At 45.3% G+C, this 71,637-nt stretch overlaps 3 protein-coding genes and 1 pseudogene across 3 annotated transcripts; 3 read left to right on the top strand and 1 right to left on the bottom strand.

Annotated features, from left to right (window-relative positions):
* Positions 1-20,013: 20,013 nt before the first annotated feature.
* LOC125532884 lies at positions 20,014-21,837 on the bottom strand (annotated as a pseudogene).
* An 8,743-nt stretch (positions 21,838-30,580) lies between these two features.
* LOC125514888 (conserved oligomeric Golgi complex subunit 5) lies at positions 30,581-35,603 on the top strand. Its single transcript, XM_048680260.1, has 3 exons — positions 30,581-31,744; positions 32,818-33,291; positions 34,432-35,603. Exons 1-3 carry the CDS (start codon positions 30,677-30,679, stop codon positions 35,344-35,346), a joined length of 2,457 nt encoding a protein of 818 aa, XP_048536217.1. The 5' UTR covers positions 30,581-30,676; the 3' UTR covers positions 35,347-35,603.
* A 1,845-nt stretch (positions 35,604-37,448) lies between these two features.
* On the top strand, positions 37,449-42,850 carry LOC125514878 (probable methyltransferase PMT7). The gene is made up of 7 exons (XM_048680251.1): positions 37,449-37,731; positions 38,168-38,579; positions 38,858-39,147; positions 39,428-39,805; positions 40,658-40,904; positions 40,977-41,115; positions 42,257-42,850. Exons 1-7 carry the CDS (start codon positions 37,554-37,556, stop codon positions 42,413-42,415), a joined length of 1,803 nt encoding a protein of 600 aa, XP_048536208.1. The 5' UTR covers positions 37,449-37,553; the 3' UTR covers positions 42,416-42,850.
* Positions 42,851-45,886: 3,036 nt separating this feature from the next.
* Positions 45,887-50,978, top strand: LOC125514870 (DNA-directed RNA polymerases I and III subunit rpac1). The gene is made up of 9 exons (XM_048680240.1): positions 45,887-46,207; positions 46,826-47,011; positions 47,126-47,255; positions 47,334-47,411; positions 48,036-48,217; positions 48,436-48,531; positions 48,623-48,716; positions 50,450-50,560; positions 50,680-50,978. The coding sequence occupies exons 1-9, from the start codon at positions 46,121-46,123 to the stop codon at positions 50,781-50,783; spliced, it is 1,068 nt and encodes a 355-aa protein (XP_048536197.1). The 5' UTR covers positions 45,887-46,120; the 3' UTR covers positions 50,784-50,978.
* The last annotated feature ends 20,659 nt before the right edge of the window (positions 50,979-71,637 follow it).

The raw sequence follows: 71,637 nt of genomic DNA, 5'->3' as shown, positions 1-71,637 counted from the left end.
GCCTACCCGGCCGGGCTACGGCTATCTATGAGGTTGTGGAGTGTGTGGGAGTCATGGATGGTGCTCGAGGAGGCTGGGAGGCTCCATTTATAGCCGAGCGTCGAGGGGGGTTTCGGGCTCCGCCGGTGGACACCTGGACACGGCGCTCAGCGGCGAACAGCGTCAGTGAGAGGGGGAGAAGGCGACGCAGCTCACGCGAGGACTGTGGGCGAACGGGGACGAGCACAGGGGCACTGGGGTGATGACAGCACAGTGCGCACCGCACTGTTACGTTGGCCGGACCGCGTCCGTGCTTGCTTCGGCGAGCTCCGGCGTCGGCGAGCGCCAGGAGGGAGTTAAGAGAGCTTGGACGAAGATTGTGGAGAAGTTTGGCAAGGCTAGGCAGTCGGGGAAGCGAGCACGTGACCAACAAAGGCTTGGGCGCGACTCAGAGCGCGTTGGCACGCAGGTTGGCATCGTGTACACGCGTGGTCACCGTGTGAACTCTTCCCTCAGGCCGACCTAACTCCAAATTTCATGCCTGGCTTGTTGTTTGTGGTAGTTTTGAAGATTACCACGCTTTGGTTTGGACCCAGACGCAGTAGGATAGATTTCAACCGCCTAGTAAGTTTCTGATCAGTAACTTTGAGAGCTTACTGTGGTCAAACGGCTGGGAGTTGAGGGCTAGGCTTTGGATGTTAGCAATCATCTACTAAGGTGATGATGCACAACAAAAATCATCCACATTGGAGCAAGTAAAATGGTAGTTGCTGTAGAAACCACCATTTCTGTCCAGAACAGAAAATATTGTCTGTAGCAAAAATATTCCAAAAAGTTATGCAATATTTTTGCTCAGGAAGGTGCCCTAGGGTTCAAAGAATATTTGTGAATTTTCTCAGATTTTGTTGGGCAAGAAAAATTGGGGTTGATTTGGAGCACATTGAGCTAGCTAGGGTTTAAGAGAGGGAAACGAATATTTTTCATTTAAGAAAAATATTCCAATTATTATTTTGAGGTGAACTAGAGAGGGAATGATGGTTAGAGAGGGAAATGGGACACTTGGGTGAAAGCCAAGGGGTACCCAAGTGTTTAAGTCCATATGAAAAGATTCAAAACTCCAAATTTTAATTTCAAACCAACTAAAAATCAGGCAAAGAAAAGAGGGCAAAAACCAGGCTGTCACAGAACCCCTTTCTGGTGACCCGATATGTACTCGGTATCCCCGAAACATTTTCGGTGTCCAAATACCATCATCCTATATATAAATCTTTACCTCTTGACCATTTCGAGACTCCTCGTCATGCCCGTGATCTCATCCAGGACTCCGAACAACATCCGTTCACCAAAACACATAACTCATATAATACAAAATCGTCATCGAACGTTAAGCGTGTGGACCCTACGGGTTCAAGAACTATGTAGACATCACCGAGACACCTCTTCGGTCAATAACCAATAGCGGAACCTAGATGATCATATTGGCTCCTCCATATTCTAGGAAGATCTTTATCGATCGAACCGTAATGACAACATACCCCCCATGGGCACGCCCTCCACCCTCGTGGGCCCCTCATTGCTCCATCGACGTACTTCTTCCTCCTATATATATCCACGTACCCCCAAACATCCAGGAGCACCAGGAAAACCTAATTCCACCGCCGCAACCTTCTGTACCTGAGATATCCCATCTTGGGGCCTTTTCGGAGCTCCGCCGGAGGGGGCATTGACCACGGAGGGCCTCTACATCAACTCCATGGCCTCTCCAGTGATGTGTGAGTATTTTACTTCAGACCTTCGGGTCCATAGCTAGTAGCTAGATGGCTTCTTCTCTCTCTCTCTCTTTGGATATCAATACAAAGTTCTCCTCGATTCTCTTGGAGATCTATTCGATGTAATCTTCTTTTGCGGTGTGTTTGTCGAGATCCGATGAATTGTGGGTTTATGATCCAGATTATCTATGAACAATATTTGATTCTTCTCTGAATTCTTTTATGTATGATTGGATTATCTTTGCAAGTCTCTTCGAATTATCAGTTTGGTTTGGCCTACTAGATTGATCTTTCTTGCAATGGGAGAAGTGCTTAGCTTTGGGTTCAATCTTGCGGTGCTCGATCCCAGTGACAGAAAGGGAAACGACACATATTGTATTGTTGCCATCGAGGATTAAAATATGGGGTTTATATCATATTGCATGAGTTTATCCCTCTACATCATGTCATCTTGCTTAAGGCGTTACTCTGTTCTTATGAACTTAATACTCTAGATGCATGCTGGATAGTGGTTGATGTGTGGAGTAATAGTAGTAGATGCAGAATCATTTCGGTCTACTTGTCACGGACGTGATGCCTATATACATGATCATACCTAGATATTCTCATAACTATGCTCAATTCTATCAATTGCTCGACAGTAATTCGTTTACCCACCGTAATACTTATGCTCTTGAGAGAAGCCACTAGTGAAACCTAAGGCCCCAGGGTCTATCTTCCATCATATTAATCTTCCAACACTTAGCTATTTATATTTCTGTTTATTTTACTTTGCATCTTTATTTCTCTTTATCATAAAAATACCAGAAATATTATCTTATCATATCTATAAGATCTCACTCTCGTAAGTGACCGTGAAGGGATTGACAACCCCTTTATCGCGTTGGTTGCGAGGTTCTTATTTGTTTGTTTAGGTGCGTGGGACTCGAGCGTGATCTCCTAGTGGATTGATACCTTGGTTCTCAAAAACTGAAGGAAATACTTACGCTACTTTACTACACCACCCTTTCCTCTTCAAGGTAAAACCAACGCAGTGCTCAAGAGGTAGCAACCTGTTGTAGGCATGCCTGTTATTTCTGTTAAAATAGGAGATCATTGCTACCATGGCTTATGTGATATGGGTGGTAGTGAAAGTGTAATACCTCATTCCTTATACCAAGAAATTATGCATGATATTGCACCTACTGGGATAGAAGAGATTAATGTTACAATTAAGCTTGCCAATAGAGATACTATTTCACCAGTTGGGATTGTTAGAGATGTTGAAGTCTTGTGTGGGAAAGTTAAATACCCTGCTGATTTTCTTGTTCTCGGTTCCCCACAAGATGACTTTTGTCCCATTATATTTGGTAGACCCTTCTTGAATACCGTTAATGCTAAGATAGACTGCAATAAGGATATTGTTTCTGTTGGTTTAGGGGATATGTCTCATGAGTTTAATTTTGCTAAATTTCGTAGACAACCCCATGATAAAGAATTGCCTAGTAAAGATGAAATTATTGGTCTTGCTTCTATTGCCGTGCCTCCTACTGATCCTTTAGAACAATATTTGCTAGACCATGAAAATGATATGTTTATGAATGAAAGAAGGGAAATAGATGAAGTTTTCTTTAAACATGGACCTATTTTGAAACACAACTTGCTTGTTGAAATCCTAGGGGATCCCCCTCCACCCAAGGGTGATCCCGTGTTTGAGCTTAAACCTTTACCTGATACTCTTAAATATGCTTATCTTGATGAGAAAGAGATATATCCTGTTATTATTAGTGCTAACCTTTCAGAGCATGAAGAAAAGAAATTATTGAAAACTCTGAAGAAGCACTGTGCTGCTATTGGATATACTCTTGATGATCTTAAGGGCATTAGTCCCACTCTCTGTCAGCACAAAATAAAATTGGAGAAGGGTGCTAAACCGGTTGTTGATCACCAACGACGGTTAAATCCTAAGATGAAAGAAGTGGTAAGAAAATAAATACTAAAGCTTCTTGAGGCAGGTATAATTTATCCCGTTGCTGATAGTCAGTGGGTAAGTCATGTCCATTGTGTCCCTAAGAAGGGAGGTATTACTGTTGTTCCTAATGATAAAGATGAATTAATCCCACAAAGAATTGTTACAGGTTATAGAATGGTACTTGATTTCCGTAAACTAAATAAAGCTACTAAAAAGGATCATTACCCTTTACCTTTTATGGGTCAAATTCTAGAAAGATTGTCCAAGCATACACATTTTTGCTTTCTAGATGGTTATTCTGGTTTCTCTCAAATACCTGCGTCAAAAGAGGATCAAGAGAAGACAACTTTTACTTGCCCTTTCGGTACCTTTGCTTATAGACGTATGCCTTTTGGTTTATGTAATGCACTTGCTACCTTTCAAAGATGTATGACTCCTATATTCTCTGACTTTCGTGAAAAGATTGTTGAGGTATTCATGGATGGTTTCTCTGTTTATGGGACTTCTTTTGATGATTGCTTAAGCAACCTTGATCAATTTTTGCAGAGATGTGAAGAAACTAATCTTGTCTTGAATTGGGAGAAGTGCCACTTTATGGTTAATGAAGGTATTGTCTTGGGGCATAAAATTTCTGAAAGAGGTATTGAAGTTGATAAAGCTAAGGTTGATGCTATTGAAAAGATGCCATGTCCCAAGGACATTAAAGGTAGAAGAAGTTTCTTTGGTCATGCTGGTTTTTATAGGAGGTTCATTAAGGACTTCTCTAAAATTTCTCGGCCTTTGACTAATCTCTTACAAAAAGATGTTCCTTTTGTCTTTGATGATGACTGTGTAGAAGCATTTGAGATACTTAAGAAAGCTTTGGTTTCTGCACCTATTGTTCAACCTCCTGATTGGAATTTACCATTTGAAATTATGTGTGATGCTAGTGATTATGCTGTAGGGGCTGTTCTAGGACAAAGAGTTGATAAGAAATTAAAAGTTATCCAATATGCTAGTAAAACTCTAGACAGTGCCCAAAGAAATTATGCTACTTCTGAAAAAGAATTTTTAGCAGTTGTATTTGCTTGTGATAAGTTCAGACCTTACATTGTTGATTCTAAAGTAACTGTTCACACTGATCATGCTGCTATTAAATATATTATGGAAAAGAAAGATGCTAAACCTAGACTTATTAGATGGGTTCTCTTGCTACAAGAATTTGATTTGCATATTATTGATAGGAAGGGAGCTGAGAACCCCGTTGCAGACAACTTGTCTAGGTTAGAGAATGTTCTTGATGACCCACTACCTATTGATGATAGCTTTCCTGATGAACAACTAGCTGTCATAAATGCTTCTCGTACTGCTTCATGGTATGCTGATTATGCTAATTACATTGTTGCTAAATTTATACCACCTAGTTTCACATACCGGCAAAAGAAAAAGTTCTTCTATGATTTAAGACATTACTTCTGGGATGACCCACATCTTTATAAAGAAGGAGTAGATGGTGTTATTAGACGTTGTGTACCTGACAATGAACAGGAACAGATCCTATGCAAGTGCCACTCTAAAGCTTATGGAGGAAACCACGCTGGAGACAGAACTACACACAAGGTATTGCAATCCAGTTTTTATTGGCCTACTCTCTTCAAGGATGCCCGTAAGTTTGTTTTGTCTTGTGATGAATGTCATAGAATTGGTAATATTAGTAGATGTCAAGAAATGCCTATGAATTATTCACTTGTTATTGAACCATTTGATGTTTGGGGCTTTGATTATATGGGACCTTTTCCTTCCTCTAATGGGTATACACATATTTTAGTTGCTATTGATTACGTTACTAAGTGGGTAGAGGCTATTCCAACTAGTAGTGTTGATCATAACACCTCTATTAAGATGCTTAAAGAAGTTATTTTAATGACTGATGGTGGTTCACATTTCATTCATGGTTCTTTTCGTAAAATGCTTGCTAAGTATGTTGTTAATCATAGAATTGCATCTCTATATCACCCACAGCCTAGTGGTCAAGTAGAACTTAGCAATAGAGAGCTTAAATTAATTTTGCAGAAGACTGTCAATAGATCTAGAAAGAATTGGTCCAAGAAACTTGATGATGCATTATGGGCCTATAGAACTGCATATAAAAATCCTATGGGTATGTATCCGTATAAAATGGTTTATGGTAAAGCATGTCACTTACCTCTTGAACGAGAACATAAGGCATATTGGCCTATTAAAGAGCTCAACTATGACTTCAAACTTGCTGGTGAGAAGAGGCTTTTTGACATTAGCTCACTTGATGAATGGAGAACCCATGCTTATGAGAATGCTAAACTGTTTAAAGAAAAAGTTAAAAGATGGCATGACAAAAGGATACAAAAATGTGAGTTTAATGTAGGTGACTATGTATTGCTATACAACTCTCATTTAAGCTTTTTTGCAGGCAAACTCCTCTCTAAATGGGAAGGTTCTTACATCATCGAGGAGGTCTACCGTTCCGGTGCCATAAAAATCAATAACTTCGAAGGCACAAATCCGAGGGTGGTGACCGGTCAAAGAATCAAACATTATATCTCAGGTAATCCTATAAATGTTGAAACTAATGTTACTGAAACCGTAACCCCGGAGGAATACATAAGGGACACTTTCCAGAACGTTTCAGACTCCAAAAAGGAATAGGTACGTGGTACGGTAGGTAAACCGACTCCAAAATAGTTCTAATGGCAATTTTTCTCTGTTTTGGAATATTTAAGAAAATAGGAAAATAAGAAGCAGACCGGAAAGGACACGAGGCTTCCACGAGGTTGGGGGTGCACCCTACCCCCTGGGTGCGCCCCCTGCCTCGTGGGCACCTTCTGTGCTCTCCGGACTCTGTTTTCTTGCACGATACTTCTTTTGGTCGGTAAAAATTCATTATATAATTTCCCGAAGGTTTTGACCACCGTATCACGCAAATATCCTCTGTCTTTGTTTCGGGCTATTTTTCTGACATATTTAGATCGCCATGGCGTCTTCAAGTGCCCCCAAGGACAAGTTCTTCGAGAAGGACATCAACCCCTACCTCGCGGAGGTGCTGCAACACCCTCAAACCATTGAGGTGCGTGAGGGGTTGCTACATATCCACGATGTTGGGGGACCAAGGAGGACCGGAAGCATGGAGACAAGGCTCGAGGCATTGGAGCAACAGGTTTTCAAGTGCTAGGAGATGGTGGAACGTGGACTCGACTCCAATCATATAATGATCATGGAGTTCACCACAACCACAAGCTGGATGACAAGAACATTGGGGAGGCCATATTCAAGCTTCACGAGAAAATCGAGCGCCTCCAAGCCCAGATCTATGACCTGCAAAACCAAAACTATGAGTATGAATATAGATTCAAGAGGATGAGTTTGGCTGCAGATTTGAGGATCCCGGAGACTCGATCATCCTTCTATGATGGTGAGCCTATACCTTGGAAGATGGACGACAAGCCTACATCATCAACAACTCCTTCATCACCACCTCCAAGGAAGGAAACATAAACACATGGGTATGGGCACTCCCCTTTGCAACTGCCAAGCTTGGGGGAGTGCCCCGGTATTGTATCACCATCACTTTTATCTTTACCGTTTTCCTAGTCCGGTCCTCTTGGTAATATCTTGATCTAGTAAAATAAAGTTTTAGTATGATCTAGTTGTGAGTTTCGCTTTATGATCCTTCTATGTAATCAAGTCTGTGAGCTATATATAATAAAGATTAGTGTTGAGTCAAGGGCTTGATTATTTTGCTATGATCTTGAGGGAATAAAATAAAAGAGAAGAAATAAAAAGAAATAAAGAGATCATATGGATCTTATGGAGAGTAATGACTTCACATATAAAAAGTATGATGAAGAAAAGTTGTTGAGAGTTGACAAACATAGTTTTGGTCATCGTTGCAATTAATAGGAAGTAATAAAGAAAGAGAGGTTTTCACATATAAATATACTATCTTGGACATCTTTTATCATTGTGAGCACTCATTAAAGTAGGATATGCTAAAGAGTTAACGTTGGACAAGAAAGACAACGTAATGGGTTATGTTTTCTTACATCTGAGATAAATTATATTGTCATGGATCATCCAACATGTTGAGCTTGCCTTTCCCTCTCTTTCTAGCCAATTTCTTTGCACCAAGTAGAGATACTACTTGTGCTTCCAAATATCCCTAAACCCAGTTTTGCCATGAGAGTCCACCATATCTACCTATGGATTGAGTAAGATCCATCAAGTAAGTTGTCATCGTTGCAAGCAATAAGAATTGCTCTCTAAATATGTATGACTTATTAGTGTGGAGAAAATAAGCTTTATACGATCTTGTGATGTGGAAGAAATAAAAGCGACGGACTGCATAATAAAGGTCCATATCACAAGTGGCAATATAAAGTGACATTCTTTTGCATTAAGATTTCGTGCACCCAACCATAAAAGCACATGACAACCTCTGCTTCCCTCTGCGAAGGGCCTATCTTTTATTCTTGTCTTATACTTCATGCAAAGAGTCATGGTGATCTTCACCTTTCCTTTTTACATTTTATCCTTTGGCAAGCACAATGTGTTAGAAAGATCCTAATATATATATGGGTAATTGGATGTGAGTTTGCATGAACTATTATTGTTGACATTACCCTTGAGGTAAAAAGTTGGGAGGCAAAACTATAAGCCCCTATCTTTCTCTGTGTCCGATTAAAACTTCATAACCATAAATATCGCGTGAGTGTTAGCAATTGTGAAAGACTAAAAGATGGTTGAGTATGTGGACTTGCTGAGAAGCTCTTATATTGACTCTTTCCTATGTTATGATAAATTGCAATTGCTTCAATGACTGAGATTATAGTTTGTTAGTTTTCAATGAAGTTTCTGATTCATACTTGAGTATGTGAATGAATTGTTACCTTAGCATGGGAGATCATATGACAATATATATATATAGATATATTAAAACTGAGCATCTTTCCAGCCTTCTCACGCCATTAGTGATTCCGGCCGTCAGATTCGCGTTCAAACCATTTCTGGTCGTTCGATCTTTGTTTCATTAGGAGTTTACCGCGACTTGGGCCATCTGTCTAAATGGGCTGCTACTCTGGTGACTTTTTTGAAGGCTTGTGGTTAATTGGGCTGCTATGGAAGCCTAGTCCGTTAGATGGCTGGATCTCTCAAGGACGGCACGCACATTCCCCACCCGTCAAAAAATCCTCCTCTCATGGTCACGCTCACACCCCCAATCCCCCTGATCTGATTGTCACCTCCGCCGCCGCGAGGGACAGAGGTGATGCCAACAGCGATGGCGGGCGAACCCCTTCTCCCTTTTCCACGATCCCACCCTCTCTGATGGTAGTCCCTCGCAAACCATATCGCCGGCGGTGGCGGCGACAGATGGTGACAGGTAGGAGTCCAATACGAAGCGGGCGGCGGCGATGTCGAACCACCACCCTCCCAGTGACGTGATCAGCGCCATGGCAATTTCAACGCCACCCTCGTCCAACCTTGAACCCGAGCGGAAGGGTCCATCTCGAATTGCCAGCTGGCCGGCGTCCCTAGGCGAGTGGTCATCCAATTTGGATGCTGTGCCTCTGCCCTCCTCCACGTCGGTTGTTCCTTCCTATGAAACAACACACCGGTGAGCTCTCTCTCCTAATCACCGCGGCGACGGCCAATAACACCCATCACTCGTCATTCGTGAGGATATGATTTTTTTCTTGAATCCATTTCCAAGGGTTGGTAATTATGTTCCTGGACGTCGCATGGATTGATTCATTGGCTGTGAGGAGAACCAAGACACGGTATGCTACTGCAAAACCAACATGGAGTTTGCCCTCTGAATGGCATTGTGTTCTGCAATTAATGATTTCCTGATTCTATTGCTATGTTGTGCCTGTGTACTCAAAAATCAATCTCGTAGGAGCAGGTTGTCAAAAAGAAGAAAAAATGCCTTCAGTTTTGCTTCTTAAATCCAATTATTAATCTGAAATTTTTAGGATAGATAAATTGACACTATTATTTTGCTACACCTATGAAAGTTAAGTTAAGCTTCTCCACCTAATATTATTCTCCCTGCATATGAGCAGGTTGTCAAAAAGAAAAAAATGCCTTCAAGTTTGCCTCTTAAATCCAATTATTCATCTATAATTTTTAGGATAGATAGATTGACACTATTATTCGAACATCTATGAAAGTTAAGTTTAGCTTCTCCACCTAATATTCTTCTCCCTTGCAACCAGATTTCTATAAATATGCGGCACTGAATTTGTAGGCGAGCAAAGTCATATACCCGAGAAAGCTAAAGGCTAGGTTTATTCATGGTGCATGATAGCAACATGGAGTCGTCTCATTTTGTGCTAGGCTCTGAATAATATAAATACTATTACTGGGTTAATACTGATTGTACACATCTCAATTTCTCAAGTAACATACTTCAGTTTTCATTTCGGCGTGGTGCTAACATGAAAGATAATTTGCTTAATTATGATGAGTTATGTTGTTGGATTCAGTTGATCACTTTCACATCGATAACTTCTTAGTCTAACAGCATGATCTAGCTGCTGCAATAAAAAAGACTCCAGCAACCTCTATGCCACCATCGACTACATCTAGGTACTTCTCTCTTTTCTCATGATCCGATCTCCCAGCATGGATTCTTATTTGTCTTCTCCATAATATTAGTGGTCAGAATCTGTTGCACATCAACACTCTTAACTAGAGTTTTCTCTGATGATGCATGAATTGAATCTGATTTATACTGAAGTCTCGCAGGTCAGATCATTCAGTCGCCTCTATCAGTTGCATGTATCTTGCGTCGACAAACCGAGGTTACATAGAAGTGAGATATCTTGATTGTAACTGGTTTTTCTGTGGCTTAGGTTTGGAAGTCATGAACTCTTTAGACTAGGGAATGTGGCTTTTGTATGTCTTTTCTTTAGTTACCACACTGCGTGACAACTTGACCAGAAAACTTCATTCACATGTTCAAACAAAATCGTGGCAGCTCTTCCTGACCTTATGGCTTTCTACGTGGTCTTCCTGGAAACAAAGTCTTTCGTATTCACCCTTATCATTCATCTTTTGTGTGGCCTAAAGAACACTAATTTCTCTTGATTAGCTAGCTGGCTCAAAAACAGAATAAGCTGCACCATGCAATGCCAGCAAAATTTTACATCTCATGTATGATTAGCTAGCCGGCACAAGAGCAGAATGCTGCACCATACAACGTCGGTACAAGTTTACATCTCATATATTCATTTTTTTTAGAAGATTTTAAATTTGGAAACAAATGGTAGCAAGCCTAAAATTACAACTTTTGTTTTGTCATGTTTACATGTTGATTTCCATCGTATGCAGCCTGACCTTGATTAAGAGTTCACAAGCCTAAATGTAAAAATATTGTTATTATAATTTTTCTTTTAGTTCTTTTGGATCCTCAGACAACATTGAGTATCCATGCCTGCATGCTTTTGGGCAGCTTACTGCTATGTTAATTACTTACCTTCAACATCTAGAATTTCTGCAAATGTTGTAAAACAGATATTGAATAGCTAATTTTGGTCAGCCCTGCACATGTCTTTATGATGTCTAGGAAGGCAATGCGTCTAGGGCGTTAGTGCTTCAAGATGTACCTGCACTCTGTTATACTCAATTAGTTTTCTCGTTTGTGTAGGTGTCAATGTCTTGGTTCCTGTTTTCGATCTTATGTCTGGCTCATTAATTGTCACTTGTGGACCATCCTATTTAAAAGCTTATAAATTTAAAATCCAAGCACCAACTTGAAGCCCATTAGACGGAAGAAAAAACAAGTCCCATTTTACTACCACAATACTTTTTTTTTGAAATGTTACTACCACAATACTTCCCAAGCAAACCGATAACATTACCTCTTCTAGCCCTAACAAGACATTCATCTCACCTACTGTGCTAACAAACCTATAAGTTTTGTCAAATTAATTTATTCGTATATTGAAGGAAATTCCTAACATTCCATTGTAGAAATAGACGGGTGCGGCAACGCGCGCCATCAATGATCTAGTATATATATATATATATCACTAGTGCAGAACCGGGCAATAGCACCGGTTCGTAAGGCCCTTTAGTGCCGGTTCGGTAACCGGCACTAAAGTATGGGCACTAAAGGTACCCCCCCCCCTTTAGTACCGGTTCAGCACGAACCGGTGCTAAAGGGCAACCACGTGGCACGAGCCAGCTCCGGGGGCAGGGAGCCCTTTAGTACCGGTTGGTGACACCAACCGGTATTAAAAGGTTGGGGGGTTTTGGGTTTATGATTTCTTTTTCATTTAATTTTGTGTTTTCCATTTAATTCTTTTTTGTTTGCTGGTATTTTACGATACTACATATTGTACACGTTATGCATATATATAAATAGAATGTCTAGTAGAACCGATCATATATATATATCATCGAATGTCTCACAACCACCATTAATTAATTCACACATATATACACACACACGTGTGTGTGTGTGTGTACAATTAGCTAGCTATATACAATTTCTCCTAATTGGTGCCTTTGGAGCCAGTGGCATTAGCCTAATTGGTGCCTTCGGAGCACGATAACAATTGGAAGTGGTTCATGGGGGCGGTAGCGGGTAAAAGTATTCTCCTTTGGGATCTATGACCTGGTCGAGCAAAAATCCCGCTATTTCCTCTTGAATTGCTTCTATGCGGTCCTCTGGTAGGAGCTTCTCCCGCACCTCTTTGAGCTGTTAAGAAGGAGATCAATATGCATGTGTATTAGTTGTGTGACTAGATATTGATAATGGTGTAAAAATTGTGAATAGTGTTCTGACAAACGTACCCACTCCTGTCTTTGAGATCTGCTCCTTTCGGACGCCATCATGCGAATGTTCTCGCAAACGTAGTATGCACACAGATTATTCCCCGGCGCATGCTTCAGGGCCTTTACGAGAATGGAATTTGATCAGATAATAATTAATCAAGCATGATAATTAAAGAGATGGCAGCTAGCTAGTACTACTTAATTACTTACCATGGGCCGATACCATTTCAGATTTCGTTTCCATTGGCCTGGAGTGATGCTGATGAACTTTGCCCAAGCCCTGCCCGCCGACAAAGAAAATGAATAAATGGGTTATTAAATAGTTGTTATCAGAAAATGACGAACTAATTAAATAGGCCGAGATATAGTTAATAATGATTGAAATTACCTGTTGACTATCCCCTTCACGATGGTGTAGTCAGTTGGTTTCTTAAGTAGTGAGTCTAGTACTTCAACTGTTCCTTCATCAACTTTAATGATTAACAAGATCCAGTGAAATCTGCATGCACACACGTTTGCATGTCTTAATTAAGCGGGCATATGTAAGAAAAAACATGTAGCTAGCTAGTAGGCAAAAACAGAATTTGTAGTACAAGACAGTGTGACTCACTCGAAGTTGTAAGGAAGTAGTATATCTTCATTGTATTTGAGGCGCTTGAAGAACTCTAGCATGCTTTACTCTACACTTTTTCGTAATATGAATCTAATTTCCATGTGTATTCATTAATGGTATTTGGGTCAACGAACCCAATGCCATAGCGTCCACCTTTTTTCATTTCATAAATCTTCATCCTGCATAATACCACAGAAAAGAATATAGTGAGGATAATTACAGGTAATGATTGATCAAAATGATCACTACAGCTAGCTTGAGACTTAAATTACAGAAAGAAATCACTTACAGACAAGAGCAACTGACGATAGATTTGTCGAGTGCGTCTTGATTGTATAACTGAAATAGTTCTGAATACTCAACGGACACAGCTTTCTCATGGTAGTAATGATCCTTCTTGACATTCACCATGAGGGACTCTCGATTGGAAATCTTGGTAATGTCCGTGTACCATTGATGCAATTCATACATTCTCGTTGGGAGCTTCTTGACCTCGTCTGGCTCGACCAAAGGTTGGCCCCGGACATATTTCCATTTTATTTCCTCCTCTGCAATCAGAGGCATGGGCTCAATGTCGAGGAGTTGTCCAACAGTGATCTTGAGCATTTCAGCCTGCTCAATATGCTCCTCTATTATTACCACATCGCCCAGCTCGGGAACGTAAACGGTTTGCCCACAATAATATTGGGCGCGCCGACTCTCATGTGTTGTTGGCACAACAAGCGGGGGGATTGATTGCGCCACCTGTTCTCTCAGCTGGGGAACGGTTTTACCACATGTTTTGCCAGCTGATTTGCTCGAGCTCGAGCTCGCCTCTTTTTGTAGACATGCTCGATTTAACTTCCTGAGGTGGCGCTCATAGTCTGTGTCAACAGGCTTGGGAGCTGGTGGTCTAGCCATACGAATGAAGTGGTCAATCTTTTCCTCAGGCACTTTCTCCCTTGGCGGCGGTGGCAGTTTCGGTGCAAAATGGGCTTCCACCTCGGCCTTCGATATGGCTGTGTTTTCCTCCTCGGACTTGTCGTAAGGCCTCTGCGGAAGAGGCGCGAGGCTGCTTGGACCATATTGAAATCGCTTGCCTCCGCCTGTACCTCCAGTACTACCTCGAATTGTACCGCTACGCACCATAGCTGAGGCAGCTCTCTTCCGTGATTGCTGAGGCGGCAAAGACGGCTGACGTGGCTAAGTTGGAGGAGGAGGAGTGGCCTGAAGTTGTGCCAGACTTGGAGGAGGAGTGGCCTGACGCTTTGCCGGACTTGGAGGAGGAGGAGTGGCCTGAAGCTGTGTCGGACTTGGAGGAGGAGTGGCCTGACGCGTTGGTGGACTTGGAGGAGCGGGAGTTTGCTGAATCGGTGGCGGACTTCGACGAGGAGTCGGATGACGCGGTGTCGGTGGCCTTCAAAAGATGATGCAATCCTTTCTGCATAGAATGATACGATGGTTGGCCTCTCCCAGTGTGTGCTCCTCGTCACCTCCAGGAATGTCAAGCTCTAGCCCCGAATATTGGTCCACCACCTCATCAACCAAGACACGAGCATAGCCCACTAGAATCGGGTTGCAATGGAAGGTTGCCTCAGGGGGATTTGTAAAAGCAACGGCGTCTGCCACCTTCACGGATATGTTCTTCATTTTGAAGTGTAGTTCGCAGTTAGTGTTCTCCATGATGTCATCCACTGGGTAGTTATCCAGCAATGCGTCGCCCGGGGCGAAACCCACGCTGCTTCTCGGCATGGATGGGATGGTGCTATCCAATGCTGGGTCATCCGCTAGCTACTGCAGCTGCCAAGACCCCCTTTGCTGGCTAAGTGAGTCGATCTGCTCCTGCTGCCGCTGGAATTTGACTGCCAAGTCTGCGTGCGCTGATTCTAGGCCTTGAAGGCGTTCATAGTCCAGCTTCCTCTGCTCCTCCTCCATCTTCCTCTTCTTCTCCTCCGCAATCTTCTTTCTCGCACGGGTTCTGTAGTCGGTGTTCCAGTCTGAAAACCCCTCATACCACGGAATAGCGCCCTTGCCTCGTGTTCTTCTCGGGTGTTCAGGATTTCCCAACGCACGCGTAAGCTCGTCGTTCTCTCTGTTGGGCTCGAACACCCCCGATCGAGCCTCTTCTATTGCAACAAGTAGCTTATCTTCGGCTCCGTCCAGACATGCCTTCTTTGAAACTTTGCTTGTCTTCGGGTCCAACTCCCCCCCATGCGCATAGAACCAAGTCCTGCACCTGGGGGGGCAGCTCAATGTTTCTGGAGTGACACCTGCATCCTCCATCTCTTTCTCAGACTTATCCCACTTAGGCATTCCCACCGCATAGCCACCTGGCCCCAGCTTATGGAACTTATCCTTTTTTGCGGCATTGGCCTTCTTTATTCTCGACCATTCCTTAGATAATTCCGAATCCTTGAATTTCACGAAATCATCCCAATGAGCACTTTGCTTCTCTAGTGTTCCCTCGAATACTGGAGTCTTCCTTCCTCCCTTGACGTACTTGTCCCATACACGATTCTTGTGGTTGTTGAATGCAACCGCCATCTTCCTAAGAGCAGCGTCCTTGACTTTCTCCACATCTGCATCTGTGAAATGATCTGGTAGGGTGCAATGTTCCATGAGCGTTTCCCAAAGCAGAAGTTTTTTGTCTGTCGTCGACAAAAGTAACTCCTGGACATGGCTTTGCTGGCTCTCTCCATTCTTGAAGGGATATCGGGAGTTGGTCCTTCACAAGAACTCCGCACTGACGAATGAACTTGTCCGCAATCTTCTTAGGCGCTAATGGTTCGCCATTAGGTTTGATGGCCTCGATATTGTACTTTACGCCCTCCTTCAACTTTTTGTTCGGGCCTCGTTTCCTGTTTCCTGGAGATTTGCTCGATCCGGATGGCTGAAAGAAGAAAGATCGATTCGTTAATATATCTTCAAGTCATTTAAAACATGTGATGATCACCAGATGCCTGCTTATATAAATATATATACCTCGCCGGTCTTTGTTGTTTCAAGATCAACATTTTCTTCGTCATGTTCATAGTTCATGACTTCATCAATTCGGTCGTCGCGATCGAATATCATATCACCCTCCCCGGTGTTGTTTAGATATTCGGAGCCGTCATAATCTTCTTCATTCTGATCATCATCTAGCCCGCGAGGATTGTGTATGATATTGAACAGGGCCTCTTCTCCCTCTCTGCCGGTATTGTCCGCCATAGGTTTTATTTAACTAATCCAAAAGAAATATATTCAAATTACAATGCATGGATGCAATCAATTAATAAGGAAAGACTGAATCAATCATAGTACATAATAAGCATCATCGAATATAATCTCGAATACGTCGTCTCGAATAATAGATATAATATCGAATACATCGTCTCGAATAATAGATATAATCTCGAATACATCGTCTCGAATAATAGATATAATCTCGAATACATCGTCTCGAATATTATATATCGAATACATCACTAGCTAGCTAGCTAGCTAATAAAGATCGAATACTAGAGAGTAATATAGGCGGTGGACAACCAAAGTGAAGGAACCATCACTGGATCATAGCTCGGGTGATCTCCCCAAAGAACCTGCCAGGTATTGGAGAACCTGACGTCCATAGCAGCCATGTAGCGATGGACGTGCTCGTCCTCCTCCCTGACACGGTGACGTACCACCTCCGGCGGGGCTGGCTCCCTCTGCACCGAAAGTGGCCCATGCGAACGCCACCAAAGGAGATCAGGGTCGACGATGGGACACGGGGCCGGGTTCCTCACCAAGCGTCGCGCCCCTGAAGGTAGCACCTCCCAGTGCCAGCCCGGCGGAGCCCAGTCCCGGACATGGGTCCTCTAAAGCAGGACGTCGTCGCGAACGGGTCAACGGCGAGGATGCGGGTCGGGCATCGTCGACAACAAATACTATATGCCACAAAAGTAAAGTAACATTTTTTAAATGATGCATTGTGATTTCATATATGCAAATTCTAAATTTTATAACTAAAACTAACATTTCTAATATTTCTATAACTAAAACTAACATTTCTAATATTTCTATAACTAAAAAACATTTCTATATAACTAACATTTCTATATAACTAACATTTCTAATATAACTAACATTTCTAATATAACTAACATTTCTAATATTTCTATAACTAAAAAACATTTCTATATAACTAACATTTCTAATATTTCTATAACACTGTGTGTGTGTGCGGGGCCGGGGCAGGAGCTCACCGGCGAGGCGCGACGACGGGGGGCGGCGACGGGGACGGAGACGGGCGGTGACGACAGGGATGGGGACGGGGCGGCGACGACGAGGATGGGGACGGGCCAGGCGGGGACGACGGGAGGACGGGGCGGAGCGCGACGATGGGGCGCGGCGCGGCGACGGGGTGCGGCGTGGCGACGGGGACGGGGACGGCTACGGACAGCGACGGGGGCGGCGACGAGGGGCGGCGGCGATGGGGCAGAGGAGAAAGAAGCAGAGCGAGATGAGAAACTGACAAATTTTTTAAAGTGTTTTCTTATATAGAACAACCTTTAGTACCAGTTGAAGCCACCAACCGGTACTAAAGGTCTGTTTTGGCCAGGCCAAGCGGCGGGAACGGCACCCCTTTAGTACCGGGTGGTGACACCAACCGGTACTAAAGACCCCCCTTTAGTACCGGTTGGAGCCACGACCCGGTACTAAAGGGGGTGTGCTGGCACAGGTGCGGTGCGGCAAGTTTAGTCCCACCTCGCTAGCCGAGGGGCGTCCGCACTGGTTTATAAGCCCTAGTGCGGTAGCTCTCTCGAGCTCCTCTCCAAAGCAGGCCTATTGGGCCTACCTATTCTGTGCTGCCCTGTGGGCCTACAGGGCCTTTGCGGGCCTGCATCCTGGCCCAACAACACGTTGGGTTTCTAGCCGTATGCAGGCCGCTTTGGCCTAGTAGGCGGGCTTTTTTTCTTGTTTTTTTTGCTTAATTTATTTTTGTTTTATTTATTTTTGAGTTGTTTTTTGCTGTATTTAGAGTTTCTTTGTGAATATTTTTGCTTTAGGTACAAAAAATTACAAACTTTCTGTTAGTGCCCGTAGTTTTCAAATTTGAATAGTTTAAATTTTGAATTATTTGAAATTTCTGTAAATCACTAGTTTGTGAATAACTTAACTTTGAAAATAGATTTTTCAGTGATTCTTTTTTCTTATGTTTAATATTAGTGTGTTTTATCATTATATTCAATTTGGTAATGCTTAGGTTATTTTAAAAATGAAATACCTTTGTAACAGATGAGTTTTCGTCTGAAACCCTGATACTTCGAAAGAGATTGTCCATTTTGTACACGAAGTTGTTTGCACATAAAATTTCTTCGCGTTTCAAATGCCAAAACACATAACTAGCTACCCTAACTATTACAGAGATTCCCTTCTGGGTGTGAAACACAGAAGAAAGTGATGATAGTGAAGCCGATCACATCCCAAATCTTTGGGTGTGAAACTTTTTCTTCGCATGTGTCCCTTTGCGCCATAGCCATGGAAAATCTTCATCATTTAACTGGATGCTCGGGTCAATATTCACTGTGAATGGAGCAATTTCATCAAAATTTTCATAATCTCCTGACATGTCTGTCTTGTCATCCACTCCCACGATGTTTCTCTTCCCAGAAAGAACTATGTGCCACTTTGGCTCATCGTACGATGCATTCGCTTCCTTATCTTTTCTTTTTCTCGGCTTGGTAGACATGTCCTTCACATAGAAAACCTATGCCACATCATTGGCTAGGACGAATGGTTCGTCTGCATATGCAAGATTGTTGAGATCCACTGTTGTCATTCCGTACTGCGGGTCTTCCGTTACCCCGCCTCGTGACATATTGACCCATTTGCACCGAAACAAAGGGACCTTCAAACCACGTCGATAGTCAAGTTCCCATATGTCCTGTATATAACCATAATATGTTTCCTTTCCCGTCTTGATTTCTGCATCAAAGCGGACACCACTGTTTTGGTTGGTGCTCTTCTTATCTTGGGCGATCGTGTAAAATGTATTACCATTTATCTCGTACCCTTTGAAAGTCATTATATTCGAAGATGGTAACTGGGACAGCAAGTACAGGTCATCTTCAATAGAGGCGTCATGCATGGTACGTGTCTGCAACCAGCTGGCAAAACTCCTGGTTTGTTCACATGTAATCCAGTCATCAGACCGCTCCGGGTGTTTGGAGCGTAGCAAATTCTTGTGTTCATCCATATACGGAGCCACCAAGGCGGAATTCTGTAGAACTGTGTAGTGTGCTTCAGTGAGAGAATGTCCGTCCATACATATTATTTGTTCCCCTCCTAGCATGCCTTTTCCATCCAGTCTGCCCTTATGCCGCGATTTAGGAACACCAATCGGCTTAAGGTCAGGAATAAAGTCAATACAAAACTCAATGACCTCCTCATTTTCATGGCCCTTGGAGATGCTTCCTTCTGGCCTAGCACGGTTATGAACATATTTCTTTAAGACTCCCATGAACCTATCAAAGGGGAACATATTGTGTAGAAATACAGGACCCAAACGTTAATCTCTTCGCATAGGTGAACTAGGACGTGCTCATGATGTTGAAGAAGGATGGTGGGAACACCAACTCAAAACTGACAAGACATTGCACCAAATCATTCTCTAACCTTGGTATGATTTCTGGATCGATTACCTTCTGAGAGATTGCATTGAGGAATGCACATAGCTTCACAATGGCTAATCAAACGTTTTCCAGTAGAAGCCCCCTCAATGCAACCGGAAGCAGTTGTGTCATAATCACGTGGCAGTCATGAGACTTTAGGTTCTGGAACTTTTTCTCTGCCATGTTTATTATTCCCTTTATATTCGTCGAGAAGCCAGACTGTACCTTAATATTGAGCAGGCATTCAAAGAAGATTTCCTTCTCTTCTTTGGTAAGAGCGTAGCTTGCATGACCCTAATGTATACCGTCTTTTCCGTGCATACGTTGCTGGTCCTCCCGTGCCTCAGGTGTATCTTTTGTCTTCCCATACACGCCCAAGAAGCCAAGCAGGGTCACACAAAGATTCTTCGTCACGTGCATCACATCGATTGCGGAGCGGACCTCTAGGTCTTTCCAATAGGGCAGGTCCCAAAATATAGATTTCTTCTTCCACATGGGTGCGCGTCTGTCAGCGTCATTCGGAACAGGTTGTCCACCAGGACCCTTTCCAAAGACCACCTTCAAATCCTTGACCATATCATGTACATCAGCACCATTACGGTGGCGAGGCTTCGTCCGGTGATCCGCCTCACCTTTGAAATGCTTGCCTTTCTTTCTTACGGGATGCCTGCTCGGAAGAAATCGACGATGTCCTAGGTACACATTCTTCTTACAATTAGCCAAATATATACTGTCGGTATCATCCAAACAGTGCGTGCATGCGCGGTATCCCTTGTTTGTCTGTCCTGAAAGGTTACTGAGAGCAGGCCAATCATTGATGGTCACGAACAGCAACGCCTTTAGGTCAAATTCTTCCCCCATGTGCTCATCCCACGCATGTACACTTGTTCCATTCCACAGTTGTAAGAGTTCTTCAACTAATGGCCTTAGGTACACATCAATGTCGTTGTCGGGTTGCTTAGGGCCTTGGATGAGCACTGGCATAATAATGAACTTCCGCTTCATGCACAACCAAGAAGGAAGGTTATACAAACATAGAGTCACAGGCCAGGTGCTATGGTTGCTGCTCTGCTCACCAAAAGGATTAATGCCATCTGCGCTTAGACCAAACCATACGTTCCTTGCGTCATCTGCAAACTCCTTCCCGTACTTTCTTTCGATTTTTCTCCACTGTGACCCGTCAGCGGGTACTCTCAACTTTCCGTCTTTCTTACGGTCTTCTTTGTGCCATCGCATCGCCTTGGCATGCTCTTTGTTTTGGAACAAACGTTTCAACCGTGGTATTATAGGAGCATACCAAATCACCTTGGCAGGAATCTTCTTCCTAGGGCGCTCGCCCTCGACATCATCAGGGTCATCGCGGCTGATCTTATAGCGCAATGCACCGCATACCGGGCAAGCGTTCAAATCCTCGTACTCACCGCGGTAGAGGATGCAATCATTAGGGCATGCATGTATCTTCTACACCTCTAACCCTAGAGGGCAGGCAGCCTTCTTTGCTTCGTACGTACTCTCGGGCAATTCGTTGTCCTTTGGAAGCATATTCTTTATCATTACCAGCAACTTTCCAAATCCCTTGTCAGATACACCATTCTCTGCCTTCCATTGTAGCAATTCCAGTGCGGTGCCCAGCTTTTTCTTGTCACCTACGCAATTCGGGTACAACAATTTTTTGTGATCCTCTAACATGTGCTGCAACTTCTTCTTCTCTAAATCACTTGTGCAGTTTCTCTTTGCATCGGCAATGGCCCGCATTGTCGGCTCAGCTTCTTCCCGTATTATCGGCTCAGCTTCTTCCCTCATTGTTGTATCATCGTATTCAGGGAACCCATGGCCAGGATAGCTGTCATCGTCCTCTTCTTCTTCATTGTCTTCCATCATAACCCCTCTCTCTCCGTGCTTGGTCCAAACATTATAGTGGGGCATGAAACCGGACTCAAACAGGTGGACGTGAATGGTTCTTGACGTAGAGTAATTGTGACCATTCTTACAGCCAGCACATGGACAAGGCATAAAACCATCTGCCCGCTTGTTTGCCTCAGCCGCAAGCAGAAAAGTATGCACGCCATTAATGAACTCGGGAGAGCATCGGTCATCGTACATCCATTGCCGGCTCATCTTCAATACACATCACCGAAAACACCAAATTAATACAATACATAAAGTTCATACAACACTTAAATGCAACAAACAAATAACTCTCTAGCTAAAGAATTTAAATGCAACAACAAATGCGATCAAGATCGCAACTAAGGTAACAATTGATCCAACAGCATAATGATACCAAGCCTCACTATGAAGGCATATTTTCTAATCTTTCTAATCTTCAAGCACATTTTCTCCATCTTAATCTTGTGATCATCGACGACATCGGCAACATGCAACTCCAATTCCATCTTCTCCCCCTCAATTCTTTTCAATTTTTCTTTCAAATTCTCGTTTTCTCTTTCAACTAAATTTAACCTCTCGACAATAGGGTCGGTTGGAATTTCCGGTTCAACTACCTCCTACATACAAATATCTATGTTAGCTTGATGGGCATAATTTGTCATAAACACGAAATGCAACAAATAGTTTTAAAAGAGAATATACCACATCCGAATCATAACAAGGGCGAGGGCCGACGGGGACTGATATCAAAACCATGGCACTATTTATAACAAACAACGTACGAGTAAGATAATTATACGAGTAACTATATATCCAAATCACACAAACATCAATTTTTTATATAAAACTTCATGAACAAGAGGCTCACCACAAGGTGGTGCCGGCGACGGGACGGTGCGGGCGACCGACGGTGGTTACGACGGAGATTTAGAAGGCACTAAGTAAACCACACCTACATATGCAAACTAAGTGTTATTTTGACCTCAATTTGCATATAAATCAAATACTAGCACATATATATAATTCCTCCCAAATTACTAAACTCAAAAATCAATCACCATATAAAGCATTGCACGAGCTAATCTAGCAATGAGAGATGAAAGGACAAAGTTGCTAACCTTTGTGATCATTTGAATGGATGGGGGCCTTCAAATCTTGACAAATTTTGGGCAAAATGTGTGATGAGCTTGAGAGGAAGAGGGAAAGAACAGAGAGGAGAGGGGAAAGGGGAAGAATAGAGCGAGCTCGGGTGGACGAAGGGTCTATGTAGGACGACCTTTAGTACCGGTTCGTGATACGAGCCGGTACTAAAGGTGCTGGAGGGGCCCCGGACTGACAACATCCTGCCACCACTCACTTTAGTACCGATTCGTGGCACGAACCGGTGCTAAAGGTTCACCACGAACTGGTACTAATGATGTCCGCCCGCCTAGCCGTTGGAACCGGCACTAATGGACACATTAGTGCCAGCTCAAATTCAAACCGGCACTAATGTGCTTCACATTTGACCCTTTTTCTACTAGTGTGTATATATATATTGTTGTTCTAAGACTGATCATGATGCCCTCATGTCCGTATTTTATTTTTAACGACACCTCTATCTCTAAACATGTGGACATATTTTTCGATTTCGGCTTTCGCTTGAGGACAAGCGAGGTCTAAGCTTGGGGGAGTTGATACGTCCATTTTGCATCATGCTTTTATATTGATATTTATTGCATTATGGGCTATTATTACACATTATGTCACAATATTTATGTCTATTCTCTCTTATTTTACAAGGTTTACATGAAAGAGGGGGAATGCCGGCAGCTGGAATACTGGGCTGGAAAAGGAGCAAATATTATAGACCTATTCTGCACATCTCCAAAAGTCCTGAAACTTCACGGGAGCACGTTTCAGAATATATAAAAAATATTGGGCGAAAGAAGTACCAGAGGGGGGCCACCCACCGTCCATGAGGGTGGGGGCGCGACGCGCCCCCCTGCCTCGTGGGCCCCCTGGTGGCCCTTTGATGCCCATCTTCTGCTATATGAGGTCTTTCGTCCGAGAAAAACCATAAGCTAGCTCACGGGACGAAACTCCGCCGCCACAAGGCGAAACCTTGGCGGAACCAATCTAGGGCTCTGGCAGAGCTGTTCTGCCGGGGAAACTTCCCTTCGGGAGGGGGAAATCATCACCATCGTCATCACCAACGATCCTCTCATCGGGAGGGGGTCAATCTCCATTAACATATTCACTAGCACCATCTCATCTCAAACCCTAGTTCGTCTCTTGTATCCAATCTTTGTATCAAACCTCAGATTGGTACCTGTGGGTTGCTAGTAGTGTTGATTACTCTTTGTAGTTGATGCTAGTTGGTTTACTTGGTGGAAGATCATATGTTCAGATCCATTATGCATATTAATACCCCTCTGATTATGAACATGAATATGCTTTGTGAGTAGTTACGTTTGTTCCTGAGGACATGGGAGAAGTCTTGCTATAAGTAGTCATGTGAATTTGGTACTCGTTCGATATTTCGATGAGATGTATGTTGTCATCCCTCTAGTGGTGTCATGTGAACGTCGACTACATGACACTTCACCAATGTTTGGGCCTAGAGGGAGGCATTGTGAAGTAATAAGTAGATGATGGGTTGCTAGAGTGACAGAAGCTTAAACCCTAGTTTATGCGTTGCTTCGTAAGGGGCTGATTTGGATCCATATGTTTCATGCTATGGTTAGGTTTACCTTAATACTTCTGTTGTAGTTGCGGATGCTTGCAATAGGGGTTAATAATAAGTGGGATGCTTGTCCAAGTAAGGACAGTACCCAAGCACCGGTCCACCCACATATCAAATTATCAAAGTACCGAACGCGAATCATATGAACGTGATGAAAACTAGCTTGACGATAATTCCCATGTGTCCTCGGGAGCGCTTTCCTTCATATAAGAGTTTGTCCAGGCTTGTCCTTTGCTACAAAAAGGATTGGGCCATCTTGCTGCACCTTATTTACTTTTATTACTTGCTACTCGTTACAAATTACCTTATCACAAAACTATCTGCTACCGACAATTTCGGTGCTTGCAGAGAATACCTTACTGAAAATTGCTTATCATTTCCTTCTGCTCCTCGTTGGGTTTGACACTCTTACTTATAAAAAAGGCTACGATAGATCCCCTACACTTGTGGGTCATCAGGAGCCTTCTCGACATACCCTTGAGCCAACTGATGTTGTTATTAAGCTTGCAAAGAAGACAGATAGAATACCTTGTGACGTCCTTAAAAATGTTAACATTATAATAGGATCACTCATTTATCCCATTGGTATTTACGTACTGATGATTTCACAGGATCAAGATTATCCTATTGTTTTTGGAACTTCTTTTATGAATGTTGCATGAGCTTATATCAAAAAGAAAACTATCTCTATGAATGGGGGTGAGATGGTTAAATTTCCATTTTGTTCCGTCTTAAGAAAACCATATCAAGAAGAAGCTCAAGATGAGGGAGAGCAAAAATTAAATCAACTAGTTGAGACTCATCTCCAAACTCCGAAAGATGAAGTTGAAAGGGTCCTGGTAAGACTGATGAGTGATATTTTTTACTTTTAAAGTTAAGTTTTAGTTTTTGTTTTAAATTTTAAATTTTTAGTTTAAGTTTTATTTTTGTTGCTAGTCTTGTCAGTTGAGAAAACCCAAAAAGATTACTATGGCTCATAATCTTGGGAGTTTTGCTACTCTCAGCAGCAACTTCATGCGTGAACCCATAGCACAACCTGAGGTTGCAGCCGATGAGTATGCGATCAAACCGAACTTAGTTTCCATGGTTCAACACGACCAATTTGGAGGCTCTGCTTCTGAAGATGCTGGTATGCACTTGCATAATTTTACTGAATTGTGCAACATGACACGCATTAGATATTATGACCCTAATGCTTTAAAGTTACGTATCTTTCCGTTCTCTGTGAGAGGAAAAGCAAAGGAGTGACTTCTAGCTCTACCTAGAGGCAGTATTACTTCTTGGGATGATTTTTTGCATTAATTTTTTATCTATGTTTTGTCCACCTACAAAGATTATGCGGTTACATTCTCATATTACACGTTTCAAGCAGGAAGAACGTGAGCCACTAGCGCTTGCGTGGGATAGAATAAAAGAAGCTCTAACGAACTGTCCTAATCATGGACTGGATGAATTGTTAATCCTTCATATGTTTTATAATGGCTTAAATCACATGTCAAAAACTATGCTTGATACAACTCTTGGAGGAATAATTATGGGAAATCCCATAGATGAAGTCAAGAAACTACTCGATGATATGCAAGAAAACCATGCCGAATGGCATGTTGAGAGAGCCACTACTAAGAGGGTGAATGCCATTGAATAAAGTAGCACAGAGTTGACAACCAAACTTGATGAACTTATCTCCATGATGAAAGGTAAAGAAGAGGTAAATGTGTATGTCATTACTAATGAATGAACTAGTGATGTGAATTTTATTGCTCATAATAGCTATAGTCCCAACTGGAAAAATAATGGTTATGCTCCTAGACTTCATTATCCTAGTAATGGAGGGGCATCAAATAATTTCAATGGAGCTAATAGCACCAATAGAAATAATCTTGAAGAAACTCTTAAAAAATTATTGCTAATTGAACTGAGCAGAATGAAAACTTCAAGAATATCTTGAAGAATCATGATAACTTACTTGGTCAATTGACCAGTAAGGTTGTTGGACTAACAAATGACGTGCAAATACTTGAAGGAAGATCCAAGAATATGGAAGCACAAGTGGCTAAAATTGTAGAGAGCCAAACATAAATCTTAGCCAAGTTTGTAGGTAAACCAAAACCTAACCCGTTTGAAGATGTTAAGATGGTTAGAAGCAACGATGAGAAGATCGAAGAGCGGGACGCAAGCCATGTGCCAGAGTATAATTACACCATGCTTTTTTTTGTGAAGATGATATCAAGGAAATATCCACTACTTGAGGTAATTAATAACAAAGAATATAATGTCTTTGTTGAGAAAGTTACAGCCAAGGTAAAGCTTTACAGTAATTTACCAACCAAGCAAGAAGATGCTTTTGAACCCACTATAGAGATTGAGATTGGATTGAATAAATTCGGTGCTTTATGTGATCTAGGGGCTAGTGTTTCCACTATTCCCAAATTTGTTTATGATAGTCTCAATCTAGGTCCTTATGCAACTACTAAAATTATATTGAATATGGCCAATTCTACTTTTACTCCGGCAGTAGGCATTAAGCATGGAGTTATAGTTCAAATTCACGATTGCCCTGTCATGATTGATCTTGTGATAGTAGATATGCCTGAAGATATTATTGCTCCTATAATTCTCGATAGACCTTTTCTAAATATGTTTAACTTGATATCCATGATTCAGTATATTATGAGTAAACATGTTTGTGATGACAATTAGAGATTATAGTTGCTCATGTCATGCTTAAATAGCTAGGAGTGAATAATGATTTATCTTGAGTGTCAACATGCATTTAAATGGTTGTGATGTAGTATGTTAGTATAGTATCCTCCTCTGAATGTTTCGAGTGGCTTGACTTGGCACATGTTCACACATGTAGTCGATTCAAGCCTTCATGATGTTTATGTTCAGGGTGTTTATATCCTACTCATGCTTGTATTCAATGTTAATTATTCGCAATGCATGATTATGACTGTTGTTGCTCTTTAGTTGGTCGCTTCTTAGTCTATTTGCTAGCCTTTGCCCGTACTAAGCGGGAATGCTGCTTGTGCATCCAAATCCTTAAACCCAAAGTTGTCCAGATGAGTCCACCATATCTACCTATATGCGGTATTACTCTGCCGTTCCAAGTAAATTTGCATGTGTCACCTCTAATCATTCAAATATACATATGTTTTGTGTGCTATTATATTTGCCTCCTGTCGTTTTATCCAGCGGTGTGCAAATGCTCTAGAAGCGGAGATTGTAGCAATCCTGAAGGGGTGACGCTAGGAATGGAGAGAAGTAGTGAACATCTCATGGTGGAGACAGACTGCTTGGTAGCTGCACCGATGATTCTGACCCTGGTTCTTGATAAATCCTTGCTAGCTCCCATGGTGAATGACATCAAGCGGCTTTTAGCTGGTAAGCCACATGAAATACTAGCCATCGGTAGAGACCAAAACAAGGCGAGCCATGCACTGGCTCACATGGAACGCATGCTCCCAAGACCGCTGGCTGGTTGCGTTGTGCTCCGGGCGAGGTCAAGACTATTTTACAATCTGAGTGTAATGAATCTGGTTAAGTAATGAAAGTGTTCCTATTTGCAAAAAAAATTAATTTGCTGTTGGACCACTAAAATAATTGTCAGGGACAAATTGAGCATCCAAATAGAGTTGATATTATTTTTTACCAATACTTGAGGATTTTATAACATATTATACACATTTTGTTTCACTATTTGATAAAATAATTTAGCTTACAATTTAAATTTGAATTTGACTTTGGTTTTATCAATAGGGGCAATTTAGCTTAGCAAAATCAGATGACATGACATCATTAGTGTGAGATTACTGTAGCATGACATCATGGGTGTTACACATCCAAACCATACCACGGTTCTGGAAGAACTACAACCATACAAAATAAAGTCGTGACTCATTTTATTCTGAGATCACTTTATTCTGAGATCGACTCACGAGGTTGATCACGATCTTTCACCCATCAGTCATGACTTAATATCACGTATCCAGGCCATATTGCACGATCAACCTATGACTGAAAATTTGATAACGGTTACGCCTTTTGCACAGTCCATCCCAGCAATAATAGGACGTACTGTACACTCCAAAGCCAATGCAATTCTCTCTCACCAAGCAGCTAATTCAGCTTGGAGCGCACTATCGCATGTAAGAAACCCTTTGCATGCTATGAAAATAATGGCTCTTGTAGCCTCTCCCAGCACCATTTCGGCTCTAACCGATATGTCTGTTACCACAAACGAACTGTCTGGATTCAATTTTGTTCAACCTTCAAGTGGTCTGGTCCAGCTCCAGTCATCACCTATCGTTCTAGTGTGCCATTATGCCGATGTTGAAGCATTTATCTACCCTGTAATGTGCAATGACACTTACAATGTTACTATGTAGGTATTTCTAGATGCGCATTATAGAGTTGATTTACTCCTATAAGAACCTTCAAGAAGGTTCAGTGGGGAGGGCCTTGGCATGGGTTATCATCACTTCTCTAGTAGATGCTCAAGCACATCGTAGTTGTGGTTTTTTTAAACAATAGCTGTGGGGATTAACCAAATAAGGCTAAATAGTTGTAATGGCAACTAGTTGAATAAGATCTGCTTTCATACAGTGAAAAATATTGCAAAGCACAACCTCTGTCAATACATGTGACAGTGAATCAACAATAAAGAAACAGCGCTGAAATTCATGTTAAAAATAAAAAAATAGTGAAAAAGGTATTTTTGTGAAATTAGAGCAACTCCAACGGGCCGACCCAAACAGACATCGCTTTTGTCCGCTTTTCGTCCATTTGGGTCGCCTCTTCGCACGTCCGTGTCCGTTTTTTCGTTTGGGTCGGTCTGTACGTCCAACGAGAGGCATGCACATTTTATGCATGTCCGCGTCGGCATTCAGTCGAACACCTGATGAGCGAGCTCCCGCGTCGCCCCGCCGGCTCCCGTGCTGCAGCTCTCGCGCGCCCTGCATGTCCCCGGCGCCCGCTCGCCCCGGCCCCGGGCCCGACGCTCGCCGTGCCCGCCGTGGCTCGTGCGCGCCGCGCCCGCCCCAGCCCCGCGACCACCGCAGCCGCCTCGCTAGCTCGCTCCGCCCGCCGCAGCTCGCGCCCCGCCCACCACCGCTCGTGGCCGCCGCGCTAGCTAGGCCCCTCCGCGCCGCAGCTCGCTGCTGCTCTGCCCCTGCTCGACGCCCCGGCTCGCGCGCTCCTGCTACATGGCGGGGCGCGGCCGTGCCGGGCATGCGAGCTCCTCCTACTGCGGGGCGGGGCGAGGCCGGGCCGGACACGCGAGCTGCTGTAGCACGGGAGCCGGGCGGGGCGTGTTGCCGGAACGAGTACGTGAGCGACAGAGGCGGCTGCTCTGCGTGGCGGGACGAGGCCATGGCGAGCTCGTGCGGCGGCGTGGCATGGCGAGGCCGGGTCAAACGCGAGCGGCGACGTGGCCAAGGCATGCAAGCGAGCTCCTGAGCCATGGCGGAAGTGCAGAACGGCATGCGAGTGGCTCGAGCGTCACCACGAGCCGGGGCCCACAATGCATCGAATCTAGCTAGCTACTCTCTCGTCTTTTTTAGTTCGCATATAAGATTTGACTGAAGTCAAGCATCGTAAAGTTTGACTAACTTTATAGAAAAAATACCAACATTTATAATTTGAAATCAATATCAATAGATGTGTTATGATTTAAAGTTTCATATTGTATAACTTTAGCATGACAGATGTTGATATTTTTTTATATTAATATGGTTAAATTTTATGAAATTTGACTTCAAAAATTTTTAATATGCAGAGTAAAAAGGACCGAAGGGAGTACCGCCATGCACAGGCCGGCATCCATGCAACTAAACTAGCTAGCTCGCGTGGATGCTTGTACTGCCCCCCGACAAGACGAGCGCGGCAGCACAGCGGCGTCCGAGCAGAGCGAGTGCGGCGGCGTGGCAGCACCTGTGCCATGGTAGCGAGAGAGAGGGGGGAGAGAAAAAATATTCTGTGAGTGGATGGTAGATAGGCCACGCGGGACCGGCAGCAGGCGGAGGTGGACGAGAGAGACGCAGAAAGCATTCACTTTGTGTCCGCTTTGAACCTAAATGTGTTTTAAATTTGGATCGAAAATGAGTCCGCGCAGATACAAAGCGGATAGAAAATAAAAATGAGTTTCTGTATTAGGCTGTTGTTTTTGTCCGCGCTGACCTAAACTGACGGCAGCGGACAAAATGGGTACTCCCATTGGAGTTGCTCTTATAGCCATCCAACTTTCTCAATCTTCTAACGACCAAATGACGCCTAGTGAGGAGTGAGTCTTCCGGATCTCTCCTATCCCCAGATCCACCACCCGCCCCGGCGACGGCCACCGCCATGGCCGCCCCAGCCACGCCGCGCCTCCTCCTCTCGCCGACGTCCAAGGACCTCATCACCGGAAACTCCTTCGCCTCGCCTCCTTCCCCCACCTCCTCCTCCTCCGACCCCGCCTCCCCGCTCGACGCCTTCGCCTCCGATCCCGTCCTCTCCGCCTTCCTCTCCCCGTCCTTCTCCCCCTCCGACTTCTCCTCCGCCGCGCTCTCCTCCGGCCTTGCCGCCTCCCGCGCCGAGCAGCTGCAGGACGCCATCCGCCTCCTCCGTCGCCACCTCCGCGCCGAGGTGCTGCGCCGACATCCGCTCCTCCTCTCGCACCTCCTCTCCCTCCGCTCCGCCTCCGCCTCCCTCTCCAGTCTCCCCTCCAACCTCCGCCTCCTCTTCTCCCACCTCTCCCTACTCTCATCTCACCTCTCGGCGCCGCGCGCCCACCTCGCGCTCTCCTCCTCCTCCCTCTCCAGCCTCCTCGCCACCGCCGACCTCCTCCTCCACTCCCACCGTCTCGTCCGCCTCTCCTCACGCCTCCTCGCCTCTTCCCCTGCCCCCGACCTTGCCCGCCAGGCTGAGCTCCATCGCGAGATCCGCCTCCTATACGAGGAGAAGAACCTCTCCGGCATCAATGCCGTTGATGAGGAAATGCGCAAGGTTGATGCTGCCGCCTCCAAGCTCCGATCGGAGGCCAGTGCTGTGATCGACCGTGGCATCACCGAGTCCAACCAGAACGACATCTGGTGCGGTCTGCAGGTGTACTACAATCTTGGAGAACTGAAGCCGGCAGTTGAGGGGCTCGTGGGGAAGTGCAAAGCAGCAGGGGCCAAGAGCGTGACGGTGGCACTGGACATGAAGGCCATATCGATGGCTGGTGGTGGAGGCGGCCCTGGAGGCGTGCAGAGAAGCGGCACACCACAGCTTGGTGGCAGTAAGAGGGCAGCCGATGCACTCTGGGAAAGGATGAGGCAGTGCATGGAGGAGCTGCATCGGGCAGTCATCGCTGCATGGCAGCTGCAGACTGTGCTCACCAAGAAGCGTGTGCCGTTCACACAAATGCTGTTCCTTGAGGAGGTTTGGCAGGTGAGCCACGATCTTTGAATTAATGATGAGGATTTCAGATTGATGGAAATGACAATTTAGAATCAAGATGCATTGAACATGCTCTATATCATGTTTTTTTTTTGGCAGTATGACTGTCACTTGAGAATTATGAGATATATAGGCAGTCAAAGAGATACGAAATGACATATGCACACAGAAAATGAATATACCAGTAAATGTTTAGGTTTCACTGTTTTTCAGTTCTTATGTTGACTAGACTTTAGTTTTGCGGGTGGGGATTATATGGTATATCAAATAGCAATGTTATTGATTACACAAAATGGTCCTATTTTTCCTCCCGTAGGGGCCTCTAGTCTTTTGATTAGAGTAGTGGTCGCGAGAGGGCGGAGCGTACCACGCTGCCATAGTCGTGAGGATCTTAATAGCCGGTCGTGACTGTTGTCATAGTTACGATGGTTGAAACTTCCTGGAAAAAACTTCGAATTGGGAGGGCAATCCTCCCCCCACTCAATCCACCAATAACTCTCATCTCCCAGCATCTCATTACCACCCCGTCGTCGAGAGCAGCCAGCCCTTCTGTTGATTGAAACTGATGATTCTGTTATCATCTAATAGTTTTCGCTAGGAATAAGCTAGTGCATGCCTAGGATCAGGTATAAGATATCAGTTAGATGGTTAAATTAAGTACATCTTGTTTTTTGAGAATCACCAGAGGAGCTCCCCCACCTGAATATCTATTCATGGTACCTAGCCTTCAAATGTAGACTAGACTGATACATTGGTAAATGCATAGCCTCTTCTAGCTTCTATAATCACAGCTTCTGTTCTTCAGAGTTGAAGTGGGGTGTTCCATGTTTTATCTGCAATCAGATTCTAAATTTTTCTATGTCACTGTTCCTAGTTCCTACATTGCCTCAAATTTGTTTACACTTGCAACGATAGTTTAGTATATTTGGTATGTTCGCTTGTTTCCAAAGTATGGCGCTAACACTTAACAGGCACATCCTGTGTCTTGATCCCTTCCTTGTTCTTTCTTAAATAATTATTTGTTCTATGTGCTTGAACTTCTACTGACAGAAATTCTTTTGCAGGAGGGTGAGCCTCTGTTGACAGAGAGAGTATGGGATGCAATTGTTAAGGCCTTTGCAAGTCAGCTGAAATCCGTCTTTACTGCGTCAAGCTTTGTCAAGGAAATATTTACTCTTGGATATCCTAGACTGTTCTCAATGATTGAGAACCTTCTTGAGAGGATTTCAAGAGATACTGATGTTAAGGGTACCCTTCCAGCGCTTACTCCCGAAGGAAAAGATCACATGGTTGCAGCCATTGAGATATTCCAGACTGCCTTTTTGGCTCTCAGTCAGAGTCGCCTTTCTGATTACATCAATAGCATATTTCCTATGTCGAACCGTGGAAGTATACCATCGAAGGATCAAATATCAAGGCTAATATCTCGCATCCAAGAGGAAATTGAAGTTGTGCGAACTCATGGGCATTTGCTGCTTCTTGTTCTGCGTGAAATTGGAAAGATCTTGCTTCTTTTAGCACAAAGAGCTGAATATCAGGTGCACACTATTTTCTACTAATTATTTTTGCAAGTCTGTAGGTAGTTTTTGCTTTCTCAATTTATTCATCAAATTTTAACAAATGCTCCTCATGTCAGGCTGCATTGAGTATAAGTTCCCAGTAATGTGTTTGAAACTTGTCTATACTTGTTTTTGCTATCGTTTTAGGCTTTTAGCTCTTCCACATTGTTGAATTTCTCCAACCTTGGCTTTGGGACATGTGTCGATGGGCTTGAGCAGTTGTGCTTCAGCTTTAAAGATGCTTTGATCTTAATCCCTTCCAACTAGGGAGAAGCATTTTCCCTTGGCTTCTGCCATACGCATGGTGTCCGCATGCCCGAGAAGCAGAAAATCAATGGTCTCCTTAGGCGATTATAGTTGTATCTGCTAGCTCATTGTCTTGAGCGGGTTGGTTTTTCACTCCTGAGTTGAGTGGGAACCTAATCAGTCACCTCCCGTCCTGACCTTTATTACTAGATGCCGCTCATAGTTTGATTCTTCTCATCTTCTGGACTTCAAAACTCCTGCTCACACTTGTCGGAAAATCAAACTTACTCATTGAGACCAATAAATATGCAGGTTTTAGTCAGGTCTGTGATTGTTTGAGTCAGCTTGCCCCCGGGTTGTGGTAGCTGTGGTTGCATCCATAAAAGTAGTGTTTTCTTGTTGGTTTCATTGACTAAACTTTTTGTTCTGTTACATATGTATTGAATGCTGCAAGTAACGGAAGAAAATAAATACAGTACATCAAACAGGAGAAATCATGAGAAAATGCTGTCCTGTAGCACACTGCTTAATGTATCCCTGTCTTCATGTGCATTCCCATTCAGTAGTGTCAGCTGTCCCTCAATCTTTTCCTACAGAAAGGCTGGATTGCCTTTCCAGGGAAGTAAAAGGGGCACGCATCATCTGAGCCTATAACTGCAATGGCTATACCTGTTGGTGCTGCTAGATGACAGTCTTCTATTTCATTTTCTTATTTATAGTCTCGCTGTCTGTCTATCCTTCATATGCATTTGATAATGCCTCTCTTCTTTCCTCGTATGTGCTGCCTTGTATATGTGCATGCACTTGTGCAGTTATTGGCATCACTTCCATCATTGTGCGCATTTGCTGACATATATTTTGCTTCAAATGTAGATTTCTACTGGCCCTGAAGCCCGTCAAGTTACTGGCACAGTGACTCCAGCTCAATTAAAAAACTTTGCTCTGTGTCTACATCTCCACGAGGTTCACACACGTATTTCAAGCATCCTGTCAACACTCCCAAATGTTGCTTCTGAAGTCCTTTCCCCATCTCTCGGGGTCATATATGGGGTTGCTTGTGATTCGGTGACCTCCCTATTCCAAGCAATGCTCGATCGTCTGGAATCATGCATTCTGCAAATGCACGAGCAGGACTTTGGAGCTGATGGAATGGATGGAGCGATGGACAATAATGCATCAGCCTACATGGAGGAGCTTCAGAAGTGTGCCGTCCACTTCCGCAACGAGTTCTTGTCAAAGCTTCTGCCATCATCAGCCTCCCGCTCGGAGACCATATGTACCATAATGGTTAGAAGGATGGCCTCAAGGATCCTTATATTCTTCATAAGACACGCTTCTCTTGTCAGGCCACTCTCTGAAGCAGGGAAGTTGAGAATGGCTAGGGACATGGCCGAGCTGGAGCTAGCTGTCGGTCAGAATCTGTTTCCAGTGGAGCAGCTGGGCTCGCCATACCGGGCATTACGTGCATTCCGCCCCGTCCTATTCCTGGAGACATCTCAGCTTGACAAGTCTCCACTCCTTCAGGACTTGCCACCCAGCGTGATCCTCCACCACCTATATTCACGAGGGCCGGATGAGCTACACTCGCCCTTACAGCGGAACAAGCTGACACCGCTGCAGTATTCTCTGTGGCTTGATTCACAAGGCGAGGATCAGATCTGGAAGGGCGTGAAGGCAACCCTGGACGACTATGAGATGAAGGTCAGGTCCCGTGGAGACAAGGAGTTCAGTCCAGTGTACCCTCTCATGTGTCAGATTGGATCTGCATTGTCACAGGCCACACCTTGACATGCGTTCAGTTCAGCTGTGCAGCGTACATTTGTATCATCATCCTGTAGGCATTGTTCTTGAGAGATCGCTTGAGCCCTGGGATAGATTTTATACCCATGAAATAGCACCTATATTTCTCTTTGATCACAAAAATGTTGAAAGTACAGAGCTTGTGTTTCTGGTGGGAATTGTCATGTTCTGAATTCTGATATGTTTGATCATTGTACATTGCTGGACGACACCGAGAATCATGTGAATTGAACCTGCATACCTCATTAAGATGCGTTATGAAATTTAAAGTTGTTCTTTCATAAAAGAAAGTTCTGAAAGGCTTGGAACTAATTTGCATATATGTTTTTTTGTTTTCTGAGAATCATTACTATTCATCTCCTCAAGGTGTTACATATTGTGTGTGTGTGTGTGATAATCAAGGTATTACCCTGTACACCTGAGGCGATGGATATGCATCTTTCATTTTTTTTGTTTGTTTTCGTCTGTGGGAAGGCCTGAGGGCGGTTGAAGAAGGACCTTGAGCTTTTTTCTGTTACCGTGGGGAATTAACTGAACTATTCAAGTATAGTTCTTGCAAAACTTGTCCAAAATAACACAAACAAATAGGATATCAAGTGATATGAATTCTTACAGAACCTCAAACATAGGGAATTTTGAAGCGGTATGATGTCTTTGAATGGCTCACAGAAAATAACATCCAAATTTTAGAGAAACGAAAAAGAAGATGAACAAAAGTCGGACTTATAAAAAGTATGCAATAGGTTCTGAGATCACGTAGGTTGTCAAGTACAATTGAGTGTAAAAAGGGAGAACTCCAATCGTATGATATAGCCGTCCTGGGCACATTTACTAAACGTTAAATTTCCAAATTTCATAGAAAAATACACGGAAGGAATTGAGAGGGCATTGTCTCATTTCGCAACAATTTTACTTTGAAATTTGAACACAACTCCCCACTCAAGTTCAAGCAGTCAAAAGAATGCTAAAATAAATCAAACACAATATTTTTAATAATGTGTCTCGTCATTTTTTAAGTCAACTCTAGCTTATATTAGATAATGACATCATCAAGTCCCATAATGGGGATAACTGAGCCACATACACAAAAACAATCATAAACAAATGTGAGACTACAACCATGAACCTATGCCTAAAAAATTTCGTCAAAGCTGCATCCTAACTTATCGTCGTTGGTCGCCATAGTTCTAGCTGGTGATAGATAACATCAAGAAATTCGATTATTGAAATACTTGCAAAAGCCAATAGAGGATCAAATCTTCGTTGAGTCATGTGTATAACGAGATTGACAATCGCACATTATATTGTGGGGGCACCACCCTGATTTAGGTAGGCAGTCGACAAGTAGCACCAATCAAGGGTGATGACCTTGCGCGCGAAGGCTTGAAAGAAGGAGCTATTGAAGGTGACGAGGATATTGCAGATAATACCCATGGACCCACGTCGACAAAGAACATGGCGGGAATAAGAACATCTAAACTCCTCAACAACGCCCGACCAAGTGCCACCGACATTGAAAGTTGCCTTGTGAGGACTTCGAAGCAACACCGTCATCACCGTTGGAGCGATGTTGCCATGACATCTTACTACACAACAAAAGAGAGACAATAATCCCAGCGCTCGAGCCGAAGGGGAGATTGATCTGGAATATAAGACTATAAACATAAAATAAGTATTCCCTCTGTAAATTAATATAAGATGTGTGGTCTAAAATGTTTTATATAAGTTTATGGATGTGGTTAGATCTCAGTCGATTGAGACTTAATCAAGTCCCAGTCAAGTGACATAACATGTAAGAAAGAAAACGAGAATATATGAAAAAAAAGAATTTGTAAGGATCTCAATGTAAAATTTCATGAATATAGCATCGATTGAGACGTAACTAAGTTTTAGTCGACTGAGATTTAGCAAACCTGTTAGTTTATTACTTTATTTATAGAGGGAGTACGGAGATGAAATTAATTTTATGCCACATAAAGTATATACACTAATAGAGTAACTGATAGTCAAAGATTTATCCCAATGAAACCTAGATTCATGTACAGTAGTATTTTAAAAGGGAGGAAGTATTTTTTAATGGAAAAAGAAATAGAGGAAGGGGGGATGAACTCAGTCCCAAGTCCCAACTCCCCGTCTCCTCCAAGCAGAGATCGTCTTGACGCTGAGGAAGGGGAAGTGAGAGTGAGAGCAGCATAATGGGGCGGTGGTGTTCGCCGGCGTCGGCGGAGCCGCGGTCGGTGCAGCTGCTCCTGCTGGGCGTCGCCCTCGTCGCCGCCTCCTTCTACGCCGGCACCCTCTTCCACTCCTCCGCCTCCCCCGCGCTCATACTGCTCCCTTCCGTCTCCCGGTCGCCCGGTACCTCCAATCCCCAAGGTACCTATCTACTCTCCGCTCCCGGGCCACAGAGCACGCCTCCCCTGTCGATCCGCCGCTGGATCGCAATTATTTGTTCAGTTCCGTCCAATACGCGCCGCGGCTTTAAGCTTCCTATTCAGGTTATCTCAGATGCTCCGACGTTGTCACGAGAGGTGTAATGCTTGAGAAATTCACTCTCCGATATTGCCACACTTGTCTCCGACAAGAAGTAAATCTACTGGGCCTTGACGTAGTTTGTTTCAGTTCATACGCAAAGTTATACTATCAGTTTGGTCTTGACAGTTTGTCCTGGTTCTAGATTTGTTTTTCTATTTCTCTGAGTTGCAGCTTATGCCAGAAATGTACCATGTGGCGCATGTATCCTGAACTCCCAGTGCACCATGCGAACGTTTCCATGCCAAAAAGGTTAAACCTGTTTGATTTTCACTTGCAGATGCTTCAGAGTTTACAAACAAAGTTGGTGTTACTTATCGAACGGCATCAATCTCAGTTCCTGATTATGGACTTGATGTGTGCCCTTTGGAATACAACGAGCATATTCCCTGTCACGATGCCGCCTATATAAGAAGCTTAAGGAACCTGGATAGATCTAGACACGAGGATCTTGAAGCTAAATGCCCTCCACGAGAGGAGAGCTTGTTCTGTTTGGTGCCCCCACCAAATGACTACAAGATACCGATAAGATGGCCAACAAGTCGGGACTATGTATGGCGTAGTAATGTGAATCATTCACACCTTTCTGAGGTAAAAGGAGGACAGAATTGGGTGCATGAGAATGGTAAGCTTTGGTGGTTTCCTGGCGGTGGCACTCACTTCAAGCGTGGTGCATCAGAATACATAGAGAGGTAACCTTGGATTGCTTGCCTAATTTTCTGGTGTGTAGTTTAATATTTAGGCTGTAGAATGGTCTGATTCTTGTAATATCTTGTAAATAAATATTTGGGTGTGATGCCTAGTAGCAAAATTCTGAGCATTGTCAACTTTGATCTGATATTGTTCCTCTTTAGCAAACATCCTACTTGAAGCATAAACACCAAATAATAGCAGTCTTATGTTGCTGCCCTCTTGTATCTCGTACAAAAGATCTTGCGGTGAGATAATTTCTGTAAATGGATCAATGCAGGCTAGGAAATATGACAACCAATAGTACTGGTGATCTCCGCTCTGCAGGAGTTGTTCAGGTTTTGGATGTTGGATGCGGTGTTGCCAGCTTCTCTGCTTATCTTCTTCCCCTAGATATTCATACTATGTCATTCGCGCCAAAAGATGGCCATGAGAATCAAATCCAGTTTGCTTTAGAGCGTGGGATTGGTGCAATGATCTCTGTGTTGGCCACAAAGCAATTACCGTATCCTGGAAATTCATTTGAAATGGTTCATTGCTCCCGATGTCGTGTTGACTGGCATGAAAATGGTAAGATTCACATACTGTTAGTGTTTATGCTAAGCTGCTGAGCACATTTCAAAATTTAAGATGTGGCAGTATTTTTATGTGGGATCTTGTTAGTTATATTCTGTTTTCAGTTTATTGTAACATGCCCTTAAAAGTAAGTTGGTTCGCATAAAAATGTGTCCTCTTTCATCATTGATATTTTTGTTCTACTAAAAGTTCCTTCTGATGATGATCCTTTGTTTATGAATTCTACTTTAGAAATGCACCATTCAACCAGTAGCTCTTTCCTTTTTTTTTGCAGATGGAATATTGCTCAAAGAGGTCGATCGTCTTTTGCGACCTAATGGATATTTTGTATATTCTGCTCCACCAGCTTATAGAAAAGATAAGGATTTCCCTATTATCTGGGAGAAGCTAATTAATATCACATCAGCAATGTGTTGGAAGCTTATTGCTAAGCATGTTCAGACTGCTATATGGATCAAACCTGAAGATGAATCTTGCCGACAGAAAAATGCTGATATGGGGATCCTGAATATCTGTGACCCCGGTGACACTTCTTCATGGCAAGCTCCATTAATGAACTGTGTTCGGTTGAACACGGACCAATCAAAAATTCAGAAACTGCCTTCCAGACCTGAACGCCTGTTATTTTATTCGAGGAGTTTGGAAATAATAGGTCAGTCCATTTCCATTGCCTACAAAAGAGAAAGAACGAGCTAGTTTTGGTTCTGCATGTTTGGGCCATGTTCCATTCTGGAGCTCAAAATTTTGAAGTGAAACTAATTCCTCTATGTTTAACATATGTTCGAAAATCGGAAAAAAAGCAGGTATGCTTATTGTGTAGTGTTATTGGCTACCCGCAAAAAAAAAGTTTAGTGTTATTCGCTGTGGTACCTGCAACTAGCTGACTGTCAGTGGCTTGCTGGAGTTTTTCTGAGCGTAGGCCTGTTGTTTAAAGCTTTTTTTTGTCCCTTCAAATATTAAGGTTTTTAAAGAGCTGACCAATTTTGGAGCACTGAACATCAACCTTTCCTTAGTGTTAGCAAGCCAATCTTAAGGGAAGGGTAACCCCAGCAGATAGACCCTGGAAGGGAATCGGGTTAAGAATTTCCCAGGTTGGGATGTGGCAGTTGACAACGACGTTAGGAAGTCCAGAGACACCGGTGGGGGCCTCGAGAAGAGTTATCTTTTCTGCCTAACGGCCTGCCAACCCTGGAAGTCATTCTTGTGGCAGAGTCCTATTTGACATTCCTTGACCTTACTATTGAAATATTGATATTACTGCTCACATATGGCTTTAATTGAGCAAGACAATAATTTTGAGTGATAGGAAAACAGTTTGGGTGTGGCATTTCACAAATATGACATGTTACTTCTTGAAGCACACAAATATTTCTGTAAATTGCAGATATACCATCTGTGATTTAAATTGTACTAATAATTTTTAGGTAAATCTAGTTTGATCTTTGGCTCGATCTTGTAGCACATATGTATAAGTATAAACTATTTTCTGGAATATGTTTTCTAGGAGTTACTCCAGAGAAGTTTGAGAATAATAACCAGTTCTGGCGGGACCAGGTTCGCAAGTACTGGTCATTTCTTGGTGTTGAAAAGACTAGCATACGGAATATCATGGACATGAATGCTAATTATGGTGGATTTGCTATGGCACTAAGCACTGATCCTGTCTGGATTATGAATATAGTACCCTATACAACCATCAACACACTGCCTGTTATCTATGACCGGGGGTTAATTGGTTCTTACCATGACTGGTTAGTATTTCTTCTGAACATATAAACATCTACTTCCCTTGTTATGATGAAACAAAAACCATTATGCTGCAGGTGCCAGCCATTCTCAACATATCCTAGGTCATATGATTTGCTACATGCTTTCCACCTCTTTTCACACTATCAAGGTCATGTAGGAGGTTGCTTATTGGAAGATATCATGCTAGAAATAGATCGCATCATTCGTCCACAGGTAATATTGATATATACTCCCTCCTTTTTATATGCACAACTACCTTGTATTTTGTGTCTATCTTTGGCCGTTGTTTTGACCAACAAAATATGAGTTATATGCCACAAAAAGTATATAATTGGATTCATATTTGAAAAAAGTTTACAATGGTATACTTTTTAGTACATATAAGTATATAGCATATGTTTTAATGGCCAACTCGACGGTCAAAGTTAGACTCGAAATATGTGGCCTTGATTCAAATATGTATTTACACATTGCATATCATATCTAGGTTGCCAATGTTTGTAAGAACAGTATTTTTCTTCTTCCTTCTTCCAACGGTTTTAATTTTTGAAAGAGTGATTCATGTTCATTGAAAGAGTGATTCATGTTCATGTCACAATAGATGCCTAAGCACAGTCTTGTTGCTTTAAATATCTAATATTTGAGGTATATCTATTTATTGTATCTTCACAGACAAATAGAATGGAAATGTCTTCTCTTGTCATCGGATCTATTTTCTTAAAGAAGTACTTCCTCCGTTCACTATTATAAGATGTTCTAACTTTTTTCTGAATCAGATATATATAGGCGCATTTTAGTGTGTTTGTTCACTGGTTTCAATCCGTATGTAGTCCATATTGAAATATGCAAAACGTCTTATAATAGTGAACGGAGGGAGCACATCATTTTTCTAGTGAAAACTGCTCCTTCAATGTTTGAACATGCCATCAGTCAGGTTTTTATTTAATCATTTTACTAGATTTGTTAAGGACTAATTTTCAATTTGATTTTAAATTTCCCCAAATGGTGTGGAACATGCCTTATGACGGTTTTGTGCAAGGCCACTTAATTACTGATTGAAATATCATAAATGGTCATGTGCAAGAAATGATTTGTCCAGGGAAATACGATAGTATGTGGTCTAATCAGCCTGTTTCTCAATGTATAACAATTGGCCATGTGCAAGAAATGATTTGTACCTAATGCAGTATAAATTGCAAGCAACCTTTCTCACCACTTAGAAATATTTTTGTGTCGCATGAGCTTCTGTGTTTCTCTTTCTTGAATACCAGAGATCAAATATGATAATATAGTGATGGAAATTAAATTCATAGACAATAATCCATTCTGCATTACAATAATTTTGGACATGCAGGGTTTTATCATTATCAGAGATGAGAATACCACTCTCTCAAGAATCAGTGATCTCGCACCAAAGTTCCTATGGGATGTCACCATTCACACGTTGGAAAATGAGGAAAACAGGCCGGAGCAGGTGTTGATTTGTAGGAAGAAATTCTGGGCTATAGTTTGACTGGTGCTTGTGCCTGAAGATTTTATCTTATGTCCTATCTCACCATCCTGTATCTTGCTGACACAACATGAGAAAGATTTTCGGATGTACAAAAAAGGTTTCAAGATGTTCCTCCAGTATGCACAAGACATTTTCTCACGGATTCTTTCCAGCTGAGGTCATCGCATTACAGAAAAAAAAATCTGAGGACATGACTGGGATTTTCTTCAGGAAATCTTCAGCCTGCTTTTCAGCGGTTGTGATTTAATGCCAACTTCTTATCTCGGAATGACGAATCGGCGGGTCTAGGACAAGATAACCAATGACTTTTCTAGATTTTCATGTAATTTGCTAATTTTGTAAACTAGTTTAGTTTAGGCTTTTCCTCTTCTTCTGGAGAACCTTGATTACGACATACAGTTATGCAGCAAATGATGAGGCATAGTTTTTAAGTTATACCTGTTGTCACCGTTGCGGATCCAGTAGAAGTGTGAATCAGGCACTCGTGCTTTAACACGTACTGCCCAGGCTTGGATAGTGTGGAGAGAAATGGTAAAATCTTCGATTCGGTGAAACAAACTTGCGGTTGGTAAGCTTGAAATCTGGAAACAAACATCACGAGTCGGCACGTCCTGAACCCATGGGCATATATATCCACTTTTTGAAAAATGCATTTAAAACATGTTTTAAAATGTAAAAAAAATATAAAAATCCACGCATAGAGTTTTGTGAAAAAAATGACTTTCCGTTTTGTCTAGCAAAAAAGACCAATTTCAATGCTTCTAAATAGCATTTTATGACATAATTTTTGTCTTTTTTACACAGGCTACAAAAAAGTTAATTTTGCCATGAAACTTTATGCACGCACATAAAACATGAAGATGTATTCGTGCAACCTTTTTCAAACTTTTTTAGCATTTAGAAATGTGTTTTTCAAAGTGACTTCATACCTACTCGGGTTCATCGATGCACTTCCCTAAACATTAAGTCAATACATGAGCAGGGCGTTTTCAAAGAAAAAATAGATTAGTGATTTTTTTTATTTAGAAAATGGATCATGTGATCCCGATATCTGAGACCTAGCAAGGACTTTTGGCTAGCCTCCACGGTGAAAGTCGTGGAGCAACGGAAACAAGCGGGTAATCGGTAAAGCAGGAATCTCCTTTATGAAATACAACGGCAACACATAGATATGTCTGTGTCTAGAGGTTTGTTTTTGGAATCGGACCCAGCGACTTCAATAGTCGCGACGACCGGCCTCTACCCTACCGGTGAAGAGTCTCGAGCGGAGGTGCCTTTGCCTTCGCCTGGAGTGTTGTGGCGGTCCTCATCAAAGGAACCAAACTAGAAGAAGAGGAAGGGCGCTGCGGGTGCCTTTGCCCCTCCTTGCTTCCTCCGGCAACTGACTAAACAAGGCCGGCTTCCCAATCGTGTGTTGGACCAGCAACGCTCATGAGGTAAAAAAACATTTTTTGCCGTGTAATAGGGTTTTGTTTGATTGAACGCGAGGTAGCCGTGCAAAATTGTTGGAAAATGTGCAATGTTTGTGATTTAGTGGTGACATCCTCAATTTGGGAGAATTGGCCCTCAACAATGATGATTTTTTCAATATAATGATTGGTGAATTCGGAACAAACGATGTTGATTTCGAGGGCGCATCGCTGTCGCTTTCCTATCATGATTCCATCCAAGATATGTAATTTGCTCATTTCGATGCCACCGACTCATCAAAGAAGAAGGCAATTCAGATAAATAACTTTAAGCCTGATGAGAATGTTGTGTTTGTCTGGGCACGACAAGATATCTCCTTGATGTGATCGTCGGGAAGAATCAATCGGCATGAGAGTATCGGAAGTGCATTGAGGAGCATTTCATTTTTTATCCTGGGCGGAGAATAAAAGTATGCTCAAATCTCTCACAAAATGATGGGCTGCATTCAAGACATGTGCAGCCATTCGACGGGTTGCAAGTAGGAAGTGAAGCACGCTCCTCCTAGCGGCTCAACCATTGCTCAATATGTAAGCAATTTTGTTGTTATTTTATTGCCATCTTTCCATTACTTTGAACATTCTCATCAATTTATGCATTTGTATGTTTTAGGATGAGACAACTCAAAAGAGGTACAAACAAATGGTCAAGTTGAAGGACAAACCATTTTGCCTCCTACATTTTTTGGATTTGTCGAAAGGGCATGAGAAGTGGAAGATGAGGTATGAGGACGACAATCCATAATCTGTGAAGGGCGCCAATTCCTCTTCGAAGATGGATGACGACGGAGATGATTTTGATGAAGAGAAAATGATAAATGTGCCTAGAAGTATCATTTCGGCGGCTAGCACTGGTCGCTCATACCGAGGGGATGAAGAGAGGAAAAGGAAGCAATAAAAGCTTGAGTTGGAGGAGAAGAATAATGAAGAGAAGAAGCTGAGATAGGAGGCTATGCAAGAGAGCAAACATCGGCTAGACAAAGAAGATGCTCTAACTTAAGTCAGAGATGAAGTGGAGTAGACTTTAAATTAAGATGGGTCAGATAAGAGATGCCCGCCTACACGACCAGAATCAGTTCATCACCTTTTGCCCCCGTTTAAAAAAAATCAGTTCAGCACGATGTATCCGGTCACAATGGCTTTAGGGGCTCAAGAATTTTGGGAGAAGACGCGGGATATCATCATACATTCGAGAAACCTCGAAGAAGAGCACACTACTTATACCGGAGGAGGAGGGGTTGGTGCACACTCTGACGGAAGGGCTGGTGCACACAACGCCAGATGTGATTTGGACATGTCGCTCGTTCATATTTTTGTTTTTGCAACTTCTCTAAAACTATATATGTCCATGATTTTTTGATGTTCAAACATTTATTTTTTGGAGAGAATCTAAGTGCTTGAATGAGAAAACGGGGAAAGTATGGAGGTTGAGATATGATAACACTGTACTTAGATGTGGTCTCGATAACCTCTATATCCGTATGAAGCGCGTTTCATATGCATTATGACGATCGTCAACGCCAGATGTGATTTGGACATGTCGCTCGTTCATATTTTTGTTTTTGCAACTTCTCTAAAACTATATATGTCCATGATTTCTTGATGTTCAAACATTTATTTTTTGAAGAGAATCTAAGTGCTTGAATGAGAAAACGGGGGAAAGTATGGAGGTTGAGATATGATAACACTGTATTTAGATGTCATCTTGACAACCTCTATATCCGTATGAAGCGCGTTTCATATGCATTATGACGATCGTCAATGTGGCGACTCTGCTAGAGTTGCTTTAGCCCTCTCTATCCAATGACAGCTGCACCCCTCATTTTGCGGTCCAAGAAGTGATTTCTTAACTAAACGAAATTCGTGAAATAACTAGGATGTAAGATGAGGGCACAACAGCCGTTGGATCAAGATTGTACGGTGGATGAGAGGCTAATCCGCTTACAGCAAGGCATCAGGCAGCACGGGACGCACGGCCCACCAAGACAGCTCTCAGGGCAGCTGACCCCGGGGCCCAAGGAGCGAGCGCAGAAGGGTTTTGCTCCCTGTAGAGGAGAAGAACCTTTGCCCCGCCGCCGCCGCCGCCGCGCGCTCAGCCTCTCTCTCTCTCCCTCTCTCTCTCTCTCTCTCTCCTTACCCAGCCGCCTCGTGCCCTCGTCCTCTCCCGTCTCCGACCGCGCCGCCGCCACTAGGCCACGGCCGCCGCCCCCTCCCCAAGCCTCGCTTCGCTCCCGCGGGGATGGAAAGCCCCGATGGTTCCTCATTGCCAGACTTTCTTGAGCTCCAGCGCACCCGTGTTCTCTGCAAGGCCGATGCCCCCACTCATGTATCCATCTACTCCCTACCCCGTTCTTTTGTTTCATTACGTCTTAGTGATTCTCATACACCTATTCTGCCCGTGTGCGGTGTTTTATGCGCTTAAATTGTTTGCGGTGACATTTTTTTTCCGCAGGAATCATGTCCGCTGTAGTGTAGACTTCTTATTTAATAACCTAATTTCTCGTAGGAACATAAATCATTCTCTCTTAGCATCCAATTGTCCAATTATTATAATATTTTGAAATGAAGGTGATTTTGGTTCCCATCGCCGTTTTGATGTGCTATTTTGCTTCTGTTAAAAAGGCTTGAACATGTTCTCTTAAATATCACTGCTTGTTTACTTGTGTTCGGCTTAGATGGAAAAGGTTGGCACGGTGAGGTATTTACTTGGAGGAATTTGGTTGCAAACCAAAATCATTTTTTCCAGTTTTGCAGTATTTATATGCTGTGTTATAATTGTCCAGTTATACTGGCAAAATGTCGCTACTTTAAGAACAGATTGGGCATTTATGATCTTCATATGATTTTTGAAACATTTTTTTTCTGTTTGTTATTGAAGGCTGTCAGCTGATTATATGGATAGCTCATATATAAATTTTTATGTTTTCTCTTTATGTTTCAATAGACAGAAGGGTTTCAATACTCGGGTGCTTTTGCTGCTATGGGAGTTGATACTAGTGTCTCAGTTGAGAAGTTCTGCAAGAACTTTAAAATCGAGATAAATCGACTTACAGATGAGGATATGGAGTTTGATATGATTGGCATTGATGCATCGATAGCTAATGCTTTCCGGAGAATCCTCATTGCAGAGGTATGCACATTGTTGTCATCTGCACCATCTCAAAAACTATTTGCTGGGTATTCCAATATGTTTCCTGTTTAACATCTAAGCATTATATATGTACTGTGTAATATTAATTCATAGGTTCCTACAATGGCCATTGAGAAAGTCTTCATGGTTGACAATACCTCAGTTATAGCAGACGAGGTCCTTTCACATCGACTAGGCCTTATTCCACTTGATGCTGACCCAAGGCTTTTTGATTATATCTCTGGTCAGTGTCATAAATTTCTGTAGTTTCACATTCATAAATGTGGTTGCATCCAGCTTATTCTTTTCTTTTCTTTTGTAGATGATGTCCCAAATGAAAGGAACACTATTGTGTACAAACTGCATGTTTCATGTGAAAAGGGTTCCCAAAGGCTTACAGGTATATATTCTTTGCCTGCAAGCCGGACTCTAGTACAGTTTCCAATCATCTTACCATTTTCTTATTGGGAACTTTGTCTTTCAAATGTATATCATCAACAAATTATTTCTTCGTCTATAATTAGCCTCAGCTTATCTTCTGTATCATGTCTGTTCATTGCTTTTGAAACTAAATGCATATATGCCTTTTACTTTTTGAATATCTTGTGTACAACCTAAAGCACCTAAGCAAACCTATTTTACTGGTATGTATTAGAACAAAGATTCAAATACTGGATATTTGGTTCTTGGTACTGTACCTCTGCTTATGTCCATTCTTGTAACATTGTTTGACTTAGAAATCATGCAGTGCCCAATCACATAATCTCTTATCTTAATCAATCATCAATAAGTTACTTTGCTGAATAACTGCATCTTATGTCAATGATTAATTAGACATTTCAGTTTTGTTAGCTTGTTGATGTTGTTGTTGTTGTTGTTGTTTCTATATACTCCCTCCGTCCCAAAATAAGACGTACTTTGGGACGGAGGGGTAGTATATACTGTTAGCATTATCCAATTTTATTCATGTGTTATGGTTGGGCTTTAGCAGTATACAGTTGCTTACAGCTTTCTTGGCTCGCAGTTAAGTCTGGTCAATTGGAGTGGTTGCCAGAAGGCAGCCAATTAACTATGGCATCTCCTGCACAATCTGGGGACAATCAGAGGACCTACACATCCTTTGGTCAAAGCCAACAGAATACCTCTGAAAGGCCTCTCGATGTGAAGTATAATGACATAACAATCGCCAGGCTTGGGCCAGGACAGGTTATTTTGTTACTAATAGTTACATTACTTGGTACCATCATTTAGATGAATAACCTTTTGTCATGATTTAAATAATCAAGCCTAAGTTAATGTGAGTCAGTGTATGCCTAATAGAATTTTTTGATGCTAATTTAAAATTCTTTTACGCATTTTCAGGGAGTGCCATTTGTGTTAAAAGTCAATCATGATGTGCTCTAATATTTTTTGTTCTATTTCAGGCTATTGAGCTTGAGGCACATGCTGTTAAGGGAGTGGGGAAAGTTCATGCGAAGTGGTCTCCAGTTGCTACAGCCTGGTACAGGATGCTCCCTGAGGTAAGATTTGTGTTATGGCATTTCCAGTAATTATATGTCGAGTAACTGCAAACTATTCGTCTCCACTGCTGATTGTTTTGTTATCATGTAGGTTGTTCTTCTCAAAGAAATTAAAAATGGTGATGCAGAGGAGCTAGTGAAAAAATGCCCAGTTAATGTTTTTGACATTGAAGACCTGGGAAAGGGTAACTTGTCTTTGACTTCCTATTTTGAGAGGCTGAGAAGTTTTAGTAGCTGTTGGTGTGCTTGTTTATTGACTGTTGTATCTGAGTAGCATGGGAGGGGTTTGTCAATCCTAGTAACACCATGTCTACCAGATCATCATTTTGTGATATTGCCTAAATTTTACAAATAAAAAGTCCTAGGCCTAGTTTCATTTCCATTGAAAATGGAAGATCTAATTGATTGCAGTCCTCGGTTTGAGCTGTTTTATACCACCACTACGCTGAAGATGGACACAACCTCCATGACTACTAGATCATTATAGCCACTAGAGTCCTGGCACCGCTAGCTCTACAGAAACAAAAACACAGTACACAAACATTCCATTGTTGCTGCAAATAACCATCACAGCATGTGCAGGGTCTCTCTCAGTTCTTCCAGGGTCACCACATTTCCCTTGAGCATTTCCTTTCCTATGGCGCCCACAGTACACAAACATTCCATTGTTGCTGCAAATAACCATCATAGCATGTGCAGGGTCTCTCAGTTCTTCCAGGGTAGCATTTCCTTTCCCATGGCGCCAGCCATCTTTCTGTGACCCCATTGACGTTTCCAAAGTCCCAATAAGTTGTAACGTATAGCCCCAGCACAACAATCTCCTGGCACTTGACCCCGTCTCTATCTCTATCATGGTGTACCTCCATCTGGAAGCAGCAATCCTCAGGAACAGTGAATAATTTCTCAGTTTCCATTCAAATCACATCACTGCTGAAGATATAATATCATAGGTGTAAGTTTGGAATCACCAAACAGGGACTAGCAATTCAACCATAGTACATACCAGTATCTTCCCAACCAATTCAGAAGCTCACTCCCCCATAATTTGGCAATAGCACACTCTGTAAACAGGCGATTAATACTTTGGGATTCGAAGCAAAAAAAAAAAGAGAGCAAGGCACTAACATTTTAGCTATTTTTGGTTAGACAGCATCCGCAAAATTATATGGATTCTAGGTGGCCACGAAAGCTTTTGAAGTGCAGGAATGAACCCATGAGTACTCTAATTGCAGAGCAGCAATTGGCTTGACACTAAGTTGTTATGGACCTTTGTCCGCAATGGGTAAATTGGGGATAATGTTCCAGAAAGACCGCGCTCTGTAATCCAGTGGCAGGGCTTGTTCCTGAGGCTTATTGGAACTTCTGTTTCTTAATTGCTTGAACAAAATGGTTACACACTAGTCCTTTATATAGGTCAACTAACTTGGTCCACAATTTCTAGTTCAATTCAACTCCAGAGGTATCTTCTGAAGGTTAACTTCAACTCTGCAGTCCCAAGTTGTCTTTAGTGTGTATAACTCCTGCTGTTGTTGGCCTGTCTGACCAGTTCTGATTTATTTGGATGTTTACGAGCACTTTAGTCCATTTATGTTGGCATTTAACTAGGACTCAAGCACCCACTGGACCCTAATAATTACTTTAGTTTAGATCACTAAGATGGTTGTTTTTGAAGCATTTCTAACATGCCAAATGTCCTCAACATTCATTTTGTACTAGATAGACAACATGGGAATAAATTGGTTCAAAGTTCAACAAGTAACTAATAAGGGTCAAGAGATCAAAAGCAATTAGATAATCCGCGTGATGTCAACATGGAAAGTGTCTAGTGTTTATAGGTGCCCGTATGTTGTGCCTTTATTTTTCCAAGCTGCGTTCTTGCCCGAAGCTTATGTTCACCCCTTATATCTCCATTGTCCAGGGGAGAAGAGAGCAGTTGTTGCAAAGCCAAGAGCATGCACCCTTTGTAGGGAATGTGTCAGACTGGCTGATGATCAAGTAGAGCTACGGCGCGTTAGAGACCACTTCATTTGTAAGTAGCAAACGACCTGTTTATAATGGCTCTGATTCTTCTTTTTTTGCAGGGGTTCCGATTCTTCTAGCCTGCTGCTAATCACAGTGTTTTTTCGTTGCTTGTTTCTGCTGGTTCAGTTACAATCGAGTCCACCGGATCTCTACCGCCAGAGGTGCTCTTCACAGAGGCCGTGAATATCCTTGAGGAGAAGTGCGAGCGAGTGATATCCGAACTTTCCTGAGCCCGATATAAAGTTTTCAGTAATGTTCTGATGCAGTTTTTCTGTTACTACTATGTTGTGTTGAGGACGAAGGCTTAGTGTACTAGTATAGGTTACTGTAAAACTTCTGTGTCCAATACTCTGGAGTCACATTCAGCTAATTTATCACCGAGCTGGTATATGCAGCTCCTTTCATCGGAGGAACTTGGAAACTCAGACGGGGCCGTTGGATCTGGAATTTGTGCTGCTGATTGAATCTGTGTTTTTGCATGCAAGCACCCTAGGGCTAGTTATTGTAGTACTACACAAAGCCCGTGTATTTTTTCTTGTAAAACCCACGGAATGGTAGGTGGATGAATTGGACATTAGATTGCAGATCCAATGGTCCGTATTGGAGTTTCTAAGTTTTCACCGAGTGGTAGGTTTCCACGAGATGCTTTCTCCCTTTCCTCCGTTAGGCCAACTCCACCGCGCGACCTCAAACGGACGTTCAATTTGTCCGGTTTTTGTCCCTTTGGATAGGGATTTGGGGTCGTGTCTTGGGATGCGGTGGCCGTGTGCGCGGCCGCATCCTTTTGCCCCATCCTGTCTGTTAGGGACAAAAAATGCCCAAATTTATATCAAAACTAGTTTTGAACCCAAATATTTGTCTGAAAATTAAAATTGCTTTACAACCCAATTGAAATTGTCTTTAATAAAATAGTTTTACAACCAAATTGAAATTATCTTGACTGAACATAAAATGGACAAATACATCTATTGATTGCCAATGTGATCCCACACGTGCTCAACCAAGTCACTTTGAAGATTCACATCAGTGCGCCAATCACGCATCTCACGGTGAAATTGGGCAAACTGTTCGAATGTGGCCGGGTCTTGGTGCAGGGGCTCAATATTTTCACCTTGATAATCAAATCCTTGGTCGAAGATGCTCTCATTACGTTCGTCCTCGACGATCATGTTGTGCATGATCACACAAGCAGTCATCACCTCCCAAAGCTTCCTTTCATCCCATGACAATGCAGAGTTTCGAACGATACCCCACCGGGATTGAAGCACACCAAAAGCACGTTCCACATTCTTTCTAACACTCTCTTGCATTTGGACAAATCTCTTTCTCTTCTCACCTTGGGGTTTCGAGATTGTCTTCACAAAAATTGACCATTGAGGATATATACCATCTGCTAGATAGTATCCCTTGTTGTAATGGTGGCCGTTGATCTCAAAGTTGACAGGTGGGGAGTGGCCTTCTGCAAGCCTCGCGAAGACTGGAGAACGCTGCAGCACGTTAATATCATTGTGAGAACCTGCCATGCCGAAGAAAGAATGCCATATCCAAAGATCTTGTGATGCCACCGCTTCTAATATGACAGTGCATCCGTTAACATGCCCCTTGTACTGGCCCTGCCAAGTAAATGGACAGTTCTTCCACTCCCAGTGCATACAATCTATGCTGCCAAGCATACCTGGAAAGCCTCTAGCTGCGTTGGTCGCCAACAATCTCTGTGTATCAGCGACAGTTGGTTGCCTCAAGTACTCTGCGCCAAAGACCTCGATCACAGCCTGGCAAAACTTGTACATTGACATCAGACATGTTGTCTCACTCATACGCACATACTCATCCACCAGATCGCCTGGAATTTCATATGCAAGCATGCGGATGGTCGCGGTGCATTTCTGGTAGGAGGAGAATCCAAGCTTGCCAAGGGCATCCGTCTTGCACTCGAAGTATAGGTCATGAGCAAACACTCCCTCTCGAATACGATTGAACACATGCCTTGCCATACGAAAACGGCGACGAAATTTACCCGGCTTGAAGAGCGGGGTGTTGGCAAAGTAATCGGCATAGAGCAGGGCGTGGCCTCTCTCCCTGTTGCGGTTCAGGTTGGGAGCACGACCAGGGACTGACCCCCTGTACCGAGGAAGCTGCCGTTGAATATGGTCGTGAACGACCAGTGCAGCCACCACGAGATCGTCATTATCTGACGACGAATCGTCCGACGAACAAAGGAAGTGATGAAGAAAAACTCGTCTCCACTGTCCATACCTTTGTTGGCAAAATGTCGAACACCTTGCGGTCGTGGTGGCGAAGAGGCCGCGATGATCACCTCGACGCAGCAGGGGTGGTTGCCGGCCGGCTACTGGCCGCTCTGGAGCTCTTGTCGGAATCTGCCTCGGCCGTCGTGGTACGTCGCCGACAGTCGTGTCCCCTCTGTCACCGGCAAGGACGGCGACGGCCAAACCTCCTCCTATCGACGACCAAAACTACGACGGAAGCGCGGGCGTGATGGCGGCCATGTCGAGACGTGGTTTGGTATGGACGGCGGGGGAGGGGGGGGGCTGCGTGGTGAGGAGGCGGCTGGAGAATAGCGGCGGCGCCGGCGGCAGGACGGGGCGGGGAGAGAGGGTGAAGCGTTGGGAGCGGAGAGACTGCTAGTGTCCTCGACAGGCGGGCCACGGGAGGGACAATGGCGTGCGTCGAGGCCGTCCGCGCGCGTCTGTTTCACCCCAAACCGAACGCAAATTTGGGCCGGAGATGGGTCGAAAGCGGACGGAATCCGAACATTTGTCCGTTTAAGGCCGTGCGCTGGGCCGTCTTGTTTGTTCCTTTTACCCCAAACGAACAGGGACGGACAGGATAAAGTCGCGCGGTGGAGTTGGCCTTAGTCCTCTCCCATTGTACACCTCCAGCCACCATGCTGGGGTGAGACGAGGGGAACCTCGGATCTGCACTCGGTGGATAGATCGGGTGCACCTTTGGGGTTAGGGGTCGGGGATTATTCAACGGCGCGACATGCACTTTCTTCTTCAAAAAAAGGTGAATCAATGACTTGTGTTTTAACATGTATTGTCCATGCTTGGGTGGGACGGTGTGGGGAGAAATGGGAATCGGCAAAGTCGTCGGCAGCCGTACCTCAAGCTATAGCAGCACGAATCTGCTTTTCGTTTTAGGGCACAACGGCGACGCATAGATATGTCCGTGTCTACAGCACGATCTTACCTTGTCGCTGGTCGATGGAAGTGGTAGCAATATAATATCAGGAGATTTTAGGCCAACTCCATCGCACGATCTTAAATGGACGTCTGGTTTGGCCGGATTCCGTCCGTTTGAGACAGCAATGGATTTGTCCATATCCGCTGCTGTCCGTTGGGTCGTGGGTGCGTCCAACACACGGCCACATCTCAAATCATGTTCGGGATGAACGTGATTAAAAAAACATAAAAACTAAAATAAAAGACCGAAAAAGTAAATAAAAACAAAATATAAAAACATAAAACATAATTAAACATAACGGTCACAAAACGGCCTAGTTCCACGGTTCACATTGCCATAATTAACATAAAAAAAGTCGTCTTCAGGCCGCCCGCGCGCTCCTGCCGTGCCCGCCGATGTCATGGCTGTCGCCGTCTTCACTGGCCGCCGGTGTCGTCGTCGTCACTGACGAGGTCGACGTAGTCCGGCGGCGTTCAGAGGTGGGCCGACGGTTCGTGGTAGACGGGGACAGACTGAAAGGCGGGAGGTGCCTGCACCACCTCCTCCCGTGGCGACGCGTCCCGCTCCGATGACCGCGGCGGCGTGGGGCACCAGTTTGCGACCCCCACGGCGTCGGCCGTCTCCGGAGCCGAGCACGACCAGCTCCAGCGCTGCCCAACCAGGGCCAGGTGGAACGCGGCCACCGGCTCCTCCTCCACCACCTCCTCCGTCATCGCCATCTCCAGCTCGGGGATGGCGACGTCGCCGGCCGCAGAGAGGGCCATCGTCTCCTCGAGGCCCAGCCATTGGCGCTCATCGTGCGTGTTCATGGAGTTCTCCATGACACGTTGCATGAGCCGGGCCTCCTCCTCCGCTGTCATGCGAGGAGATGAAGGTGGCGACGGAGAGGGGGAAGGCGGCGGCGTTGGCGTGAGGCCGCGCACCTCCCGACGTGGCCGTCGCGGACCCGATGCCGTGCCGACGAAGTACGAGGCGCGCCGCACGTCGTGCTCGTCGTGTAGCCAGGTGTCCCAGAGTACGGAGTAGGGGGCGTACCTATCGTCGTACTAGAGGTCATCGGGGAGGAGGCGGCGGCGGCACTCGATCTCATCGCAACGCGCACGGCTACTCATCGGGACCGGCGGGATCGGGTCCCGATCGGCCGAGAGGTGCCAGTTGTTGGGGAGATGGAGGTCGCTCCACAGGACCGGCGTCCTCGTCTCCCAATAGCGTCGGCATACATCCGCGTTGATGTACCGTCGGTCGCCCTCGCCGGCGGTCCTAGGGCCGATGATGAATGGGGTAGGCGCGGCAGCCCGGCGCGGTCGCGTGGCGGCCCCCTCTTTCACGGAGCCGCGGCGGTGTCCCGAGGAGGAGCCGGCCTCACGGTCGTGCTTCCTCTTGCGGACGTGGTTTCAGAACCCCATGGCTACGAGGCGGCCGGCTGGCGAGCTCGACGACGGGGAAAGGCTAGGGTTTGGGGTGTCGGGTTTCGAGGAGGCAGCGGGCTGGAGTGGGAAGTGTGGACGACGACCGGTCCACGGCCTTCCCATTTAAGAAGGACGGCGACCGTGCGTCTGGGCGGATGACAGATGAGGCCGGCTGCGCGTGCGCATTGGTGTTGGCGGGTGGGAGGTAGGTGGCCGCCTGCCACGCGGCCCCGACACGGACAAGCATCACATCCGTTTGCTGTCCGCCGCGACCCAAACCCGGTGCATGTTTGCACTCGAAATGGATCAGCCTGAATACAAAACGGACCATCGCGTGCTGGGTCGTCTGATTGTCCCTTTTATTCTAAACAGACGGGGCCGGACGGGATGGAGTCGCGCGGTGGAGTCGGCCTTACCGCTCGGTTGACAATTTTTACATTTCATATCGTATTCGATCTTCCTTGGAAGCAGGTCCTGAAATTGTACAACGTGTTTGGTTTGGCAGAAAGCATGCAGATCCTGAAATTGACCGCAGTAATTTGTACAACGTGTTTGGTTCGGCACGGGTAATCATGTTGAGATTCTCTTGACACCATATAGCAGCCAGGCTACACCCAAAAGCAAAAAGAGGCTATTTGCATCGTCTCAAATGTATATACTTTCCTTTGGCACAAACATTTGTAAAGAAATCAACAACAAATTATACTCATTATATAATTATTACAATTCTAACACATAACTTTCAAAGTTAAAAAAGAACTTCCTAAGCTAACTTTTCCCTTTTCAGATATAATATTCGATCTTATTTATTCCACACTGCTGCAACCGCCTGAAGACGTCAGGAAAGCAACTCAAGAATATATTCGAAGAATACAAGCAGCTACGGTGGAGATCATTCTCATGGAGGCCCTGCCTCTCACACCTTCATTTTCTTCGCTCAACAAATTAATCATCCAAATCGGTCGGCGGCAGCAGCTAGCCAGAGATTGAAGCATTGCATTGAACCTCTCCATCGATCGGTACTGATGGAGAGGAACATGACAAACAACCCGCCGCTTCCGGTGAGGTGTCGAACTGACGGTCGATCCACACATCAAACTCTTAATCAGCTTGTTGTTGCCAACACATTTCTCTTTGGCCGTATTACTGCCGGCTACCCTACTACGGGTGATCGTTCGGACGGGAAGCAGGGCGTGGGCAGGAAGAAGAAGGGATGGTGCATGCATTACATACATGAATTGCGGATGGATCGATTTCTCTAAATTAATTTATTACTCGGCCGGAATCAACGAAGTAGGATAGGATGGCGCGCCTCTCCTCTCCTCTCCCCCTCCCACCACTGGCCCTCCACCACCCTGCACCCAGCTCATCTCCGGTCGCTGCAAGCTCTTCCCATGGCCACACGCTCATCACCAGCCCCTTGGACGCGCTGCTCCACTCTGTTGCGCCACCACCATCACCTTTCTTTGACCTTCCCTACGTTAAAGCGGGGAAGGTGGCTCTCCGTTGCTTCCTGGGCCGTGGCAACGCCATGGGTGGAGTTCGAAGATGACTGCAGTTACTACTGCTGCCTCGCAGTCACCACGCCGGTGTTGCACCTTGCGTCGCCCCTCTACATCGTCTTTGAGTTCTCCACCCGCCACCTTGACGCCATCACCGTAGCTGCTCTGCTCCAAGCCACCCTTGGTGGCTGCGCCGCAGACTTCTTCGTCGCCCGCTTCTCCCCCCTGCTCTTCCGCTTCCATGTGGCTTCCCCGTGGGTCTCGGAGATCATCCTCGACCAAAAATCGATCCCCATCGTAACTACACCTTTTCTTTCGCTCTTTCACTACCTCTGCTTCCACCCACGCCTGCCGCGGCCGCCTCATGCATGTCGCTCGCCATCTGCTTGCAAATTCCAGAAGACCTCTGCCTTCACTTCGAAGGTGTGGTCTCCACGCAACTCCGGTCGACTGTCACCATCGACCCATGCCACAACCTCCATGGTTGCCGCATGTACGCCCGCGTCATCCAATTCCCGTTTGCCCTAACCGCTGGCTCCATGGCCCTCATCCTCGCTCGCCTCTTCGGTGGCTGCTTCCCCCACTTCAGCGTTGTCGACGAGGGAGACTCTTGCTTCTCGTTTACCGTTGCCAACCCCGGGGTAGCCAACCTCATTGCTGCCATGGGCGACTTCCATAAACGGGACATGTTGATCAGCTTCCCTCGTCCGCCTACTCCGAGTGGCTTTGGACGCTCACTCGCTGTAAAGGCCAAGCCCTCCGTGCATGGATCCACGGCTTCCTCTCCGACGACGAACATCTCTACTTCATCGTCCTCACCGTCAACATCCCTTAACATGCCCAAGGTTAGACGTGCTCGGCCTGGTATTAGTTTTTTTACCGTATGCTTCATGCTAGTCACCCTAATCAACTACCACCACATATGCATTATACCTCTCACATCCACTGTTTCTGGGTCACTTTTATGCCACTAGCTGTTAGCCCTAATGAAGGGCTTGTTGAGTCAGCTCTAAACCACTGTTTTTCGGTCAAACAAGATTTTCATGCAATCAAGGTAGATGAGCTCATTTTCAAAACTGGCATCTTCTCCCGCTTGGCTAAGATTCAAATTCTTAAGTCCGGATCTCTGAACTTCTCTGGTTTTCGGCCTTTTCTCTTTGACCAGCTAGACGAGGTGGTTTCTCACTGCGGCCGACATCTAGCACTCTATCACTCCTTTTCTTATACCCCGCTCCAGCCGCGCTCCGTCTCTATCCTGGGCCCCTTCGTGCCACCCAGCCCATGCATGCACGACCCAACCCCAGCCGCCCTCACGGACGACCCGTACGTCCCCTCCCCCATGCAAGCTCTCTGGGCCCGCCCCATGCACAATGATGGCTACGCGACGGAGTCAGACAGACCAAATCCTCTCAAAGACCCGTACGCAACACTCGAGGATATGCATGCATGCGTCCCTCTCGCTAGAACCCAGGCACCCCCTTTTGTCTCTTTGTCTGTGCCAAATCGGGCTCCCCCACTCCTCCCACCCGCGTCTAATCCAGACGGCGCTGCGCCGACCCCTGTCTCCCCCCGCCCGACCACTGTTTCCACTCCGTGTCAGGATGCTGCATTGGGAACCGATGAAGCTGCGAGGTCATGCACTCCCTGAAAGTGCTAGTTATCGACTAGTGGGGGGTGAATAGGCGATTTTTATGAAAGTCTTCAATACACGGGGGTTTTGAAGACAAGCAGTAGAAATGAACCTATTAACATGCAGCGGAAGGTAGACACACTAGACAAGCCATAGTCAAGTAAGCAATGAAGTGAAAGTACGAAGACTATCATTAGCTAGGTAGAATGGATCAAGATGGAAGATAGTATGAAGCCTGTCAACAACAATCTTCACTCAGTGAAGTCAATCAGATCATGCAAGCAGACAATGACTTCACGAAGACAAACTGTAAGTAAAGAGAGAGGTAAGGATAGAACCAGTTGCTTGGTGAGGACAGGTATTTGTTGGACCAGTTCCAGTTGCTGTGACAACTGTACGTCTGGTTAGGGAGGTTGAGATTCAACTCAGAAGACCGCGTCTTCACCTTATTCCCTTGAGCTAAGGACACATAGTCCTCGTCCAATCACTCTGGTAAGTCTTCAAGGTAGACTTCCAAACCTTCACAAACTTCGTTCATCGGCGATCCATAATGACTCTTGGATGCTCAGAACGCGACGCCTAACCGGCTAGAGGATTCACAGTCCTCAAGTGTAATAAGTCTTCAGATCACGCAGACAGAAAGACTTCAGTGATGCCTAACACTCTTTGGCTCTGGGTGTTTAGGGCTTTGTCCTCGCATGGATTTCTCTCTCAAAGACTTCGAGGTGGGTTGCTCTCAAACGACAAAAGCCGTGCACTAACTCTGAGCAGCCACCAATTTATGGTGTAGGGGGTGGGCTATTTATAGACACGAGGCAACCCAACCTGATTTGTCTGAAATGACCCTGGGTCACTAAGGAACTGACACGTGTCTAACAATCAGATTTCAAACACACGCGACAGCTTCACTTGGCCTACAAGTAAAGCTGACTTATCCAGCTTTGGATAAGATTTTCTCTCATTGTCTCCGCTCGAAGACATAGGATTTGGTTGAGCATCACTTCAGTCACTCTGACTTTGTTCACTTGGACCCCACTTAATAGTACGGTGGTTCTTATGACTCAACAAAGAAGAAAAGGAAACTACGAAACAACTATGTCTTCACAATCCATAGTCTTCATACGATGTCTTCTCATGTCATAGTCTTCAATGTGAAACTCTTCATAGACCACCATTGTCTTCAATGTCTTCACACATTTTAGGGGTCATCTCTGGTAGGTAAACCGAATCAATGAGGGACTACTACCTGTGTTATCCTGCAATTCTCACAAACACATTAGTCCCTCAACCAGGTTTGTTGTCAATACTCCAAAACCAACTAGGGGTGGCACTAGATGCACTTACAATCTCCCTCTTTTTGGTGATTGATGACAAACTGGTTGAAGTCTTCAACGGGGATAAAAGTATGTGAAATTGGAAGGATAAGGTATTTTCTTCATAAGTAGCAAAAGGCTCCCCCTGAAGATGTGCATATAAGTATTTTGATTTTGAATGCAAATGCACATGGCAGGTTTTACTTGTGGAGATCCTCTTCAGCTTATGAAGACAATTCATCATGCATGAAAGGATGTAATGACGATAATGACATGCATAATGAAAAATGGACGTCTGCGGAATGACTTCGTGCGGAATTTATCATCGCACATGCGGAATTTACCATCGCATCACATAGTTGACAGAAAAAGGTAGCAGACGACCATCAAGTTTAAGTGTTACAACTCAAAGAACCGAAAGTATCAAAAGCGGGAGTTGTAAACACTTGGCAAAAAAAGTATAGCAACCACCCAATAATGACCCGCTTGAAGACTATCAACTCAAATGCTTCTCCCCCTTTTGTCAGTAAGGACCAAAAAGGTTTGAAGACACAGAGCTCTACTCGTTCCCATGAGCAGGTGAAGTTGTAGGGTCGATGTTGTAGTCCGGTGGTGCAGATGAACTTGGTGCAGTGTTGATTCGAGGAGAAGTTGTAGTTGGTGAAGTAGCATCATCTTCGTCATCGACGACTCTGGCATCGATAGTTGCCGCTGAGGAGGAGTACTCAGAGTCTTCGAGGGAGGGAGTCTGACGCAGGACAACGTTTTTGGGAGGAGTGGAATCAAATTTGAATCTCTCGGTGAAGCCATCCTGTTGAAGATCATCTTCAGAGCTTAGCAATGTCAGACTCTTCCACGACCGCCGACAGGTTTCATGTGTGACAAAGGCATTCTTGGTGGCAAGGTTGCGAATTCGATTAACATCCACCAAGAGTCTCTGCATCTGATGCTTGAGCCAGTCATGATGCTTGTCCTGTTTCTAATGCAATGCCACGAGAAGCTCTTGGTCATTGAGAGCGCGAGAGAGCTTCTGAGGCCTTTGAGCAATGGTGCTTTCAGTGGCTTCAGTGTTTGCACGACGAGGTGCAAGAGTGTTACCAGCCAAGGGATAAACACGAGTGGCAACAAGAACGCCTTCAATGGGTTGAGTGAAGCTTTGGTGATCTACATTGTGAAGATATAGAGGCTCCTTGGCAGGTTCAGGGTAGATGGCTTCTATAGACATATCAACCTCTGGCAAGAAGATAAGGTGGTTGCGCGCAGAGGGCTGATAGTTGATAGTAGAGTGAAGCTTAATGAGGTGCATTACCCATGGAGCATAAAATTTTAGACCAAACAAATCAGGGCCAGATGCAGCAAGTTGCCTGATGAAGAAATCCCGAGCATTGAAGCTGATGCCATTTGAGAGATAGAAAACCAATGTATTCATTGCTCCTTCAAGCTTCGCTGCAGGAGAATGTCCTTTGACAGGCCAGAGAGTTCGCCTTACGATATGATAGATGGTGCGGGGCAGATACTCCAGGTCGTCAGCAAAGAACTCCTTTGGATATTCAGCATCTTGTGGCAGTGGCTTCATCATACTCAGCATTTGGCTCATGTTCGGCTTAGGCTTCTGGAATATACTCTCCAAAGCATTCCTGTTTAGCTGACAACCAGGTTCATAGTATTCACCTAGAGTGGGCAGGGCAGTAAGTCAATTATATCTTGGGCTTTGGCTTCATGGTGTACATCGCCTGTCATCCACTCAAGGACCCAAATCTTCGGATCCCTGTTGTAGCCGCGAATGTGAAGAGCGGCATAGAATTGTAGCAGAAGCTCCTCATTCCAATTTTCTTTGTCGGTCACAAACTTCAGAAGGCCAGCATCTTTGAAGCAGTCTAGGGCTTCTTCCAAGCAGGGCAGGGCAGAGATGGCTTCGCAGTCTAGACGCATATGAGGAAAAATGCGCCCTTGATTGTATAAGACACAAGAATAATAACTGCGTTGCTGATAGCTCCAGAACCGATCTGATCAAATCCTTGGCTGCGAATATGGGTTCTTGGCACTATCAAAGAAGGTGTTGTGTGCTTTGAAGCCATTCACATTGAATGATCCTGGCGAAGTCGCAGTACCTAGAAACCTTGGCAGCTTGGGCTTTGGCTTCTGGACCTGAGGCCTATGCTCGACATGATAGGCAAATTATGGTCCGGGAGCAGGCGAAGGAACCAGAATGGGCCAACGGACGGTGAAAAGTTGACCACGATCGTATGCTTGCTCAATGGTGTGAGGTCTTGGAGGTGGTATAGGAGCAGAGGCATTGACTTCGAGCTGCAGATTTGCTTCAGGTGCAGCATTAGCTTCAGGCACTGTATTCACTTCAGGCGCCACATTAGCTTCATCCATGACAACGTCATTGGCTTCAGTAGTGTTGTGGGTGGCTGCCTCAGTATTGTCAACCTCCACTTGAGTAGCTGGAGGGACTGGCACTGACTCGTTCTCCTTGAGAACAACTTCTGGGTTGATAGGGGGTGTGGCAACACGCTCTTCTTCTTGGTCATTGGCTGATGCAGCCGGAATCTCTTCAGCAGCTTTGGCTTCAGACTCAGAGACGTTCATAGTTGGAGTGGCGTCAGGAAACACTTGTCGTGCCACTGAGTTGTTTTGCACTTCTCCTTCTGGAACGCTCGGCATGGCAACCTGTGGCCTAGGGCCTTTTCGAAGCCTGCGCAATGCGGGCGACGCCTTTGGAGATGGGATGGTCTTCACCATGTAATTGTCATCATCAAGTACCAGAGTGGTAACTTGAGGAGGGGGAGTACTGGGTGTGTCTTGGCTTGGTGTGTCTTGGGGGTGATCATCCCACGATGCATCCTGAGCAATTGGCGTCAATGGACGACCAATGCTGATAAGTTCGCTGTTCATGAGAACAGGCGATGATACTAGTTGGCGATCGATCTGAGGAAGGACTTCATCATCATCTACATTGTCGTGATGACCAATGTCTTCAGCTGTGATGGGATCAGCAGCTGGAATGTCTTCAGCTTTAGGAGCCTCTGTGGAAGCAGGCTCATGAACAATTAACTGACGCTCATGGTTTTCTGACGCAGGATGAGCAACTGAAATGGGCTCGACAAAAAGGGGCTCTGAGGGAGCAGCCCGATCTTTCTTCAAAGACTTTGTCTTTCGCTTCTTGGGTTGTGGGGTATCATCAGTGGCATTCTTGTTCTTGCGCTTTCTAGCTTCGGCCTCAGCTGCCCTTGTCTTCTTCAGTTCTGAAGCAGCTATGGGGACCTTAGGCTTCGAGCCTGTCATGCTGGCAGGGAAGACAATGCTTGGTGCTTCCTGCCTTGATGCTTCAGCTTGGGCTACATCAGGCTTCTTCTTCTTTTTGGCAGCCATTCTGGGGTCGATGCCAGGGCGCCCCAGTGCCTTACGCTTCTCAGCCTCATTGTGCGCTTCCACACTCTTCTCAGCAAAGTATTTCATTCTTTCTCTGGAACCTTTAGCTTCCTCGCGTTTCTGGTGAAATTGCTCCTTGAGTTCATGCAGCATCTGCTTGAAGCTTTGAACATCCACCACGCTGAGATTGGCCATGTTCCTCTTGAACTGAGCTTTTCTCATGATCAATCTTGTTCTTAAGTTCAACTATCTTCTGAGCCAGAGCCAGCTCAGTAGCAATGGCACTGTGGAAAGAGACACCGATGCCAATTGGAAGCTCAAGGTCATCTATGTTGATGCTGTGGTTTTCAAACCATTCATCAATGAAGTTGTTTAAGATATCCACATCAAACAGGGGCAGATCATTGAAGGTCTCCGCCTCCTCCTTGCTCTTTATGAGCATCTCAAGAGCATCATCACCAATATCGTCGTCGCTGGACAAATCAATGGTGGCTTCTTCATTACGCAAGATATCAGCTGGGGTCAGTTCTTACCCAGAGCGCTGGATGAGCTTCATCTGCTTTGAAGACTTCTGGGTTTTCTTGGTGATGCAAGAAAGATCTTCAGACTGCACACTTGCTTCAGGTGGTGCAGTGGCCAGTGGCTTCGCATGCGAAGCTTTAGGTGCAGCGAAAGGCTTTGAAGCCTTCGACTTCTTCTGCTTTTGTGACCTTGGTGGCGCTGGCGCTTCATCAGTGTTAGCGTCATTCTCAGAGTGCTCCACGGCTGCCCCCTGAACAACAATGTGAGTGAGGAGACCGTCGAGGTTGTAGAAAGGCTCGATGATATTAGGTTCAGCATCACGAGTGCCATCAGTACGAGGAGCAGATGGACCAGGGTTGAAGTCGAGTCCAAGGTCCTTCTTGTTCTTCTTGGCAGACTCTTTGGCAAACTGGAAGTTGCGCTTGAAGAGATTGTCTTCACGACACCATAGTAGACTGGATGGGTTGGCATTTTCAGGCTATGGTCCTCGGACCATGCAAGGATAGAAACCTTGAGCTATGGCTTCAGACTTGGACTTGGGCTGAAGACCTTTGTATACAATATCTCCCCACACTACAAAAAAAAGACACATCCGTGACATTTTGGGCCGAACGATTTTTTTCCTGTCATACTTATGACACTTCTATGACGATAATTGTGACAAAACCCGGTATCATCATAGATGTGGTGGGGTCCTACTTCTATGACAAAAAATCATGACAGAAAATGGGCTTTTCGTCTTGGGCGGGCCGGAGACGCAACTGCATGACATTCTTTGGGCCGTCCATGACGGAAAAAACCGTGGTAGAAGCGAGGGCGAGGAAAATATCGGGGTGTTCCCGGTTACGGTGGGTGGTCGGGGCCGAGGGATGTGCGTTTCTCTCGTACACGCACGCCCGTGGGTGCGAGGCGTTGGGCTCTAACTGAACCCGAGCGATTGCACTACAGGCTACGCGTTACTGAACCCGAGCGATCGATCGATGGCTGTTAACTGAACCCGATCGAGCGATTCCTTCGCTACTGCTGCTAACTGAAGCCGATCGATGACGCCTCTGGATGAACAGTGAGCATTGCGGGGGGGGGGGGGGGGGGGGTGGAGTTGGATGAACAATTCCTGGTGGGGGTGGATGAACAGGACCCCGTGGTGTTGCCTCTGGATGAACAGGACCCTGATCGATCGAGCCGGTTGGGGCTGGATGAACAGGACCCCGTGGAGGGCAGGATGAACAGGACCACCCTGTGGAGGGCAGGATGAACAATAGACGGTGGAGGGCTGGACGAACAGTAGCCAGTGGAGGGGTGGTTGAACAGGACCCCGTGGTGTTGCCTTTGGATGAACAGGACCCCGATCGATCGAGCCGGTTGGGGCTGGATGAACAGGACCCCGTGGAGGGCAGGATGAACAGTAGATGGTGGAGGGATGGATGACAGTAGACCGTGGAGGGGTGGTTGAACAGGAGCCCGTGGAGAGGGCTGGTTGAACAGTAGCCGATGGAGTAGTGCGCGGTGGAGGTTGGATGAACAGGAGCCCGTGGATGAACAGTCGCAGGTGGAGGCTGGAGGAGGTCGACGGTGGATGAACAGTAGCCCGTGGAGGCTGGAGGGGGTCGATGTTGGAGATGAACAGTATCCCGTGGAGTCCCGTTTTGCGGTACGCCACACCCCTCCCGATGAACAGGACACCCATTTCGACCGTAGCGCTCCAACACAAGTCCGTTTCCTCCGTTTTGCGGTACGCCACACCCCTCCCGATCAACAGGACCCCCGTTTCGACCGTAGGAGGTCCGTTTCCTCCGTTTTGCGGTATGCCAGAGCCCTCCCGATGAACAGGATCCCGTTTTGAACGTGGCTGGTCGAACACAAGGCCATTTCCTCCGTTTTGCGGTACGCCAGGCCTCGTTTCCATTGGCTGTTCCGTCCAAGCCCTCCCGATGAACACGACGACGCATTTCGTTCTGACCCAGCCAGTTGGCTCCCCATGAACACGACGATGACGCTGTCTCTCCGTTCCGACGCAGCCATGTACACGAGCCCTGGCCGACGTATGTGCGAGTAGGCGTTCGAGACCCTGCCCGTATGTACGTACGTGGCCGTATTTTCTTTCTTGCACACTGGCCGATGTACGTACGTGTACATGCTACATGCGCACCTCTACTACGACACATGCGCGCCTCTACATCGACCAGTATGTACGTACACGTTCGCGACCAGAATGACAATGCTACGTACGCTTCGACCAGGTGGGTCCCGATTTTCAGGCACTTCCTTGCGTGCGAAGATGTAGCTGGTGGGTCCCAGCAGTCAGGGGGGCGAATCGTTTTTTTTGTTTTTGCCCGGACGCACTTCCTTGCGTGCGAAGATGTAGCTGGTGGGTCCCAGCAGTCAGGGGAAACGTTTTTTTTCGCCAAATACGGTGGCCCGTCCGGTGGGTCCCCGATGTCAGGTGGAGGAATAATTATTTTGCGCGTAATAAGGAGGCACTTCCTTGCTGCGGCCGTGGACCCAGCTGTCAGCCTCTCCACGTACAGTCCATGTTCGATGGAAGCCGTTCCTTGACCACATTGACCACGCCGCGCCGAGAGCACCAGGGCGGTGGACGACTGCGAGACCTAGGAAGGGGACGACGCAGAGCCGGGGAAGACACGGCAGTGGATGCCCACGCGTAGAGGAGTACGAGGGTTCACTGGTTCGCTGCGGTGTGAGGCTGCCATCGCTGCAGAATAACAGGGGGTGTGGGTGAGTAGAGGGATGGCCTGGCCAGCGGTGGGAATAGTACGGGGCGGTGAGGCCTCCGGGGCAGCACAGCCGGCCACGGGAGGCAGGAGCATGCATCACGACCGGCGCTGCTTTGGGCGGCTGGAGCAACAAGACCAGAGGTTGAAGAAGCACTACGGCCGTTGGATGGACATCGTACGGTCACTGGAGCTAGAATCGTTCATATTGACTAAGTTGACAAAGCACTCCGTCCCCGTCAACTTAGTAGGCCCACAAGTCAGCCTCCCTCCAAGGTGGGTCCCAACTAGCAGGGGGAGTATTCATTTTTTGTGCGTAATAAGGAGGCACCTTCGGTGGGTCCGAGCTGACAGCGGGGGGAATGTTTTTTTCGTGAAATACGTTGGCCCGTCCGGTGGGTCCCAGCAGTCAGGGGGAAACATTTTTTCGCCAAATACGGTGGCCCATCCGGTGGGTCCCCGCTGTCAGGTGGAGGAATAATTATTTTCCGTGTAATAAGGAGGCACTTCCTTGCGGCTGCCGTGGACCCAACTGTCAGCCTCTCCACGTACAGTACTCTTCCTATGGAAGTCGTTCCTTGATCATGTTGACCATGCCACGCCGAGAGCATCAGGGCGGTAGATGACGACAAGGCCTAGGAATGGGACGACGCGGAGCCGGGGAACACGCGGCAGTGGATGCCCACGCGGAGAGGAGTACGAGGGTTCACTGGTTTGGCTGCGGTGTGAGGCTACCGTCGCCGCAGAATAACAGGGGGTGTGGGTGAGTGGAGGGATGCCCTGGCCAACGGTGGGAGTAGTAGGGGGCGGTGAGGCCTGCGTGGCAGCACAGCCGGCCATGGGAGACAGGAGCAGGCGGCACGACCGGCGCTGCTTTGGGCGGCTGGAGCAAGAAGTCTAGAGGTTGAAGAAGCACGAAGACCGTTGGATGGACATCGTATGATCACTGCAGTTAGAATCGTTTATATTGACTAAGTTGACAAAGCCCTTGGTACACGTCAATTTAGTAGGTCCACAGGTCAGCTTCCGAAACGGAGCGCCCCAGATGTCAGGGGGAGGAATCATTTTTTGGGCGGGTGAAGCTAGAATATCCGAGATTGAAGAAGAAGCACGACATCCGTTGGATGGACATCCAACGGCCACTGCTGCTAGAAGCGTGTGTTGACTATAAGTTGACAAAGCCTTGCATACGCGTCAACTCTTTTTTTTGAGGGGACGCGTCAACTTAGTAAGGCCACAAGTGTGTGGCGGAGAACTTATAGCCCATTTGAGATTTGTAAGAATGTGCAACCAATTTTTGAATTCTAATGGAATTTACTACAACCCATTTATAGTTTGTTAAAAGTACAACCCATTTCAACCAACCGTTCAAAACAGAATTCAATAAAATTTCCCACATTTTGATGGGATCCGAAATATTTTTATCCTGAAATTTCTAGTCAGATTAAATACAATTCCAATATAAATTTATATTACGTAAAAATCCAATGAAACATTGCGTTCGCAACAATTAATGAAATTAATTTTTTCAATATCCAAAAATAATATTTTATAAAGTAATTACGTGTTTGGTGCATTTTTTATACTTATTGCCCAATTTTTATAATTACATCCAATTTATTATTTCTTAAAGCCCATTTTCTTGTTAAGCCTAATGCATCCCTCCTAGGAAATATTTACAGCCCAGCGGGGCGGAGAATAACAACTTGACCTTGCCTGAGTATTCCTAAAAAAAATATAGCTGGGCTAGCCATTTTCAGCTTGAAAAAAATTAATATCTGGGCTGGATATCTGGCCTGGGCTAGACGGGCCACAGCCTGGCCCGCCCAGTTAATAGCTGCAGCGATGTTTTCGTTGTTGTTCAGAGGAGAAAAATTAATATCTCGGCTAAATATCGCTCAAGAAAAACTCTGCAGTGCTCACACCTCAAAAACACAAATACTGCTCGAGCTGCTTGGTCCGAGCTGTCGGCCGCTTCTTGTGCAATTCTATCGTTTATTGACTACATAGGTTGACAATGGTGTGGGACCCTGATGTCAGGAAACCAGGAGGAAGCAAACAAATTTTATTGTTTTATATACTAATAAGGAGGCACTTGCATACGTGCGGCTATGGCCCTGGTGGGTCCCCACTGTCATCCTCTCCAAGTAAAGTCATCTCCTCATCCTCATGTCTGTTGACCATGTTGACAACACGAGACGGCGGCGCCACAACGAGCGCAACAACTCGAAGGACGACGGAGAGGGCCTTGCGGGCCCTACGGATGGTATGATACAGCGCCCGCTGCTCATTCAGGAAGCCAAGATTATAGGGCCACATGTCCGCGACGGCATTGTCGTTCGCTTGTTCACCGGTACTCGTTGAGGAGACGGAGGTTGCAGCATAGGTCCCCTTGCGCTGGTAGCTCTTCCGCCATTAGGGCGTCGAAGTGCGGCCGCACCTGCTCTATGGTGAACACGGCATGAACCGGCTTGGACTGTGGCGCCGGCTCCTGGTCGGAAGCTACGTCCATCGTCTGATTGTCGTCGCTCAGCTCGGCGAGGTAGCTGGCGAGCCAGCATGTCTGGCTGCTGGACCAACCCGCTGCCAAGCACGAGTCTGACTGCCCTAGCCCACCCAGACCACCTCCCTCGTCCGCGCGCGCTTTCCGCCCGAAACGGTCAGCGCCGCCCGCCCCGCTTCCCGGTGCATGCGATTGCTCCGCCTTCAAACGACACAAGTGTCGTCCGTCCGTCCTTCTGCCGCCCACATTAATGATACGCGGTTGCCGAGGCGGCTACTCCGGCGCCACACCTCCGTCCCTCCGCCGCCCACCATTGCTATATAAACTGCTACGCTGGCCATAGCCGCAGCCATCCGCATCCGTTCCTATTCTCCTGTCCACACCACTACTTCCCACCATGGCTTCCTCGCGCTCCAGCGCTCTTTGGGACGGGCGGAAGACGGACCACAAGGAGATGACAGCCATTGCTGCCGACTGGCTGGCCGGCAGGTAGGCGGATGACGACAACGTCCCAATGGAGAACATGGTAGTCGACGATCCGGCGCCAACCCCCTCCTCCGCGCCATCCTCGCCGGTGCATTGCACCATGACCATCGGCGAGGCCCGTGCCCAATATATGGACACGGTGAGGCAGAAGCGTGTGGAGCAGTTCCAGGAGACGCAGGCCGACGCCGCCTACAACCACCATCTCCTCCAGGAGCACCTTCAGGCGGAGGAGCAGATCGCCGCGGAGCGGGCGGAGCAGGAGGCGCTGCTCGACTCGTACCGCTCCGCCCGCGAGGGCCACCTCGAGCGCTAGCGGTACCGCATGCGGGTGGCGGAGGCTGCGGTCGCCTACAAAGAGGGCGATGAAGCGGGCGGGGCGCTGTTTGGCGAGACCGAGGATGAGGCAGATGACAATGCCGGCTCCGACAAGTCCCCGCTCCGCTGGCGTCAACGAGGCCCTGCTCCGCCGAGGCCCCGCGGCACCAACAACGAGGCAGAGGACACCGCCGGCTCCGCCGAGGCCCCACCCTGCCGGCAATGAGGGGGAGGATTTCCCCCGCTCCGCTGCTACCTCTTGAGCACTGCGTTGGTTTTCCCCGAAGAGGAAGGGATGATGCAGCAAAGTAGCATAAGTATTTCCCTCAGTTTTTGAGAACCAAGGTATCAATCCAGTAGGAGGCTACGCGCGAGTCCCTCGTACCTGCACAAAACAAATAAATCCTCGCAACCAACGCGAATAGGGGTTGTCAATCCCTACACGGCCACTTACGAGAGTGAGATCTGATAGATATGATAAGATAATATTTTTGGTATTTTGTGATAAAGTCATAAAGATGCAAAGTAAAATAAAGGCAAAAGTAAAAAGCAAAGGAAATAACTAAGTAGTAGGAGATTAATATGATGAAGATAGACCCGGGGGCCATAGGTTTCACTAGTGGCTTCTCTCGAGAGCATAAGTATTCTACGGTGGGTGAACAAATTACCGCTGAGCAATTGACATAATTGAGCGTAGTTATGAGAATATCTAGGTATGATCATGTATATAGGCATCATGTCCGAGACAAGTAGACCGACTCCTGCCTGCATCTACTACTATTACTCCACTCATTGACCGCTATCCAGCATGCATCTAGAGTATTAAGTTAAAAATGGAGTAACGCCTTAAGCAAGATGACATGATCTAGAGGGATAAACTCATGCAATATGATGAAAACCCCATCTTGTTATCCTCGATGGCAACAATACAATACGTGCCTTGCTGCTCCTACTGTCACTGGGAAAGGACACCGCAAGATTGAACCCACAACTAAGCACTTCTCCCATTGCAAGAAAGATCAATCTAGTAGGCCAAACCAAACTGATAATTCGAAGAGACTTGCAAAGATAACCAATCATACATAAAAGAATTCAGAGAAGATTCAAATATTGTTCATAGATAGACTTGATCATAAACCCACAATTCATCGGTCTCAACAAACACACCGCAAAAAGAAGATTACATCGAATAGTTCTCCACAAGAGAGGGGGAGAACATTGTATTGAGATCCAAAAAGAGAGAAGAAGCCATCTAGCTAATAACTATGGACCCGTAGGTCTGAGGTAAACTACTCACACTTCATTGGAGGGGCTATGGTGTTGATGTAGAAGCCCTCCGTGATCGATGCCCCCTCCGGCGGAGCTCCGGAACAGGCCCCGAGATGGGATCTCGTGGATACAGAAAGTTGCGGTGGTGGAATTAGGTTTTTTTGGCTCTGTCTCTGATCGCTTGGGGTACGTAGGTATATATAGGAGGAAGGGGTATGTCGGTGGAGCAACAGGGGGCCCACGAGGGTGGAGGGCGCGCCTGGGGGTGGGGGGTAGGCGCCCCCTACCTCGTGGCCTCCTCTTTTATGTCTTGACGTAGGGTCCAACTCTCCTGGGTCTTGTTCGTTGAGAAAATCACGTTCCCAAAGGTTTCATTCCGTTTGGACTCCGTTTGATATTCCTTTTCTTCGAAACCCTAAAACAGGCAAAAAACAACAATTCTGGGCTGGGCCTCTGGTTAATAGGTTAGTTCCAAAAATAATATAAAAGTGGATAATAAAGCCTAATAATGTCCAAAACGGTAGATAATATAGCATGGAGTAATCAAAAATTATAGATACGTTGGAGACGTATCAAGCACCCCAAGCTTAATTCCTACTCGTCCTTGAGTAGGTAAATGATAAAAATAGAATTTTTGATGCGGAGTGCTACTTGGCATAATTTTAATGTAATTCTTCTTAATTGTGGTATGAATATTCAGATCCGAAAGATTCAAGACAAAAGTTCATATTGACATAGAAATAATAATACTTCAAGCATACTAACAAAGCAATTATGTCTTCTCAAAATAACATGGCCAAAGAAAGTTCATCCCTACAAAA

This window comes from Triticum urartu, chromosome 1, assembly GCF_003073215.2.
Source record: "Triticum urartu cultivar G1812 chromosome 1, Tu2.1, whole genome shotgun sequence".
Lineage (NCBI taxonomy): Eukaryota > Viridiplantae > Streptophyta > Magnoliopsida > Poales > Poaceae > Triticum > Triticum urartu.
This window is presented reverse-complemented; position numbering and strand designations above follow the sequence as displayed.

What these genes read in the sequence shown, in the direction of transcription:
- LOC125514888 (XM_048680260.1), top strand. Translation starts at nt 30,677, where the DNA reads ATGGCCGCCCCAGCCACGCCGCGCCTCCTCCTCTCGCCGACGTCCAAG. An exon ending in TCCTTGAGGAGGTTTGGCAG is followed by an intron (nt 31,745 to 32,817) that starts GTGAGCCACGAT and finishes ATTCTTTTGCAG; the next exon opens with GAGGGTGAGCCTCTGTTGAC. An exon ending in CACAAAGAGCTGAATATCAG is followed by an intron (nt 33,292 to 34,431) that starts GTGCACACTATT and finishes CTTCAAATGTAG; the next exon opens with ATTTCTACTGGCCCTGAAGC.
- LOC125514878 (XM_048680251.1), top strand. Translation starts at nt 37,554, where the DNA reads ATGGGGCGGTGGTGTTCGCCGGCGTCGGCGGAGCCGCGGTCGGTGCAG. An exon ending in TGTTGACTGGCATGAAAATG is followed by an intron (nt 39,148 to 39,427) that starts GTAAGATTCACA and finishes TTTTTTTTGCAG; the next exon opens with ATGGAATATTGCTCAAAGAG. An exon ending in ATTGGTTCTTACCATGACTG is followed by an intron (nt 40,905 to 40,976) that starts GTTAGTATTTCT and finishes ATTATGCTGCAG; the next exon opens with GTGCCAGCCATTCTCAACAT.
- LOC125514870 (XM_048680240.1), top strand. Translation starts at nt 46,121, where the DNA reads ATGGAAAGCCCCGATGGTTCCTCATTGCCAGACTTTCTTGAGCTCCAG. An exon ending in GCTTTTTGATTATATCTCTG is followed by an intron (nt 47,256 to 47,333) that starts GTCAGTGTCATA and finishes TTTCTTTTGTAG; the next exon opens with ATGATGTCCCAAATGAAAGG. An exon ending in CCAGGCTTGGGCCAGGACAG is followed by an intron (nt 48,218 to 48,435) that starts GTTATTTTGTTA and finishes GTTCTATTTCAG; the next exon opens with GCTATTGAGCTTGAGGCACA.